Genomic DNA, 72,089 nt, shown 5'->3' with positions numbered 1-72,089 from the left:
ACATGCTTCAGGAAAGCAACTATAAGAAGAGCAGATTGTCAAAGTGCAACATTATGCTAAGGACCTGAAATACCCCAAGGGTCCTTGGTATACGGACAAAACGACAAAGATGACTTCCTTTTTTGTCTACCAGACATCAAGGAGATAAATGTCTGTCGGGAAATGATGGACAACATAGGATATCCGAAGCTTGAGCTTGGCCTATCTGCAATGATGAAGGATGAACTTGCAAACAACCTTGCTTATAACAGCTTGAAGGTTTGTGAAAGGGAAATAGGGTCAAACCATTTCCTTAATGATTTTGGTGGTTGAATTGCCCAACACAAACAATTAGAGTAACTATTTGCTCTAGATTATATGTTATACAGGTGCCAAAGGTTCAGCACAAACCAATAAAAAGATTAAAGTTAGGGTTCAAAAGAAAGGAGCAAAAGAAACCGAAGAGAACCCTGGTCTGGCGCACTGGACTGTCCAGTGTGCCACCGAACAGTGTCCGGTGCACCAGGGTGAATCGACTTCAAATTCTTCACCTTCGGGTTTCTGAGTCCGCGCTCCGCTATAATTCACCGGACTATCCGGTGTGCTAGTGGAGCAATGGCTCGCCAGCGCAACGGTCGACTCCAACGGTCGACTGACAGGTGAACAGTGTGCGGACAGTTCGTGCAGAGTCAGAGCAGCGCTAGAAGGCGCACCAGACAGTGAACAGTGAATGTCCGGTGCGACACCGGACTGTCCGGTGGTCTAGGCTGTCAGAGCTCCAACAGTCGAAACCATCAGAACCCTAATGGTTAGGTGACATGGCTGGCGCATCGGACAGTGTTCGGTGGTGCACCGGACTGTCCAGTGCGCCCATCGACAGCAGCCCTCCCCAACAACTATTTTGGTGGTTGGGGCTATAAATACCCCCAACCACCACCATTCAAGGCATCCAAGTTCTCAGCCATTGCATTCCATACAAGAGCTCTAAACTTCACTCCAAGACACAAACAAGAGATCAAATCCTCTCCCATGTCCAAAATCACTCCAAACACTTAGTGACTAGTGAGAGAGAGATTTTTGTGTGCATTTGAGTTCTTGTCGCTTGGATCGCTTTTATTCTTCCCCATTCTTGTTCTCAAGACATTTGTAATCAAAGCAAGAGACACCAATTGTGTGGTGATCCTTGTGGGGTCTAAGTGACCCATTTGATTGAGGAGAAAAGCTCACTCGGTCTAGGTGACCGTTTGAGAGAGGGAAAGGGTTGAAAGAGACCTGGTCTTTGTGACCACCTCAACGGGGAGTAGGTTTGCAAGAACCAAACCTCTGTAAAACAAATCACCGTGTCATCCGCTCTATTTCTTTGGTTGATTTGTTTTCGCCCTCTCTTTCGGACTTGACTTTATTTCTAACGCTAACCCCGGCTTGTAGTTGTGCTTAAAGTTTATAAATTTTAGATTTGCCTATTCACCCCCCTCTAAGCGACTTTCAATTGGTATCAGAGCCCAGTACTTCATTAGAGTCTAACCACTCGAAGTGATGTCGGGAGGATCCACCAAGAGGGAGATGGAAACGGACACAAGCCGCGGGAAAGCTCCATCGAAGGAGTCTGGCACCAAAGGAAGGGAGGAATCACCTCCCCGCGTCAAGTCGCATCGGAGTGGCGACAAGAAGAAGAAGATGAAGAAAGTGGTCTACTGTGAGACTGACTCTTCATCGCCATCCACCTCCGGCTCCGACGCGCCGTCCGTCACTTCTAAGCGCCATGAGCGTAAGAAGTTTAGTAAGACCCCCTTACGCTATCCCCGCATTTCCAAACGCACTCCTTTACTTTTCGTCCCATTAGGCAAACCACCGATTTTTGACGGTGAAGATTATTGTATGTGGAGTGATAAAATGAGGCATCACCTAACCTAAGTATTTGGGACATTATTGAGTTTGGAGCACAGGTACTATCCGTAGGGGATGAAGGATATGATTAGGACGAAGTTGCCCAAATCCGGCACTTCAACTCCCAAGCCACTACTATACTCCTCTCGACTCTCTAAGTCGAGAGGAGTATAATAAGGTGCAAGGGTTGAAGAGTGCCAAAGAGATTTGGGACGTGCTCAAGACCGCGCACGAAGGAGACGATCGAGGGGGAGCTTGGTCGGTTCGTCCTCAACCAAGGAGAGGAGCCACAAGCCATGTACAACCGGCTCAAGACCTTGGTGAATCAAGTGTGCAACCTCGGGAGCACAAAATGGGATGACCATGAAATGGTCAAGGTTATTCTAAGATCACTTGTTTTTCTTAATCCTACACAAGTTCAATTAATTCGTGGTGATCCTAGATACAAGCTAATGTCTCCCGAGGAGGTTATAGGAAAGTTTGTGAGCTTTGAATTGATGATCAAAGGCTCCAAACAAATCATCGAGCGAGGTGCCACCTCCACACCCGAGGTGCAACCCATCGCGTTCAAAGCGACGAAGGAGAAGAAAGAAGAGTCTATGTCAAGTAGGCTCCCCATCGACGCCTCCAAGCTCGACAACGAGGAGATGGCGCTCATCATCAAGAGCTTTCGCCAAATCCTCAAGCAAAGGAGGGGGAAGGATTACAAACCCCGCTCCAAGAAGGTTTGCTACAAGTGTGGTAAGCCCGGTCACTTTATAGCTAAATGTCCTATATCAAGTGATAGTGATAGGGGCGACGACAAGAAGGGAAAGAGGAAGGAAAAGAAGAAGTACTACAAGAAGAAGGGTGGCGATGCCCACGTGTGTCGGGAATGGGACTCCAACAAGAGCTCCACCGACTCCTCCTCCGACGAGGATGCCGCCAACATCGCCGTCACCAAAGGCCTCCTCTTCCCCAACGTCGGCCACAAGTGCCTCATGGCAAAGGACGACAAGAAAAAGAAGGTACAAGCTAGAACCACCCCCAAGTATACTACATCTAGTGATGAGGGTAGTTCTAGTGATGATGAAGATAACTTGCTTGCACTTTTTGCCAACCTTAACATGCAACAAAAAGAAAAGTTAAATGAATTGATAGGAGCTATTCATGAGAAGGATGAACTCTTGGATAGCCAAGAGGAATTCCTTATTAAGGAAAACAAAACACATGTTAAAGTAAAAAATGGCTATGCTCAGGAAGTAGAGAAATGTGAAAAATTACCTAGTGAGCTTAGCATTTGCCATGACACTATCTCTAAGACTCTAACCTTAGAAATGAGAATGTTAATTTACTTGCTAAGGTTGAGAAATTAAATGTTTTTTATGATTCTCTTGTCAACCTTAAAAATGATAATGCTAGTTTGATTGCTAAGATTGACAAATTAAATGAATCACTTGCTAGCCTTAAAAATGAAAATGACAAATTAATTTCTAAGGCTAAAGATTTAAATGTTTGCAATGTTTCTATTTCCGATCTTAGAAATGAGAATGCCATATTACATGCTAAGATTGATGAATTAAATGTTTGCAAACCTTCTACATCCACCGTTGATCATGTTTCTATTTGCATGAGATGTAGAGATATTAATGTTGATGCTATCCATGATCACCTAGCTTTAATTAAACAACAAAATGATCACATAGCACAGCTAACTAGCAAAATTAATGAGCATGAGATAGAAAATGAAAATTTTAAATTTGCTAGTAGCATGCTTTATAATGGGAGACACCCTGGCATTAAGGATGGCATTGGCTTCCAACAGGGAGACAATGTCAAGCTTAATACCACTAAGAGATTGTCTAACTTTGTTAAGGGCAAGGCTCCCATGGCTCAGGATAACGAGGGTTACATTTTATATCCTGCTGGTTATCCCGAGCATAAGATTAGGAGAATTCATGCTAGGAAACCTCATAATGTTTCACATCATGGTTTTATGTATAAAAATGAAGCCTCTAGCTCTAAGCATTCTACTCATGTTAAAATGCCTAAAAAGAAATCTCCTATTGCATCAAATGAACCCAACATTTCATTTAAGACTTTTGATGCTTCTTATGTTTTAACTAACAAATCAGGCAAAGTAGTTGCCAAATATGTTGGGGGCAAACACAAGGGCTCCAAGACTTGTGTTTGGGTACCCAAGGTGCTTGTTTCTAATGTGAAAGGACCCAAGATCGTTTGGGTACCTAAGAACAAGGCCTAAACTTGTTTTGTAGGTTTATGCATCCGGGGGCTCAAGTTGGATCATTGATAGCGAGTGCACAAACCACATGACAGGGGAGAAAAGGATGTTCTCCTCCTACGAGAAAAATGATGATCCCCAAAGAGCTATCACATTCGGGGGTGGAAATCAAGGATTGGTCAAAGGACTTGGTAAAATTGCTATATCACCTGACCATTCCATTTCCAATGTTTTTCTTGTAGATTCTTTAGATTACAACTTGCTTTCAGTTTCTCAATTATGCAAAATGGGTTACAACTGTCTTTTTATAGATATAGGTGTTACTGTCTTTAGAAGAAGTGATGATTCAGTAGCATTTAAGGGAGTACTCGAGGGTCAGCTATACTTAGTTGATTTGAATAGAGCTAAACTCGATACTTGCTTAATTGCTAAGACTAATATGGGTTGGCTCTAGCATCGCCGACTAGCCCATGTTGGAATGAAGAATCTTCACAAGCTTCTAAAGGGAGAACATATTTTAGGACTAACCAATGTTCATTTCGAGAAAGACAGGGTTTGTAGTGCATGTCAAGCAGGGAAGCAAGTTGGCACCCATCATCCACACAAGAACATCATGACGACCGATAGGCCGCTTGAGCTACTCCACATGGATCTATTCGGCCCGATCGCTTACATGAGCATCGGCGGGAGTAAGTATTGTCTTGTAATTATGGATGATTATTCTCGCTTCACTTGGGTATTCTTTTTGCAGGAAATATCACAAACCCAAGAGACCTTAAAAGGATTCTTGAGACAGGTTCAAAACGAGTTCGAACTAAGGATCAAGAAAATAAGAAGCGACAACGGGACAGAGTTCAAGAACTCTCAAATTGAAGGCTTTCTTGAGGATGAGGGCATCAAGCATGAGTTCTCGTCTCCCTATACACCACAACAAAATGGTGTAGTCGAGAGGAAGAATAGAACTCTACTTGACATGGCGAGGACCATGCTTGATGAATACAAGACTTCAGACCTGTTTTGGGCGGAAGCAATCAACACTGCTTGCTACTCCATCAACCAGCTCTACCTTCACTGAATCCTCAAGAAGACATCCTATGAACTCCTAACCGGTAAAAGCCTAATGTTTCATATTTTAGAGTCTTTGGTAGCAAATGTTTTATTCTTGTTAAAAGAGGTAGAAAATCTAAATTTGCTCCTAAGGCTGTAGAAGGCTTTTTACTTAGTTATGACTCAAACACAAGGGCATATAGATTCTTTAACAAGTCCACTGGACTAGTTGAAGTTTCTTGTGACATTGTGTTTGATGAGACTAACGGCTCCCAAGTGGAGCAAGTTGATCTTGATGAGCTAGATGATGAAGAGGCTCCGTGCATCGCGCTAAGGTACATGTCCATTGGGGATGTGTGTCCTAAGGAATGTGAAGAGCCCTCTAATGCACAAGATCAACCGTCATCTTCCATGCAAGCATCTCCACCAACCCAAGATATGGATCAAGCTCAAGATGATGAAAATGAAGATCAAGAAGATGAGCCACCTCAAGATGAGGACAATGAACAAGGGGGAGATGATAATAATCAAGACAAGGAAGATGATCAAGAAGGACAGGGTCAAAGACCGCCACACCCAAGAGTCCATCAAGCAATTCAACGAGATCACCCGGTGAACTCCATCCTCGGCAATATTCATAAGGGGGTAACAACTCGATCCCGTGTCGCTCATTTTTGTGAACATTACTCTTTTGTGTCTTCTATTGAACCATACAGGGTGGAAGACGCATTAAGAGATTTGGATTGGGTGTTGGCAATGCAAGAGGAGCTCAATAACTTCACAAGGAATGAGGTATGGCATCTTGTTCCACGTCCTAACCAAAATGTTGTAGGAACCAAGTGGGTTATCTGCAACAAGCAAGATGAGCATGGTGTGGTGACAAGAAACAAAGCCCGACTTGTGGCCAAGGGATATTCACAGGTCGAAGGTTTGGATTTCAGTGAAACCTATGCACCCGTAGCTAGGCTTGAGTCAATTCGTATATTACTTGCCTATGCTACTTACCATGACTTTAAGCTTTATCAAATGGACATGAAAAGTGCCTTCCTCAATGGACCAGTCAAGGAAGAGGTCTATGTTGAGCAACCTCCTGGCTTTGAAGACAATGAGTATCCTAATCATGTGTATAAACTCTCGAAGGCGCTTTATGGGCTCAAGCAAGCCCCAAGAGCATGGTATGAATGCCTAAGAGATTTCCTTATCAATAATGGCTTCAAAGTCGGTAAAGCCGATCCTACACTCTTTACTAAAACCATGCAAATGATTTGTTTGTATGCCAAATTTATGTTGATGATTTCATATTTGGGTCTACTAACAAATCTACATGTGAAGAGTTTAGTAGGATCGTGATTCAAAAATTCGAGATGTCTATGATGGGGGAGTTGAAGTATTTTCTAGGATTTGAAGTCAAGCAACTCCAAGAGGGCACCTTCATCAGCCAAACGAAGTACATTCAAGACATTCTTACCAAGTTTGGGATGAAGGATGCCATGCCCATCAAGACACCCATGGGAACTAATGGGCATCTCGACCTCAACACGGAAGGTAAATCCATAGATCAAAAGGTATACCGGTCGATGATAGGATCTTTACTCTATTTATGTGCATCTCGACCGGATATTATGCTTTCCGTATGCATGTGTGCAAGATTCCAAGCCGATCCTAAGGAAGTTCACCTTAGGACCATGAAAAGAATCTTAAGATATTTAGTTCATACACCTAAGTTTGGTCTTTGGTACCCCAAGGGATCCACGTTTGATTTAATAGGTTATCCATATGCCGATTGGGCAGGGTGTAAAATTGATAGAAAGAGCACATCAGGGACTTGTCAGTTCTTGGGAAGATCCCTGGTGTCTTGGGCTTCAAAGAAACAAAATTCAGTAGCTCTTTCTACCGCCGAAGCCGAGTATATTGCCGCAGGCCATTGTTGCGCGTAATTGCTTTGGATGAGGCAAACCCTTAGGGACTATGGCTACAAATTGAGCAAAGTTTTTGGCGATTAGTGCCAAAAGGGGAGAGAGTATTACTTGCCCTTCGTCGTCACTCCACTCCACTCCATCGGTATTACTTACCCTTCGTCGTCACTCCGCACCGCTCTCCACTTTGGTATAATCTTCACTCATATTTATTTGTACCATTGCGGAGAAAGTAAAAAGGGCTCTAAAGACTCCGTTTTTGGCGATTAATGACAAAAGGGGAGAGAGTATTAGCCCAAAGCAAAAGGACCGCACCACCACCAATTTCAAAGTTTAAAGTTTAAAAAGAAGTTTGTTAATTGGTATCTTATGATGAAATATTTAAAAGAGGATTTTTCAATTGGATAGCATTTTTCAAATTGGTATAGATAATCTTCTTTCAATTGGTAAAACCATCTTGAGCACTAAGAGGAGAACTTCATTCAGGGGGAGTTTTGTTTAAGTCAAAGGAAAAGCATTTGAAACAGAGGGAGAAAATTTCAAATCTTAAAAATGCTTCTTGTAATCTTATTCATATAACTTTGACTATTTGCAAAAGTACTTCAAAAAGATTTTCCAAAAGATTTTGCAAAAACAAAACAAGTGGTGCAAGCGTGGTCCAAAATGTTAAAAGAAAGAAAGCAATCCATGCATATCTAATGAAAATATAAATTGGTTTAATTCCAAGCAACCTCTTCACTTACCTTATGCAAACTAGTCAAATTCTGCACTTATATATTTGCTTTGGTTTGTGTTGGCATCAATCACCAAAAAAGGGGGAGATTGAAAGGGAAATAGGGTCAAAACTTTTCCTAAATGATTTTGGTGGTTGAATTCCCCAACACAAATAATTGGACTAACTAGTTTGCTCTAGATTATATGTTCTACAGGTGCCAAAGGTTCAGCACAAACCAATAAAAAGATTAAAGTTAGGGTTTAAAAGAAAGGAGCAAAAGAAACCGAAGAGAACCCTGGTCTGGCGCACCGGACTGTCCGGTGTGCCACCGGACAGTGTCCGGTGCACCAGGGTGAATCGACTTCAAACTCTTCACCTTCGGGTTTCTGAGTCTGCGCTCCGCTATAATTCACCGGACTGTCCGGTGTGCCAGCGGAGCAACGGCTCGCCAGCGCAATGGTCGACTCCAACGGTCGACTAACAGGTGAACAGTGCGTGGACAGTTCGCGCAGAGTCAGAGCAGTGCCAGAAGGCGCACCGGACAGTGAACAGTGAATGTCCGGTGCGACACCGGACTGTCCGGTGGCCTAGGCTGTCAGAGCTCCAACGGTCGAAACCGTCAGAACCCTAACGGTTAGGTGACTATTGAGAGAGAGATTTTCGTGTGCATTTGAGATCTTGTCGCCTGGATCCCTTTTCTTTTTCCCCATTCTTATTCTCAAGACATTTGTAATCAAATCAAGAGACACCAATTGTGTGGTGATCCTTGTGGGGTCTAAGTGACCCATTTGATTGAGGAGAAAAGCTCACTCGGTCTAGGTGACCGTTTGAGAGAGGGAAAGGGTTGAAAGAGACCCGGACTTTGTGACCACCTCAACGGGGAGTAGGTTTCTAAGAACCGAACCTCGGTAAAACAAATCAATGTGTCATCCGCTCTATTTATTTGGTTGATTTGTTTTCGCCCTCTCTTTCGGACTTGACTTTATTTCTAACGCTAACCCCGGCTTGTAGTTGTGCTTAAAGTTTATAAATTTCAGATTTGCCTATTCACCCCCTCTAGGCGACTTTCAGTTTGTATATTTTTATTTCCGCCTTTACTGATTTTTATTATGCGAGCTTTTCGGCAAACGATTTATGGTGATACTTATTAAAATTTGTTTATATATTTTTTATTGGTAATGGTCTTATCCTCAGCAAAGCTTTGAAAGCCCAAAAAGATGTAGAGGACGAAAGCACTCAAATAGCTTTTGGGAACCTTCGCTTAGAAGTTATAATGCTTAGGAATGAAGCTCTTGAGAAGGATAAAATCTTGCTATCCTTGGTTGAAAGGTTAAAATCCAGTGAAGCTAGGCTGTCTAGCCTTTCCAAAGCAGATAAAAAAATCAAGGAATTTGAAGAGAAGCAAGAGACAGATGGGAAGCGTATTGCTGATTTAGAATATGCATTGTCTATTCAGGTGGATTTGCACATATCTGAAGTGCAAGGATTGGAGAAGAAGCTCGATGAAGTAACTGAAAAATTCAATGCAGAACAAACAAAACATGAGATATCTGATATGGAACGATTGAGGGTGCAGAAAAATGTTGAGGAGCTTCGTCAGGCTAAAGAGAAATGCTACAAGGCTGCTATGGAATGTTGTAATAATTTGAAAAATAGTTTTGCTAAGTTTGGCGCATTCTCTTTGGAGCAGAACTTTATCCGTGGTGATGCTAACGGGGTTATCCAGTGGATTAGCGGTGAAGCTGAAGCTTTTGAGTAGATCCTCAGTGATAAAGGAGATTTCTACGCCGGCGCCCGTGGAGCTGTGTCGTTCCTTGAGAAGGTTGGCTGCGATCATGCCAAGGCTGTGGTTCAGCTAGGATTCTCGATCTCAGCCAATGTCATTAAGAACCCTTCGGCCAAAACCGCTGCACTAATTGGAAAGTTTTATTTCGAAGTCTCGCTAAGGGTTGGCCGAGAGATAGATGACGAAGCTATCAGAAAAAATGAGAAAGAGTCTCATGATGCCTTGGAAGAGGCCAGAAAAACTAAAGAAGTTGTAGAACATGCGAGACTTATAGGTATATCTATCGTGATTTAGCTTCGTAAATTATTTTAGCTTCAGAACTAACAGACACTTGTACTATGGTGCAGCTAAGCTCTCTCCCCCTTCGGAGCCATATGACCCTGAAGCCGATCCATCTGTGAAGGGGGCGCTTGACGTAATTATAATAGTTAACGAAGCCGTTGACGAAGCTGTTAACAGGCTACTAAACAAAGCTGCTGACAAAGTTTTGAAAGAAGATTACTAGAGTTTATCTATTGAGACTTTAGAATTTTTGTATGTAGCTTCTTTTTTGCAAGAAACAATTATCAACTATTTGTATATTTAATGATGTAATATATTTCTTTGTGAGCCATGAAATCTTCGTATGTACCGTTTTTTGAGCCGCATGCGAAAAAACACCTTCCCTTCTTTTCACGCTTCATAAAGAAAGAAATATCCCTTCTTTGCCGAAACAACTCTGAAGGCCTCGCCGTAAATGTTGCATAAGAATACCGTTGTCGAAGGTATAAACCCTGTATAAAAACACCTATGTCAAAGGCATGGGTCTTGTATTATTGATACGTTCTTTCATGACTCTTTGCCGAAGATATATTTAACATCATGGGTTAGCCAGTTTGTTTGAAGGAGCAAATTTCCTTCTTTTTCCACTGTTTCTGTCGATGCAAAATGATGTATGATGTGATGCTATGCAATATGATGTGATGATATGGTGCAAAAGATGTTGATGCATGAATCATAAAAAATAAGACTATGCATCCCCTTAGGAACGACTTTGAAGTCTCTTTACCTTTTACTTAGGTGGTATTTTAGCTCTGCATCCCCTTAGGAACGACTTTGAAACTAAGCTCTGCATCCCCTTAGAAACGACTTTGGAGCTTCTTCACCTTTTACTTAGGTGGTATTTTAGCTTTGCATCCCCTTAGGAGCGACTTTGGAGCTTCTTCACCTTTTACTTAGGTGACATTTTAGTTCTGCATCCCGTTAGGAACGACTTTGGAGCTTCTTCACCTTTTTTGTTACACTCATTGGTGTAAACCTAGATTCATTACAATAGGCCGAAGGTTGTACCTTCTTATATTGTCTTAGAAAAAATATAAAGATAAGTAAAGCAAAGATTACATTGAATATGGAAATTTTTTATTGAACCTCTGGATTGCTTCAGTAGATGTGTCTCGACTCTAGCACAATGTTGTTGACTGTCCGAGCTTCAGACTGTTCACGCGTATCACGTTGTTGTGCCTGGCGGTGCCCTTCTGGCTGCTGATTGTGAGACAAGATCGGAGCCATGGGTGGTGGTGGTAGCGGGGTCCATACGGCTTGTGAGTGGCTTGCCGAAGCAACTGATGTTGTGGAGTGCTGGTTGCCCACATACTCGGGGATGTACGGGGAATAGCACGAAGTGGTATGCACGACCTGCTTCGGCTTCAGCTATTTCCTTCTGCTTCTGGATCGTGACTTGACACATTCTTGTTGTATGTCCCTTATCTTCTCCATAGAATAAACAAAACAACCTTCTGGGTTGGGAGTTGAACCTTCCACCGAAGCTTCTTCCTCCTCTGCCTCTTAGAGCTAGTGGCCTGTAAGTACTTTGTTACGTCCCTAAAGATTAGGAGCTTCGCTGATGGCCTTGAGAGTGATTTCCCCTGTCGTCGCTTGAGTTGGGATTATGGATTGTCCTGACATGCCTAGGGTGGAGTGAAAGTCGCCTAGAGGGGGGGTGAATAGGCAAATCTGAAATTTATAAACTTTAAGCACAACTACAAGCTAGATAAGCGTTAGAAATATAACCGAGTCCGAAAGAGAGGGTGAAAACAAATCAACCAAAGAAATAGAGCAGATGACACGGTGATTTGTTTTACCGAGGTTCGGTTCTTGCAAACCTACTCCCCATTGAGGTGGTCACAAAGACCGGGTGTCTTTCAACCCTTTCCCTCTCTCAAACGGTCACCTAGTCCGAGTGAGCTTTTCTCCTTAATCAACGGGTCACTTAGACCCCTCACAAGGACCACCACAACTTGGTGTCTCTTGCTTTGATTACAAGTTGCTTGAGAACAAGAATGGAGGAAGAAGAAAAGCGATACAAGCGACAAGAACTCAAATAAACACGAAAATCTCTCTCTCACTAGTCACTAAGTGTTTGGAGTGATTTTGGACTTGGGAGAGGATTTGATCTCTTGTTTGTGTCTTGGAGTTAAGTATAGAGCTCTTGTATTGAATGCAATGGCTGAAAACTTGGATGCCTTGAATGGTGGTGGTTGGGGGTATTTATAGCCCCAACCACCAAACCAACCGTTGGGGTTAGGCTGCTGTTGATGGGCGCACCGGACAGTCCGGTGCGTCACCGGACACTGTCCGGCGCGCCAGCCACGTCACCCAACCGTTAGGGTTCTAATGGTTTCGGCCGTTGGAGCTCTAATATCTTGGTGCACCGGACAGTCCGGTGCCGCACCGGACAGGTATTGTTCACTGTCCGGTGCACCTCTGGCGCCTGCTCTGACTTCTGCCGTGACTATAGCTCTGTCAGGGCACTGTGCAGTCGACCGTTGCGCTGATAGCCGTTGCTCCGCTTGGTGCACGGTGAATTATAGCGGAGTGCGCTTGGAGAAACCGAAGGTGAAGAGTTTGAGGTCGAACCACCCTGGTGCACTGGACAGTCCGGTGCGCCAGACCAGGGTCCTCTTCGGTTTCTTTTGCTCCTTTCTTTTGAACCCTAACTCGGATCTTTTTATTGGTTTGTGTTGAACCTTTGGCACCTGTAGAACTTATATTCTAGAGCAAACTAGTTAGTACAATTATTTGTGTTGGGCAATTCAACCACCAAAATCATTTAGGAAAAAGTTTGACCCTATTTCACTTTCAATCTCCCACTTTTTGGTGATTGATGCCAACACAAACCAAAGCAAATTTATAAGTGCAGAATTGAACTAGTTTGCATAAGGTAAGTGCAAAGGTTGCTTGGAATTAAACCAATTTATAAGATATGCATGGATTGCTTTCTTTATTTTAATATTTTGGACCACTTTTGCACCACTTGTTTTGTTTTTGAAAATCCTTTTTGGAAATTTTTTCAAAGTCTTTTTGCAAATAGTCAAAGGTATATGAATAAGATTTCGAGAAGCATTTTGAAGATTTGAAATTTTCTCCCTTTGACACCCCAGTATCACCTACGGTTTCTTCCTTAAGCTAACCCAAACCATTATCACATGTGAACCTGAAAGTCGCCTATAGGGGGGTGAATAGGCAAATCTGAATTTTATAAACTTTAAGCACAACTACAAGCCGGGGTTAGCGTTAGAAATAAAGTCGAGTCCGAAAGAGAGGGTGAGAACAAATCAACCAAAGTAATAGAGCGGATGACATGGTGATTTGTTTTACCGAGGTTCGGTTCTTGCAAACCTACTCCCCGTTGAGGTGGTCACAAATACCGGGTCTCTTTCAACCCTTTCCCTCTCTCAAATGGTCACCTAGACCGAGTGAGCTTTCTCCTTAATCAAACTGATCACTTAGACCTCACAAGGACCACCACACAATTGGTGTCTCTTGCTTTGATTACAAGTCACTTGAGAATAAGAATGGGAGAAGAAGAAAGCACGATTGCAAACACCAAGCGACAAGAGCGACAAATAACACACAGATCACTCTCTCTCTCAAGTCACTAATCACTGATGATCACTTGTCTTAATTGTGGAACTTGGAGAGATTGGAAGCTTTGATTGTGTCTTTGAATGGATGGCTAGCTCTTGTATTGAATGTAGAGGATTGGAATGCTTTGTGAAGTGAATGGAGGTGGTTGGGGTTGTATTTATAGCCCCCAACCACTTCCTAGCCGTTGCTCCTTTCTGCCGACCGCGCACGGTCCGCGCCCCTGGTCCGGACGGTCCACCCTTGCAGATCAACGACTGAAATCCCAACGGTCAGCAGTAACGGCTATATCAACGGCTATAATGCATTAAATGTGACGTCAGATGTCAGATAAAGGCAGTCGCGGACGGTCCGGTCGTGCACCCCGGACGGTCCGCGAGGACGCTAAAATTCATTTTACCGAACCTGTCACCTTCGGGTTTTTTTGGTTTTCACCGTCCGGACGGTCCGCGCCTTGAGGCCGAACGGTCCGCGCTTGGTCTCGGACGGTGCTTGCTCCTCCATCGAACGGTCCGCAGTGTTGACTTGTGTTTTTGCAGTGGTTCTGTCCGAGGGTCACCATGGTGTCGCGGACGGTCCGCCGCAAGGGCCCGGACGGTCCGCGCTTAGGTGATTTTCCCAAAAAGCTTCTACTGTCCGGAATAATCTACGGTATTCCGTATAGTCGATTTAGAATAGTTGTAGATGAACTTATGCACCTGTGGAATGATCAACTAGACAAATTGGTTAGTCCACAAGGTTTGTGATGGTCGTCAAACACCAAAATCGATTATATGAAATGTTGAGACTATTTCCCTTTCAGAACCAAATGAAGGGATGAACATCAAACAAAAAAACAATTAACAACAAACGTTGGAGTAAGTCTTTTTATCTTAAGAAATTCTCCTTAATCATTTCATGAACCTCAAGGTAAGAAGAACTCTCAAATCCTAATTAATCTTAAGTGGACCATTTAAGCACATAAAAGGGCATTTGGGAAAAGACTTGGGAGGAAAATACAAATTTTGGTAAAAACCAAATAACAAAGTTTTAGTACACTAAATAACCAACAAAATATAGTAAGAAAGTTTTGCCATTTGAATTTTTCAAAATCCCTAAATCAGCCACTGAACTAAAGCACTTGAGAAAAAATCAGAAATTCAGAAATCTGAATTTCAGCCCCATTCCAAAGATCGACCGCGTTCTCTATTTTTCAAAACTTAAATCAAACAAGTCCAAATAACAAAGTGGCGCCAAATTTACTGGAACACACCATGACAAAGTTTGGAAACCTCTCTCCACCGTTTGACATGATCTTGACATGGATTTACCTCGGGACTCGACCTTGTGACACTGCCACCTTAGCGACGCGACAACTCTCAGTACACAGCCCCAAACCACTCGACTTCCACACATAAACGACAAAGCTCTGTCGGGAGAGCAAATCTTGTGCAGTGATCATGCCCAAATACGCAAAGATCTCCAACCTATGAGCGTTTAAACTCGTGCAGAAGCAAAGAGCCACGTGCTCGACGCCGTGTGAGGTCGGCCGAGCGCGGACTGGCCGCGGCAGCGCGTGCCCCGCGCGTGGTCGCCCTGCCCCACGCGTCTGCACCTCGCCCTCGCCTATAAATGCCCCCAGAGGCCTTAGCCGTTTGCACTCGCGCACCCAAAGCCCCGCCCGAGCTAGAGATCACCGGAGTTCGCCATGGAAAGCAAGCACCACCGCCCGCCATCACTGCCCGAGCACGGCCGTTGTGGCCAGCCCCTTCTATCGACCCCCAGCCTCGCCCCAGCCCCTGGACTGCTTCCCCGTGAAGTCGTGAAGCTTCTCCAAGCTTGAACCGAGGCATTGCCTCACCGGAGAGGTGAATTCACCCTCTCCGGACTTCGGTCACCCGCCGTCGCGCGTGGACCAAGCAATCTGGTGAGCCATTCTCTAATTCCTTGCACCGCTGTCCTTCTTGACCTCTGGCGAAGCTCTCTGACCAGTTCACTTGGATAATCGCGCCGTGAGCAGGCCGGATTCCTTGCCGCCGACGAGCATCTCCGCTTGCGCACGTGGACCGACCGACTCCGACCATTCCTGACGGCGACCCGCACATCACCGTGACCCCCAGGACCTCCCCTACATCCTCGACCACCTCACCAGAGCAGTCTCGCCGCCGGTAAGCCCCTCGGCCCCTTTTCTTCTTCCGCGGCCACTGTTCCATTAGGGAAGGACTGCGAGTTTGATTTTGCAAAACCCTAGGGGGTTTTCTGCATTGCCTTAGACTCATGTGAATAGTGCACCGAGGACCTGTCTGTAATTCATTCAAAACCTTTCGCAACGGACCCCAGTGCAAAACCGTTTTTCCTTTAACCATTTCTAATTAATTTGTTTTAAATGCAGGAGAGAACTTAAAAAATTTATATCTTGAGTTATATTCAACCAAATTTAGCCAAACCAATTTTGCTGGGTTCAAAATCATATGAACTATCACATAAAAATATTGAACCATATGCTTTCTGTTTTTAAATTTTAGAGTTTAAAATTACTTAAAGAAACTGACCAAACCTTTTTAAAAAGAGAGAAAATTAGTTATGCTTCTATGCTGAACTTAAGAAAATTGTAGAAGTTCAAACCCCATTTAGACACTGTTTAAAAATATTGAACACCCCAGTATTGAAGATTTGAGTAGGGTTATCTATTAAAAGCCATTTTGCCCAAAACTTAAGAAAATGAGTAAGTCACTGGAAAATAATGAACAGTGAATGTAATTATTTTTCCTAGTCTACTAAGGTAATAGAGAACCTAGAAAAAATAAAGGGACCCCTAGTCCAGAACAGATTCAAGGTGAAATGTTTTATTAAGCATTGATCAAACTAGAAAAACGATTATTAGAATTATGAAAACAATTCCAAAATTGTTAAGAAAAATCCAGTGGACTTGTAACCACTAAAATACCACTACAAAAATGATAAACATCCCAGTACATCATATTAAGTAGGGTAAACAAATAGAACTTGATATTAAGCCATATTTCAATTAAAACATAAGCAAGCCAAAAAGTGGGCAACAGTGAGCAAATAAATTTTTACCAGATTAGTAATGAAGTAGACCACCAGAGAAAAATACAAAACCCAATTGAAAGCTACAAATAATACCCATTGCCAATACTTAATGAAAAAGACCATTTAGTTCAAGAAATTCCTACCACCTTTCCCTTAAGCAAAAAGTTGCCAAATTTCAAAATGATTGCTCTTGCACAAAGAAGAAGATAGAAAAATTACAAATCTATAGTTTGATATTTTTCAAATATAGTAGTAGTAGAAAGCACCCCTTTGGCTAGAAACTTTGGAAAATCATAATAAAATAACTATTGAGTATTAGTGGCTAAAAATTTGTACAAAATCATGTTATAGCATCTGAATGCCAACAAAAAATAAGTCTTAGAGAATAACTCACTGTAAAAAGAAGGTTGTAGTTCAAAACACCCCCTCTGCCCTAATATTTTATAGTTTTATACAGAGAGAACCACTCACTATTTAAGCCCCAAATTTTGATACAGAGGCTTATACACCAGTAAGAAGCCACTGTAATTTTTGTAGAATTTTTTGAAATTTAGTAAGCTATCTTGTAGTTCAAACCCACCTTAAAAGCATAAAAGAAATAAGAAGGAAGAAAGGGAATAATAAATCTCAATCTAATGATTTAGCTAGAAACCTTAAATAAACTCTCACTAAGACATTAAAGGGAAATCAGTAGAACAACAAAATAAACTTACCAATTAGCTTAACCAAGCTTGACCCAAATTTGCTAAGTATACCACAAGAATCTTCAGTAGCAAGATTAAGCTCTACCTTATTAGTTTGATCATTCACCATCAAAGTTTAATTGCTAAATTGCATATCATATTATACATGTATCTTACTCATTGCATTCATTAGATTGCAATCTCGCTGACGGAGAGTACGTGCTCATCCCCGAGCAAGGAGCTGTCCACGAGGAAGACCAGGAGCAAGCTCCCGATACTGCCATCGAGGATCTCTCCCCAGCCCCAGCTATTGAAGGCAAGCCCCAGTTTTATGCATAACCGTTTATATATGCTACTTTACTACACTTAATGTTTGTAGGCTTGTGATGTGCACTTAAGTATAGGAGTTGCTTGAAACCTTTAGTTGCATGAACTCAGGATTCCTTTTTGAGATGGATACTAGTATGCTAGGTCGAGTAGCTGCTATGCTAATCAGGATCTCGGTAGAAGTCGAGTGATTTTTCTAGCACTCGCGCGAGGTCAGGAATTGATTGTATTCATCTTGATAACGGGATCTATGATGGTCTATGGACTTGGATCCAGGTAGGATGCCTTGTCCATGAGACGGGAAAAGGAATTAAGGATTAATGTGTGGATACCTGAGTCAAGCGTTTGAACGTACTAAACACATGTCGGGAAATATGGTAACCAGTAAACCTAGTACCTGAGTGAAGCCGGGCGCGGATTTTTCCCCTCACTTTTCCTAAGACTGGGTCTCCCATGCTAGCTATGGTGGGTACAAGTGCGGTCACTGCACGGCGGCAGCCGGTGTTAGTGGAGCATTGTATGCCAAGGCGGTGAGCCCTGGCCACGAACGGGGAATCGATGGGGACGGTTGACGTGTGTGGGGACGGAGTGCCCTTACATGTCGTGTGTTTAGGTTTACCTTGCAAGGTTTAAAACTCGATTCGAATCGTCTGCTTCTCGCAGCTAATGAGACTGCTTGACCTCTTGTACTACATTGAGTAAGAAGTGAAATGAGGTTTACATGAGATAACTTGTTGATTGTACTAAATGATTGTTACCATGTATGCTTAGAAGGAGCAAACTTAGCTAAGATAATGATGCCAGAAATTGAAAATCTAAAATTTGACTTTAGATTCAGCTAGTGCTTTTGGCAAACCAAACCCCTCAGCCAAACAGTTACATGGTCTAGAGGTAGAGGAGTAGTTTCCTCACACCGGGTAAGTCTAGCTGAGTATTAGTATACTCAGTCTTGCTTGTGGCATAAATTTTTGCAGGTACACTTCAGAATATGGTAGATGGTGTGACTTGGCCTACCACCCTGCCACCGAGTTGGACGGTCGAGTGGGATGTTGCTCCGGCAGGAGAGGAGCAGGACGAGTAGTGGGATAGGCCTTGCCCATTTCCTCACTTTCGACGATATCGATTATCCGCTGCAACTTATTTTGTGAACTTATATCAGCTACTTGAAAAACTCCGATTTATGTAATAACTCCAGTACTTTAATTTGAGGTTTTCCTGTTTTATTGTATTTCTTCTGTGACTCACCTTCGAGTGAGTTTGTGGTATTTGATCCTGGTTAAGTGGATCTATCAGACTAGATTTGAGGGACTGACGGGTTATTCCGATTTAAGTGTGTTGCGGCCCCTGAGGCGTGACTTAGGCACTTAAGCTGGAATAATTCGGGCGGTTCTGCCACACTCCACGTGTTTCAAATGCTTTTTTCTTTGACTAAACAAAACTCCCCCTAAATGAAATTCTCCTCTTAGTGTTCAAGAGGGTTTTACTAATTGAAGGAAGATCAAAATATTTTAGATACCAAATTTTGAAAAATTCCTCCTTAAAATATAGATACTAATTGAGATAGAATTTCTTTAGAGGAATAACTAATTTGAAGGATACCAATTGAAAACATAAAAAACTTTGTTTCAAAATTTTTTGAAATTGGCGTGGTGGTGCGGTCCTTTTGCTTTGGGCTAATACTCTCTCCCCCTTTGGCATTAATCGCCAAAAACGGAGTCTTTAGAGCCCTTTTACTTTCTCCCCAATGGTATGAGTAATGAATATGAGTGAAGATTATACCAAAGTGGAGAGCGATGCGGAGTGACGGTGAAGGATAAATAATACCGATAGAGTGGAGTGGAAGCCTTGTCTTCGCCGAGTACTCCATTTCCCTTTCAAACTATGACTTAGCATAAGAATTTACTTGAAAACACATTAGTCATAGACATAAAAGAGATATGATCAAATGTATAAATGAGTTATGTGTGCAAAGTATCAATCAAAATTCCGAGAATCAAGAATGTTTAGCTCATTCCTAAGTTTGGTAAAGGTTTTCTCATCTAATGGTTTGGTAAAGATATCGGCTAATTGTTCTTTGGTGCTAACATAAGCAATCTCGATATCCCCCCTTTGTTGGTGATCCCTCAAAAAGTGATACCGAATGGCTATGTGCTTAGTGCGACTGTGCTCAACGGGATTATCCGCCATGCGGATTGCACTCTCATTATCACATAGGAGAGGGACTTTGGTTAATTTGTAGCCATAGTCCCTAAGGGTTTGCCTCATCCAAAGCAATTGCGCGCAACAATGGCTTGCGGCAATGTACTCGGCTTCGGCGGTAGAAAGAGCTACTGAATTTTGTTTCTTTGAAGCCCAAGACATCAGGGATCTTCCCAAGAATGACAAGTCCCTGATGTGCTCTTTCTATCAATTTTACACCCTGCCCAATTAGCATCTGAATAACCTATTAAATCAAAGGTGGATCCCTTGGGGTACCAAAGACCAAACTTAGGTGTATGAACTAAATATCTCAAGATTCTTTTTACGGCCCTAAGGTGAACTTCCTTAGGATCGGCTTGGAATCTTGCACACATGCATATGGAAAGCATAATATCCGGTCGAGATGCACATAAATAGAGTAAAGATCCTATCATCGACCGGTATACCTTTTGATCTACGGATTTACCTCTCGTGTCGAGCTCGAGATGCCCATTAGTTCCCATGGGTGTCTTGATGGGCTTGGCATCCTTCATTCCAAACTTGTTGAGTATGTCTTGAATGTACTTCGTTTGGCTCATGAAGCTGCCCTCTTGGAGTTGATTTACTTGAAATCCTAAGAAATACTTCAACTCCCCCATCATAGACATATCGAATTTTTGAATCATAATCCTACTAAACTCTTCACAAGTAAATTTGTTAGTAGAGCCAAATATGATATCATCAACATAAATTTGGCATACAAACAAATCATTTGCAATGGTTTTAGTAAAGAGTGTAGGATCGGCTTTGCCGACTTTGAAGCCATTAGTGATAAGGAAATTGAAAGGGAATTAGGCTTACACATTTTTCCTAATAGAAGACATAAAAGAGTAATGTTCACAAAAATGAGTGACACGAGATCGAGTGGTTACCCCCTTATGAATATAGCCGAGGATTGAGTTCATGGGGTGATCTCGTTGAATCGCTTGGTGGACTCTTGGATGTGGTGGTCTTTGACCCTGTTCTTCTTGATCATCTTCCTTTCCTTGATCATTGGCATCTCCCCCTTGATCATTGTCCTTCTTTTGAGGTGGCTCATCCTATTGATCTTCATTTTCATCATCTTGAGCTTGATCCTCATCTTGGGTTGGTGGAGATGCTTGCAAGGAAGATGATGGTTGATCTTGTGCTTGTGTGGGCTCTTCGAATTCCTTAGGACACACATCCCCAACGGACATGTTCCTTAGTCCGACGCATGGAGACTCTTCATCATCTAGCTCATCAAGATCAACTTGCTCTACTTGAGAGCCGTTAGTCTCATCAAACACAATGTCACAAGAGATTTCAACTAGTCCAGTGGACTTGTTAAAGACTCTATATGCCCTTGTGTTTGAGTCATAACCAAGTAAAAAGCCTTCTACAGCCTTAGGAGCAAATTTAGTTTTTCTACCTCTTTTAACAAGAATAAAGCATTTGCTACCAAAGACTCTAAAATAAGAAACATTGGCCTTTTACCGGTTAGGAGTTCATATGATGTCTTCTTGAGGATTCGGTGAAGGTAGAGTCGGTTGATGGCGTAGCAAGCGGTGTTGATTGCTTCCGCCCAAAACTGATCCGAAGTCTTGTACTCATCAAGCATGGTCCTTGCCATGTCAAGTATAGTTCTAATCTTCCTCTCCACTACACCATTTTGTTGAGGTGTGTAAGGAGAAGAGAACTCATGCTTGATGCCCTCGTCCTCAAGAAAGCCTTCTATTTGAGAGTTCTTGAACTCCGACCCGTTGTCACTTTTTATCTTTTTGATTCTCAATCCGAACTCATTTTGAGCCCGTCTCAAGAATCCCTTTAAGGTCTCTTGGGTTTGAGATTTGCCCTGCAAAAAGAATACCCAAGTGAAGCGAGAATAATCATCCACAATTACAAGACAATACTTACTCCCGCCGATGCTTATGTAAGCTATCGGGCCGAATAGATCCATGTGAAGTAGCTCAAGTGGCCTGTCGGTCGTCACTTAAACCGGTTGAGTGTTTTTTCTCAATCTCACGAGACACTAAGACCCCTGCAAGGATCACCACACAATTAGGTGTCTCTTGCAAACTTTACAAAACACTTGGAGAGTTTAGAGAGAGATGAAGAAAGCACGATTAAGAAGACCAAGCAACAAGAGCAACAAATGAAACATGAATCACATTCTCTCAAGTCACTAATGATCACTTGTCTCAATTGTGAAACTTGGAGAGGTTGGAAGCTTTGAATGCGTCTTGAAATGGATTGCTAGCTCTTGTATTGAATGTGTATGAGTGGAGTGCTTGGGTCAAGTGAATGGAGGTGGTTGGGTTGTATTTATAACCTCCAACCACTTCCTAACCATTGCTCCATTTCTGTCGACCGCCAACAGTCCACACCCCCTGTCCGGACGGTCCGCCCCTGCACATCAACAGCTGGAATCGCAACGGTCAGCAGTAACGGCTATAGTACATTTAATACATCGTCAGATGTCGGATAAAGTAGTCGCGGACGGTCTGGCCCGGACGGTCCACGAGAACAAAAATGCATTTTACTGAACCCGTCACCTTCGGGTTTTCTTGGTTTTTCAACGACCGGACGGTCCGTGCCTGAGGCCGGACGGTCCGCGCTTGATCTCGGACGGTGCTTTCTTCTCCTTCGGACGGTCCATAGTGTTAACTTGTGTTTTTGCAGTGTTCCTGTCCGAGGCTCACCCTGGTGTCGCGGACGGTTGGCCGCAAGGGCCCAGACGGTCCGCGCATAGGTGTTTTTCCAAAAAGCTTCTCCTATCCGGAATAATCTACGGTATTCCAGACAGTTGACTTAGAGTAGTTGTAGATGAACTTATCCACCTGACAAATGATCAACTAGGCAAACTAGTTAGTCCATAAGGTTTATGATGGTCGTCAAACACCAAAATCGATTATAGGAAATGTTGATGCCATTTCCCTTTCAGTATTCCTCATGGTCCTACGTGCACTGGAATAGAGCTTGGAGAGTTACTGTCTTCGTTTGGAAACCCTGAAAACTGGTTACCAGCATGTCCTTCAGCTTCTGCCATGACGTGATAGTTTCTAGGCGAAGGGAGGAATACCACGTCTGAGCCACGCTCCTGACTGCCATGATGAAGGATTTCGCCATGACAGCCATATTGCCACCATATGATGATATGGTCGCCTCGTAGCTCATAAGGAACTGCTTCAGATCATAATGCCCATCATACATGATGAGTTGTGGTGGTTTGTAGGATGGTGGCCATGGGGTAGCCTACAATTCTGTTGCTAGAGAAAAAAGCATCATCAAAAGCAAAGTTAACATGGTGGAAATCATCATACCATAAATCATCATAACTTGGACTTTCTTGGCGAAGCTCTCTCTATTGTGGCCTTCGCCCTTGCTCATCTTGCGTGATATGGCGCATTTCTTCGGTAGCTTCATCAATCTTCTTCTGAAGTTCAGCTAGCCGAAGCATCTTCTCCCTTTTTCTCTGCACTTGTTGGTGGATGGTCTCTAGGTCTCTGATATCTTGGTCTAGCTCCTCCTCCCACGGTGTTGGGCTGGTGGCCTTCCTTTTCTGGTTTTGGGCTTCTCTCAGAGATAGCCCCTCTTGGTTGATGTCCAGCGGCGCAAGTGTAGCTCCTGGTGCTATTGCCTTCTTCGGCGGCATGACGAAGGTGAATGCTTGAGATGTTCCCGAAGGTGGTCGTTTGAGTTCACCGGAGGTGGGCGCCAATGTTGGTAACTTATTCTCAAATGCTGTGAATCAAGAACAAGGCAACACAATTGTTAAAGATTAGGGACCTTCATCCTGCGAACCATTATCTTTTTTTGGATATAGAGATGACAAATATTATCCATGCATTCAAATGTCGATCCATCTATTTATTTTATGATGAACATATGAATATTAACAAGATTTCTATTACATTGGTACCTTCAGCTTGTCTGAACGAGTTGACGCGAGAGCAATTACAATCCAGCGTGAACAGTACGGTGGTGCTGTTCACCTATTTATAGGCACGGGTAGGGATGGATCCACATACTTATTTGGATGTCAAATTTTTGGTCCTCTTTCTTCGATTGTGCACAAATAACATATAGAATTTGCTATGTAAATTTATATTCTTGTTTTTAGCATTGAGGCTATTGATCTTCACAAAAAATAAACATTAAATTCGTTCTATATCTTTTTAAATAATTGATATAAAATTCGGATGTCTATCCGAATACGGATTCAGATGTTTTTCACCTTTTTTATTGTAGGGAGAAAATAATGTACATAAAAAGTTATAAAAAAAATATTTAAATACTTTATAATATTCTTAATAACATTACCAAAAAAATGCTTTAAATTCTATGCATATCTATGGTTAAAATAATAGATTTGTGATATAAGTCGGATGTTTTAGGAACATCCCTTGGCACGGGACGCAGCCTGGGTAAAAATACATTTATGACCTTAATATTTGTTCATAACTGTAGCCTAAATCATTAGGGACTAGCCAGTCTTTTCCTCTTTGGCTAGGCATCATGCTTGATCTTCGGCACTACTTTAAGCCGAAGCCGTTACACTTTGATTATAGCTTCGGCGTTCATTGTTGTCATTTTAGGGCTATATCTTCGTCTTGAAGACCTTCGACAAAGGAGAAAACTCCAATCATGAACCTTTGTTTGTGACGAAGCCCCTGTAATAATCAACATAATGCTAAAAGCAAATGGTTAGTCGTGTTTTTGAGGACCTTCGAAAGAGTAAGTGCCCCAACATGTAGCCTATGTAAGAATGTAAATATCAACAAGTTAAATACAAATATCAACAAGTTAAGTATTCAAATGTACAAAATCATCGAGAGTTATAAAATGTGCCCTATATCTCCAGGTGCATGTATATGTGAAAGGGAAATGAACTTAGACTATTTCTTATATTTTGGTGTTTGATGACCATCACAACCATTCGGACTTAACTAGTTTGCCTAGTCTTCAATTCACAGGTTCATAAGTTCAGCAGTTTAGTCTCTAAGTCACAATCAGCTCAGATCCAACCAAATAGGGGTAAAACATGGAATAGATGAACTACTAATAGTTCTACTCTTTGGATAACTTCTAAATACATCGAGGAACCTATTCAGCACTTCTAGAAAGTTCACAAGATGTAAAGAGGATTGGACTAACGCAATGAGGATGCAACACCTCAAAAGAAGACATAAAAAGAAGCAGAGGAGTCCAAGACTCAAGAAAAAAGAAGCCCAAAAGAATCAACGAATAAATCCAAGAAAAAGGCAGTCAGCCAGCGCACTGGTGGTGCACCGGACAGTGAACAGTAACTGTCCGGTGTGCACCGGACTGTCCAGTGGGACAACCGGAAAGTCTGCGCAGAGGGGCCCACAGACAGACGCCCTCGGAATGTAGCACTGGACTGTTCGGTGTACACTGGACTCTCTGGGTAACTGTCGGATCCAACGATCAGATGATGCGGCAGGCACTGGACAGTGAACATCGTCCTGTCCGGTGCGCCCATCGACAGAAAGTTGTTGCTTTCTATCCAACGGCTAGAAATGGGGTTGGGGCCTATAAATACCACCTCAACCGGCTATTTTAAGGTGTGGGAGCCCAAGCAACATATCAAGGGATATAGTAGACATATCCAAGCCACCCCAACCACCTCCATTCATTGATCCATATCATACACAAGAGTTGGGTATTCACTCCTATCTACTAGAGAAACACTTATATACACATCAAAGCCTCACAAATGCCACAAAAGAGAGATCAAACAATAAAGAGCTACTCGTGTGTGTTTAGCGATAGTGCCTTGTGAGAATCGTTGAGAGAAAGTGTGTGCTACCTCTTGTGATCATTTGAGCGTGGAGTTTTGACTCCCATTCATCTCCTTCTAAACTTTTTGGTGACTTGTAAAGCTAGCAAGAGATACCTAAGTGTGTGGTGGTCGTTGCAGGGTCTTAGTGATCCTTGAGATTAAGAAGAAGCACTCGCGGGTCTTGGTGATCGGTGGAGAGAGGGAAAGGGTTGAAAAAGACCCATCCTTAGTGGACTCCTCAACAGAGATTAGGTTCTTGGTGAACCGAACCTCGGTAAAACAAATCACCCGTGTCACTTATGTTTATTGCTTGTGATTTGTTTGTTTTCTCCCTCTCTAAGTTCTCTTGCACTATTCTTTGTTGATATTACTTTGTGTTCATTCAAGTCAAATTCTCATATATAGAAGCAACACCTTGCAAGAAAGAACTTGTGTTATTCCTCTTCTTATCTAAGCCCTTTTGATTTATTTTTCATAGATATTTTAGTTGTATACTCTGATAATTTTTCATCTTGTTCTAACCGCTAATCGAGGGATCAAGTCCAGGTTTAAAGTTATAATTTTTAGGTTTCGCCTATTCACCCCCCCCCCCCCATTCTAGGCGACTTTCAATATGTGTGGGGTGTTGAACTGTTGAGTCACCGGTTCTAGTTTAATGGATATTTGACAAAGTTTGGATACGATTCATGTTTTGGTACTACATTAACTAGATGAAATGCTAGGTTAGAGAATGTTATAAGAGAATTTGCTAAGATTAACATACCTAAACTACTGTGGATGCAAACTAGCTCCGTTGTGGCGGCGGTGGAATGTTTGTTGGTGTCATGCCATGTTACTATTGAAGATGTTATATTGAAACATATGAATTTAGAGTTTGCATCATCTATACTTATTTGATACATCGCTTGATTTGCATGCAAGTTTGCATAAATTCCCGTTGTTGTCTCATCTCCTCACGCAACCTCATAATCTCCAACTCCTACTCGTTCGGTCAACGAGAGCACGAGCAACGAGAAGATGAACCCGTCCTCTGAGTTCTCACCGTCGACGAGTCAATGAATATGTCGAAGAGTGTGTATCTACAAGTGATATGAAAAGTGTGTTTAATGCATGATCAATTTAGTATCAATCGTTTAATTTTATAAGTTGGTGCTAACCGTTCATGCGCATTTCCCCCAACACTTGCGTAGACCATTGTGGGATCCACCAGTTCATGTCGCCAATCGAAGTCAAGGCCATGACGCTGAACCATCTCCTCCCCATATGCCACATATACATCATTCATAAACTTACAAATGCAGAAGTTTCTATACTTTGAACTTTTATAATTTTGAGTCAAAACTCATCAGCCGATTCGTGGTCGTCTTGTTGCACAGCTGCTCGAGGTTATTAGGGTCTGATCCTTTGTGGCCCTCCATGTACACCTCAATGTCACTAGGCTTTTGGCCACGCGTAGCTTCGTGTATAAAAAACATTTATAAGCAATCATAATATTTGGTGATCGACATAGCTAGTTCAGACTTACCATTCTTTTAGATTTTCAGAGCATGTTGTCGTCGCCAAATTTGTGATTAGGATTGGTGTATCGACATTCCCTATTATGGGCCAATGCTTTCTGGAAGCCTTTCGAAGCCCAATGTCGGCACCAATCATAGTACGCATCAGATATCGACGCCATCCATGGAATCATCATCTACACAAATAAGGTTACATACTATATAAATCACAACAATTAACAATAAGAGTAAAACAAATTGAATACTAACCTCACGATTTTGTTTCTCAGTCAAATATATCTTTGAGGACCCTTCCTTTTTGTTCAAGGGGCCTGCTTCTTCTCGATGATTTTGAAAATACATATTGTAGCTTAAATTCTCACATAGTATATTGCATCCTTCACTAGGTTCTTTGCATTGTTTTGGAACACACGTTCAGCGTGTCCCATGTAATCCTCACCGTCAGGCAACCGATAATGAAACTATCAATATTACAAATACAATGATATAAGTCATATAATAAAAATATTAAGAAACATAACACAAACAATAGAGAATGCATACCCAAAAGTCATGTTGCACCAGTCCTTGTCTGTCGGTGTGGCCTCGTTCCTTTTCCAACATGTACTTGTCCCAATTACTGACGAGCATCTTCTCTAGGCTATCTTTGTCTAACATCTTCACTAAACCAGGGTAGTGAAGGTGGAAAAGAGAACCCAACGTAAGGTTAACCAGGGTGTGGTGTCTCTAGCCATTAAATGATAGGTCCTCCCAGTTCCTGCATTACACAAAAAACATTAACAGTGCACATAGCACTTATATGAGACAAGTTAATATATTACACTCACGGATCTCTTTGAAGCCTGATTAAGGTCCTATCAGCCTCTCACTATCGCGAGACGAGGCTTTACTGAGTGGCTCTTCCTAAAGCGACGTGCGCGTGTTGCAGTAGAGCCTCCTAAAGCATCATCCATAGGGTTGTTAGGGGCTCGGCTTCTGGGCCCACTGGTCCCAAGGCTATTGTTGATCTCTCTGGTAGTCCCACTGGTCCTAGGACTGGTGCTGCTACACGGCCTAGTCCCATGTCACGTGTTGCACCTCCTCATGGTATTGCACCTCCTCATTTAGCTACACCTCATCATTGTGTTGCTCTTTATGGTACATCCAACTCAAAATTTAGATAAAAGTAAATATGTAAATAAATTTGTTAGTAAGAAATATGTTACCTCGTCTCCATGTGTAGTGCTCAACAGCTCTCGACGTCTGCTGTTGCTCGAAGAACTGCCCTGAAATAGGCCTAGGCCCTTGAACAACCCCTTCACTGACTTCTTCGACTTTTGCGGCATCTTGCATCAAATTAAGAAATTTTTCATTAGTGCAATGACATAATCCTTATAAAATGAAAACAAATGAAGGAACAAAATACTTTATTTATCAAATATCATCAAAATCATGATCTATTTTGTCCTCTTCTATGCAGAGGTCGCCAAGTAACTATTCTCATAAAAGATTGTCTTTTCCTTCTCTCGAGAAAAGTTAAGTCATTATTGTCTGCAACTAGTGAATCTTGTTGAAGTATACTCGGTGGCAAACAAGTAGAGAGAGACATAATGACAGTTGTGTTCTTTGTTGCAGGGAGAACTCTGTTTATATACAGGTGAAGGGGTGCATTCTCAAGGGGTGTCCCTTGGGAATTATCTGTCGCACCCCTTGGATTGATCACAAATACAATATTTTGTAACACTCCCCCTTGATCAATCCAAGTCCATTTGATCATCTGCAAGCTGTCTTCCAATATATTATCTTCTCAAAAACCCTATGGGAAAAATAAGGAGTATACAATATCTTTTGGATAATGAAATAATCTCACTTGAACTCCAAAAGAAAAATATGCTTGTAATCATCATGCATAAAAACCCCTGTGGGAAAAAGTCAATGATGAATCATATAGCTTAGTTGATATTACCTCGTTAAAAACTTTGGATGAGAAAACCTTAACAAGACAAAACTCATACAAAGAAAAGAGTGTAATATGATGGTACAAAACAGGTCGAATATCACGGAGAATTACTCCCCTGATCTTGCAAGCACTTAAGTCTTCTCATACCAATCATCTCAACGCATTTCTGAAAACATTGAGTATGGTAGAGATTTTGTGAATAGATCAGCAAGATTATCACAAGACTTTGTTTGCAAGATGTTAATATTTCCATTTTCCTGTTTCCATCTGAACAACACAAGCTCAATTATCCTTATGGATAATGGTTAGTGGTTCAATTGAACCACAGTACGACATTGTTCTCCAATGGACCTCTAGCCCAAAGAACAATAATATGTCTATAGTCATCATCTCAAAAACCCCCGTGGGGAAAATAAATGATGAGACATATAACTCAGACTAATATTTCTCCAAGATAATCTAGTCAGAAAATCTGAGAAATTAACATATCAGCCGAGTCTCCTTAAAAACCAAGTGGGAAAAATAAGGAGAGTAGTCATACTCTATTGTTGATCCATTTGAACTTTTAGGGAGATAAACTCATAACCTAGTTCAAATACAACAATAGTTATGTCATAATATATCATCCTCGAAAACCTCAACGGGAAAAAATAGAGGATACGACATAGGCCTTGTGTTGATGTTGTCTCGTTAAAAACTTTGAATGAGAAACCCAAGCAAGGAAAAACTCATGCGAAGAAAAGAGTACAACATGATGTATAAACAAGTTCTTCCGATCAAGAGGAAACTCCCCCTGATCTTTGCAAATCACCAAGTCATCTCATACCTGCTCTCAAACACATTAAAAATGTGGAGTAAGGTAGAGACTTAGTTCGTAACTTGTTTTTCATCTAAACAACACAAAGTAATATTATCTTCATAGATACTAAGGTCAGTGATATAAAATCATGACCACCACATACCATTAGTATGTAGTATATCATTATGTACAATCCCACGAAGTGTGCTACAGAATGATTGGTGTAAGTGACCACTAATATCTGTTGATAGACATTTATAAAACAGTAGGTCCAACTTACCAGAAGTATGTCACTGATCTTGTACCTGGGGATCTTCTATAGATATCCAAGATCCATATATCCAAACATAAGGAAAGCATGACTACACCTGGAGATCATAACTCGATCTCATGTGCTGCTAGCTAGCAAATCTTTGCAAAGCAATATCCGGCCGGATGCTCTTGCAAGATACAATAGCACATCTCATGATCTGAAAGAATCAAATAACTATGATTCCATTATATTGAATTTCTTCAATATACGTTGGATATAGACAACTTTTTATCCAAGATACTCAAGATAGTTTATTTTGAATTGAAATCTCTTACAATTCATATCCTCTATCTTGAACTCCGTCGATAAGTAATGTATGCTTAGAAATATGTTGTACATATTTACACTAAACATATCATTCTTCGTGTATCCTTTCGGAAGGAAGGATTCACTAGGTCAAATGTACCATATTTGACCTGGATGCTCTAAGTCACAAAGACTTTCCAAACATCACAAATTTGTGATTGGTTATTATGTATTTGGAATCCTTCAAGACTCCATAAATATTATAATACAGTGACCACATATGCATATGTTGTCACTACATCTATCAACTGCATAGATAGATGATTTACTGCCCTTTGTATTGTATCGGAATTTTACTACTCACAGTAGAAGAGAATTTATAGCATTAAAATAATGCTTGGGTTTGCATATAAACCCAGTTGCTACCAGCCATGCTTTCTCACCACCTCCTTATTTCCAAGTCCATGAAAACAAACTTGTATCCATAGTAAGATACCTTGAAGTGAAAATAAGTTAACACTTCTTTCTGGTGAGCAAGGCTATTTCTGTCATATTGTATCACTCAATAAGATCCAATTTGAGCATACTCATGCTCTGATATGGCCATAGTCTTTTGGATCACTTGGAGCGCATAAACAATTGCTGAGATGTATGTGTCAACACTTGTAGCTTTCAAATAACATAATTCTCTAGTTGACATGAAGTCATTTTTTATACACCCTTATTATTTCTTGTGAAATCCCAAAACGAGAATAAAGGGCTTCTGATAACCTAGCCTCATCAGTGCGCACTGAGCTAGGTTGTGAATGTCTTCCATTCACAGGATAATCCATATCCTCTAGGTGTCCACCAACACTAGGTTGGTTACCAACGAATAGATGGTTTGCATTTACTATCTCAGAAGGTGTAGCCTTCAGTAGCTTGCAAGCATCTTAATCCTAGTTTGTGTCCATACTTCTCCCCCTCTTATTTACAACGTCGTTGCAATAGGGAGTTAAGTGGTTTTCCATGTAACCACTCTTTCTGGCACTTCCACATAGGTTTAATTTGAGTGACACCTCATAGTAAATGCACATGGCAGTCAATTTGCAACTTCTTGCAAATCATTCGAACCTAAAGGTTCAGTTTTAGTATGTGATCCTGAGCCTGAATGTTTACTGCATTCATTATAATTTCCTGGCATACTTTTTGGTACTTGAAATCTCCCCCTAATGTCTGGAAAAGCTCATGATTCAAGCAAGCGTATGGGTCGCAAATAGATTCTCATGAAGAGATTCTAAAACTTAATGATCGACGGAGAATGAATTCTCGCATAGATCCCCAGCTTTCTGTGTGCCCATACATGTACGCTGCGGTGGTGAGATTGGGAACATACCCAATGTACGCATGGGAAATCTTTCATGGATTCCCACGTACTGAAAACCATAGGGGAACTAGTACATGTAGTACATGCAGTTAATCACAAGTCAGGAGCGTGCAAAACTTCCTGACTCCAACCATAACCAGTTGGAAATGACAATTCATTACTGATGGTCATTAATGATCTGAAATTTTCGAATCTATCACAGATTCATCATATCCTTTATGGATATCATTCTGAATACCAAGACAAACAATCATAATTGTAAGCACATTTGGTAAATTCAGTAGTGTGTAGGCTAATGTGCTCAGGCTTGAGATATTATTACTTAATGGTCATGTGTTGTCCGAATGACACACTTGAGGTCATCATATAGATGCACCAAAGAACCATATAAAGCCTTCAATGTCCATACAATCTCTATAATGGACCACACTTGTTCCTTTGAAACAGTTCAAAGAACTTAACTAATTCAGATCAGATTTTAAGATAAGAGGGACTTAAAATCTCATTCCCAATTATACTCATCAAGTATCCATCTTATGGGAAAAACATGACCAATTGAATTGTTCATAACTTTTCATTTCATCCCAACAATGGGATGACCAATTCAATTTTACCCACATGGTAAGTAACATTACATGAAAAGTTTAACAAATGCAACACATTGTACGGGAGGATGTTTGTAGAATACAATCTGTCGGTACCCTGGAACTAGGGTACCCCTTACTATTGTATGAAGACGTAGTACCCACGCAGCTATCTTTAGTCACGTGGTAAAGGAGCTGTACGTGGGACTAGACCATGACTCGCCCCAGCCTTGGGCGACTACTCTGGGCCAGCAACAGCGCCTGACTCCACCACGTGGGCGGCTCCGGGGCCACCATGTGGCCAGAGAAAGTGATATACTCCAAGGCGTCAACAGTGAGTCCGGACCCCCATGGGAAAGTGTTGGACCCCTGGATATACAGTCCGGACCTCCAAGTTGGTCCAGGACCCCCACATGTACGGACCGGATCCCTAGAATGGGATCCGGACCCCCCCCCGTATGGGGTCCGGACCGCCCACAGTGGGATCCCAAGACCTTACTTAAGGCCTAGGCGGGGGTGCAGAGCTGACACGTGTCTAGACCTGCTCTAGTGCGCTCTGGACCTATCCGTATACACTCCTGCTCCCCGCTCAGGCGGAGCACCGATGCTGCCACGTGGCATATTGCGCGCAGCATAAGCCAACGGGTGGAACCCGGCGTGACGCCTCCGGGCTACGCGCGCCTTCATGACGGATAAGACGTGCGCCTGTTCATTCCACTGACAGACGGCATGCTCAGTCCACGATGCGTGGGTCGCGCAGTTACTCATCATTACTCCCGCATTACTCATACGGTAACTGTCCATCAATGCAGCATGGATTGCGGACATCAAGACTCCCGGTGATTGCTCAGGCGTTACTAGCATTAGTTACTCGCATAACACATTCTTTCCATTATGTTCCTGGGCCCACATGTCGGGGCTCGGCATCCTTGTATGTGCCTCCCTTAAACTATAAAAGGGAAGGCACACAACGTTACAAGGACAGGTTCACACAAGCTCTCAAGGACACAGACTCTACAGACACAATTCACTATCAATAGAGCTTACACACAATGGAGGTAGGGTATTACGCTCCGGCGGCCTGAACCACTCTAAACTCATGTGTCCTCTCGTGTTCATCCACCTTCCAATAGACAGGCAAACCACTTAGGCCCCACCTCATCTTAGGATTTAGGGCGGGTGCGTTCTGCCACCCGGCCGGTGGAATTCTTCCCACTGACACAATCCATAAGAAATGTTTCTGAGAAACATATGCAATATCCATCACTATCACCTTGTGTTTCCACATGATAGAAATTATATGGATATCTCTATAATATGGTAAGATAACAGTTAGGATATATCAACACATCCTTGATACTTCCAATACCAAAAGGGGATATGATAATAACATATCATGAAATCGCACGAAGCGATTGTTAAAATATTCTTTCCTCTATCTAAAGGAATATGAGAGTATTTTGTTTCCCCATATATAGAGTTTGTGGTTCGATTCTCCACATTGCATGTTTCTTCCTCAATTGAAAGAATCCCCGTACAAGTTTGCACAACTCAAATCAACGAGTCTTCAACTCCCTTGATGAGTTTGTTCAACTCTAATCGATGAGTTTATTCAACTCAAATCACATGAGTGTGTTCAAATCACATCGCATGAGTTGAACCTATCACAACATCAATTATGAGATTATACCAAATCTCATGCATCATTTAAATAGTACTCAAAAGCAAATCATCTAACAAAGTGGTCTTCTCTTAGAAAGAGAAGTGTTGTTACAAGATTAGTCCAAATCATGATTTACACAACAAGCCACTGTTATCATGTCAGATGGAAGATTGAAGTACACTTCATATCTTAGATTTCATAAGTAGTATGCATCTATTGGGATTTCATATACAAGGTTAGATGCCTGGGCATACAACACTATATCACGTATAGTGTAATGACAAAAGAGTTTGTCATACTCATTGCCCTTCCCTTTTTAATGTGCTTATATATTTGCTTTCAAGCAAAATATATGAATACAAAGTGTTAGTCTACAACATAATGTAGACACATACTCATAAGTCCACATGTCTTATGATTTTCTTTGCTATTCATTTTGCGCTTGCATATCAAGTAGCAAAGCACATAAGTTCTTTTCATAAGAACCGTAAGAGAAAGCGAGCATCTCATTTCCTCAAAAACAAAGAGGTGAATTCCCATATGATGCAAGAATGAAATGAACATATCCAATGAACATTGAGGATAATTAAGCCCATTAGGCGAGTTCATCAAACTCTATTAAATTATTATCCTTCAAATGGCTTAACCATTTTCTGATGTTGTAATATGCTGCAAAATATATCATATCTTCATATGTTGGAGAATTATAGGTATCACATACAATGTACCAAAAGATTTTTGAAAATTGGTGGACACAACGTAGATAATCTCCATGTAATGAAACAATGGAGTAGATCTCCCAGTAGTGGGCAAAAATTTTGCTGCCTAAAAGCATGGTCTCTGTGCTGATATATTCAAAGAACATACTGCAGCCAATGCTTAGGACTCAACTACCCTGTGCTTGACCAAAATTTCAAAAATAAAATGGTAATCACCATAAAGGTGAATAACCAACATCACATCTCCAACATATCTACTTGGGAGAACACATAGGTAATCATCATGACCATATGATGTAGACCTCTTACTGATGGGCAAATAACATTTTGCTGTCTAAAAGCTTGGTCTCTAGGCAAATAAATTACAAGAACTTATTGTAGCCAAAGCCTAGATCTCCATCACGTGTTAAAAAATCCCAAGTTGAATATATGCATCATATTTGCAAAGCTACGCCTGCGTGGTCCATGGCGAAGTCGAGCGGCTTGCAAGGCTCGCGACGACAGTGATTTGAGACACACGATGTAGACTTCGAGGATCCAATCCCCAAAATGCTGAAATTAAATTTCTAAAGAAATTTAAAGATAACGATCTCCAAAATTTTGGAGTAGACCAAGTATCACAACTATTATTTTGAGATTAACACATGTAGGTAATCATCATATTGCTATATGGTGTAGACCTCTCAGTGACAGGCGAAATTAATCGTTGCATTAGGCACAGTCTCTAGGCAGGATTATTCAAAAGAATAAAACGCAGCCAATGCCTATAACTCTATCACCTTATGTTCACATTTGAAAAAAATAATGGGTGATATGTTATCCCAAGTAATATCAAGATACGCATTTACCTTTTTAATGCAAAATTCATTAAAATAGATAGAGAAACAAACGGACCAGGCAACCTTATGTAGTCACGTATGGCACATAGGCTTCACCAAAAACGGTTGCAGCCCAAACTGCGGCACCAGGCCCATGACCAAGCGCCATGTGCCTGCGATGCCATGTGCCATCTTCAGCGGTTAAGGAGCAGCACGCGCAGGCCCTTGCTGTTCAACCGCATTCGACTCCGCAGCCGATTGCCAGAGCCGCGCTCCTGCAGCCAAGGACAGCCGGCATCATTGACGCGCCTATCCGGGGTTCGCCCTCGTCTCGCTGGCCTGCACCGGGGCGGTCCTGCGGCGTGCTCACGCGCCCGCGTGGCCAGGGCTGGCCGGAGTCGCTAGCCGGGGCGGATCTCGGCGCTAGGATACCCCGCGCCCGCGCCGGGGTTCAAGGGCGGCCGAGCCGCCGCCCGCCGTCGAAAAGGGGCATTCTAGCCGTGGAGCAGCACCCGAGGAGGACCACCGTGGTCCGCCGGGGCTCTCCGAGGCCGGCCGGCCGGGCACGCGCCGCGCCCTTGCCTGGAGGCAGAGCAGTTCGCCCGTGCTGGGGCGGTTGCCCGCGGCGGAGCTCGGCCAGCCGGTGTCCGCGTCCGTGACGGCCTGTGCTTGCAGCGCCGTGGCCGCGATGGCCCTTGTGACGTCTCCAATGGTGATGTGAGTGACGGCGAATTTGAAGAAGAACCATAGGCATCATACCTTTCTATTCTTCTTTCACCAACTGAGAGACATAATGACAGTTGTGTTCTTTAATGCAGGGAGAACTCTATTTATATACAGGTGAAGGGGTGCATCCTCAAGGGGTGTTCCTTGGGAATTATCTGTCGCACCCCATGGATTGATCACAAATACAATATTTTGTAACAAATCTAATGCTGGAGCGGGATCAATATGAAAACTAGTTGATAAATCTTTTTCTTGAAACACATCATCAACCTGCTCTAGGTGCTCAAATTGATATTGCTCCTCATTAGGCGTGTATAGGCATTCGCAGGGATTTACATTGTACACAAGCCTCCATGCAAATAACTTTTTGCATCGAGAAATAAACCTCGTCTATTTGATGGGCAAGGATATATGTGTCGTGTCGTTGAAGCAATTTTTCAGGGTTGACACATGTCATCCCAAATTTGGTCCTATAATACTCCGGGTCAAACCTTTTACACTCGAAGAAAACTAGCACTGAAGGTTTAACAAATGTAATCTCGATTATATTTTTGATCATCCCTTAATAGCAGTATTCATCTCCTTCCGAAACGGTTGCCCTAGTAACGACTCCACTCTTTTGAGTGGTAGCCATAGGATGACTAGATTTAAATATGCTTGAACGAAAGCGATATTCATTGACGTCATAACGTCCATAGCTTTTGTCAGTTACACTTCCAATAGATAGCTGATGTAAGTCATCATTCATATTGATTTCCTCCCCAAATTGTTAATTATGCCATAAAGCATTAGCGAAGTGTTTAATGCACTTAACTAAAATAATGAAATTAGGTCTCAGAGCCACATATTTAAGACTTACACGGTTTCGGAGCCACATAATGAAATTAGGTCACCCACGCATTCCATCACGTCGCAATATATTTAGGTCTCTCATTGTTGGTCTACTGAGGCACCTCATGTTTTATTCATCAAACTCGTAGTCAAGTATTATTGCAGGACATGAGATATTTGAGAACATAAACTAATTCACATATAAATAATTTAAGGAAATAAACTCTTACACGAAGTATTTCTCCACCTCAGTCATATTCATGAACATGTAGAGTAAAGCAGACTTCCATTCTTCCAAAGTGAGCTAATATGCCATGGGTGGACCAATGGGTTCACTGTTTGTTTGCAAAATCGAAAGATCACTACACGAGGGTGTCTCCCGTTCATCATCATGGTACCTCTTTTTCGAGCAAATATATTATGTTTTTCTGTAAAGTAACTGAAAACACGAACGCCTAAGACGGCGGTGAATTAGGACTTCTAAAAACTTTGCTAGGTGTTTCTATCTCTAGAACAAAACCTATGCAAATATGTAAACTAGAATGTGCAAACTAGGTTTTGACTAGGTGTTGCTATCTCTATCGCAAAAAGAGTTTTGCAACCTAAGCTCCGATCCTAACAATTCCAAACTAGAAATAGAGAGAAAGGAACTTAAGTACTTGAATGTAAATGCGGAAGCTAAAAGCAAGGGTAGCGATGCAAACTCCCGTGAACAACGCCAATATTTTTAATGAGGTATCCGAAACCGCGTAAGGTCCTAAATAATCCTCATTGGTGCCCCAACGCAAAGGGTAGCCCACGCGAGGGCCAAGCACTTCAGACGAGTAACATTGTAGAGAGCAGCGGGCCTTCTCCATATGTAAGTGGTGCTCTGCTTCCGGCTCCTATCGGATGCTCCACACCGTCTTCACTATCGAGCTTCCAGCAGAAACATCGTGGGCCTCGTTCCCTCCAGTATACGATGGCGGCCGCACCACAATCGAGTTGATGCAGTCTCGCAAGACGATGCCCCACTTGGTACAATTACAATGGCTCACGTAAGAGCCTAGGGGTTTTGTGGGTTTTTTCTAAACTCACTCAACTAACTAGGAATCGCATAGAGCAATTGCAATAGTGGTCTAACTAACCTAAGCACTTTGCAAAGCACCTACACTAATCACCGAGAGATTCTATTAAGCACCTGGGTGTTTGAGCACTTGGAGATGTGTAAAAACTTCCTTGGTATGTTGCTTGGCCTCCCACACCTTCAAATGGTCGTTGGCGACTAGTCGTTGGTGCATCAGACAATCCATGATGTGGCATCGGACTATCCGGTGAGCCACCAATGCACATGTTCATAGCCCATCTTTGGATTTCTTCACTCTTTTGCTTGGGCTTATTTTGGTCTTGTGTCTTGGACTTTTGTTGAGTATTTGTTGATCTTCAATGAATCTTTAAGGTCTTCTTTCAAGGTGTTACATCCTTAGAGCCTTAGTCCAATCCACTTCGTATCTTATGAACTTCAAAACACAAACACTTGAAAACCATTAATTCACAAGGTTATGTTGATCATCAAACACCAAAATCCTTAATCAAATGGGCTATGATCCATTTTCCTTACAATCTCCCCTTTTTGGTGATTGATGACAACATAACCAAAGCAGGAAAATATCAAATATTGAATTGAAATATGCACTCTAGTGCATAGGCTAGATGAAAGAGATACCAATTCGAAAGATATGTGGTCAAATTGAGATTAAGCACACTCTTGCCTATGCAACTAGTCCCCATGTGTGATTATGGCCTTATACCTACCTCTAACTCAATAATCCACATACCACCTATCTAGGACCAAAACCAACAAGATCAAAAAATTTAAAATAGGTGGTTTTTGGTATTTGATAACTTTGGTTGGATTTGCTCCAAAAAATCCCCCCTTTGGAATCAAGCGCCGAAAAAGGAAAAAATGATAAAGTCTACTAAATAAACCTTGCCTTGATTCACATCTCCAAAGATAATCGTGTCGTGGGAATCCTTATTCTTGACGTAGGAGGTGAACATCTTCTTCTCCCCCGTCATGTGGTTTGTGCATACGCTATCAATGATCCAGCTTGAGCCCCAAGATGCATAAATCTGCAAGGAATTTAGGCTTGGGGTTTAGATCCCCAACTTGTGTTGGGTCCTTTCAGGTTAGTTACATAAGATTTTGGAACCCAAATGCAAGTCTTACCTTTCTTGCATTTTGGTCCCGCATTTGTAGCAATAATTCTATCATTCTTGTAATGAATTACATAGGATGCATCAAAAGTATGGAATAGAATAGAAGGTCCATGAGATGCACTCCTCTCCTTATGTGCATGAAAAACAACATGAGAAGCATGGCACATAGTTCTACTCCTATTAGAGTCACTAGATGAAGCAAACATAGTGCGAGGAGTAAAGACACCATGACGCTTTAGAGAAGTAAAACTATCATTACAAGTATCATGATGAGCATTATAAGAAACATTCTTAACATGAGAATACAAATAACAATGGTTCTTCTTTTCATGAAAAGAATGAGAGCTACAAGCCATAGGTGCCTTCCACTTCTCCTTTGTGAAGTTGAGGGCCTTTTGGCTTTTAGTGTCCTTGGTTCCCTTTTGAAAACCAAGTCCATTTTTAACGGAGGGATGTCTACCAATGGTAAAAACATCCCTAGCAAATTTAACTCTATACTTCATTTTTGTAAGTTTTAAGTTGAACATTTAATTTAACAATTTCATCATTCAACTTTGTAATTGTAGAGACATGATTATTACAAGCATCAAAATCATGATCTTTACATTTAGCACAAACATGCTCCATGGATGAACTAGCAACACTTAATTGTTCTATTCTAGCATTTAAATCAGTATTGAAACTCTTAAGGCTAGTAATAGAGGAATGACAAGAAGACAATTCAAATGCAAGCATTTAATTCTTCTTTATCTCTAAAGCAAGGATTTTTTTTCTACTTATACTACTTTATCATGTTCTTCATAAAGCAGATCCTCTTGCTTTTCTAGCAATCTATCCTTTTCATTAAGAGCATCAATTAATTCATTAACTTTGTCTACCGTTGATCTATTTAGACCCTTAAAAAGATTGCTATAATCTACATCATCATCATATTCCAACTAGAAGAAGTATACTTAGGAGTATCACGTGTATGTACCTTCTTCTCTTTTGCCATGAGGCAAGTGTGATGTTCGTTGGGGAAGACAGAAGATTTTTTGAAAGCAGAGGCAACAAGTCCTTCATCGTCAGAGTCGAATGAATAGTAGTCCCATTCCTTGCTAATGTGCGCCTGGCCCTTCTTCTTTCTATAGAACTTCCTTTTCTCCTTCTTCCCTTTCTTGTCTTGTTCCGAGTGATTCTCATTATCAAGATATTGAGCAATAAAATGACCAGACTTACCGCACTTGAAGTATGAACGCTTTCCCCATGATGTGTTTTTGTTGGGGTAGTCCTTGTGTTCCTTCAATGCGGTCTTGAAGCGCTTTATTAGAAGCGCCATTTTATCCTCATTAAGGTCAGTCGCCTCAACTTGCGCCACCTTGTTTGGGAGCGCCTCCTTGTTGTTGGTGCTTCGAGTGCAACAGGTTGCGGATCATAGTGAGGAAGAGGTCCATTGGCAATGTCGTCGACGTACCTTGCTTCTTTTACCATCATGCATCCGCTTACAAACTTACCAAAAATTCCTTCGGGCGACATTTTGGTATACCTAGGATTTTCACGGATGAGATTAACAAGATGAGGATCAATAACAGTAAATCATCTTCACATGAGGCGCGCGACGTCATGATCCGTCCATCTTGTGCTTTCATAGCTTCAAATTTTGTTCACTAGGGTCTTGAGCCTGTTGTACGTTTCAGTTGGTTTCTCACCCCTGTTCATGGCAAACCACCCCAGCTCACCTTCCACCAACTCCATCTTGGTGGTCATTGTGGCATCATTACCCTCATGAGAGATTTTGTGGGTGTCGCATATTTCCTTGGCATTGTCCAAACCACTAACCTTGTTGTATTCATCCCTGCATAGATATGCTAAAAGAACAGTAGTAGCATGGGCATTTTTATGAATTTTCTCATTGATAAATATGGCATTATCATTACTATCAAAATGCATTCTATTTTCTACTACTTCCCAAATGCTAGGATGAAAAGAAAATAAATAACTACGCATTTTATGTCTCCAAAAAGAATATTCTTCCCCATAAAAGTGAGTAATTTTGGTTAACCATCTTTTTCTTTCAAGAAGAGTCATCGTCGTCGCCCTTTGGTGAAAATGAGGAGGCGTCGCTTTCATAGTAGACTATCTTCTTGATGTGCCTCTTCTTCTTGTATTTCTTCTTGCTGTTCGAGCCTGAGTCGATGGGTTTATCTCTTTTTGGCTCATTGTTGTTGATGGTCTCCTTCTCCTTGTTGCCGATCACAATCCCCTTGCCCTTAGGATCCATCTCTTCGGGTAGTTAGTCCCTTAATGAAGAGAACAACTCTGATACGAATTGAGAGCACTTAGAGGGGGTGAACAGGTGATCCTGCAAAATTATCTCTAAACAACACAAACTTGATTTATAACATGTGTTAGTGAGAACTAAAACCAAGTTAGGATGATAAGAGAGAAAAAGGGAGAACTCTTCTCTTGATTGCTCATTTAAGATGAGTATTAAACTTAGGAGCAGTATTACAAGAGAGTAGAGAACTCAAGAACACAGTAATCACAATAAGTAAATGGACAAGTGACACAATGATTTTTATCGTAGTTCTGCCAATGCCTGCTACATGTTATGGTGACCTCCTTTGGTCAAGGGCTGCACTCAACCCCCCTCAAGTGATTCAAAGATCAAACTTGAGTGTCACATATGTCTTCCTTATATCAATATCCCTTTGTGAGGAATCTCCACAAATTGGAGTCTCTCACGCCTTACACAAATGATTACAATCAAATCCGGAGTAAGGATGGGAGTAGAATCACACACAAGAGCACAACGCAGCAACAACACGCACACAAGCGAAAAGAGAGAGCGCACGAAACAAAACGACAGAGTTACAGCTCAAGAACACGCACAAATCTCTCTCTAACAAATCAATAGTGTGGTCGCAAAGGTTCGAGGTTGTAGTGTTCTCAAAGGGTGCTTGGGTGCTGCTCTATGGCGCCTAGGGGGTCCTTTTATAGCCCCAAGGGACCTAGGAGTCGTTGGAGCTTCATTTAGAAGGCCCTAGTTGCCTTTTGTCCGCGGGTGCATCGGACTGTCCGGTGCACACCAGACACTGCACAGTGCAACAGTCAGAAGATTCTAATTGGCTGCTTTCTTTTTGAGGTGGGCACCAGACTATCCAGGGGGCACCGGACTGTCCGGTGCACCTCATGACCGTTGGTTGCGGCTGCTGTGTCAGGTAGCCGTTGGTCGTTGGCTGTCTTCACACACCGGATTGTTCGGGGCTCCGCGCGGACCGTCTGATGAATTATAGCTGAGGGATCCTGGCTTTTCTCGAGAGCGGCCTATTTGGCCGGACAGTCACCGGACCGTCCGATGGGTGGCACCGGACCGTCCGATGCTACCCAGACCAGCCCGATTTCATCCTTTTTGTGTCGAGATTCTTTTGCTTCTTTTTGCTCGACTTCATATAGTCCCTAGCACTAGCAATAAACAAACATGATTAATACCTAAAATAATTGACTAAGTTCTAGAAGCATACCTTTTTCACTTGGAACCATATAGATTTGTAGTATGCTCATTTTCAAGCCTAAAAGTGATTTTTCTCAATTAGCTTTACAACTGCATGTGCTAATGCTCACACGAAGAGATGTTAGTCCATAGTAATGTCTTGAGCATTTAATCACCAAAACAAATAGAAATGGTCCAATGACACATTTCCCTTTTCACTTATAGCCCTAACGTGGCTACGATTATTGTTGTACTTGTACGTCACGCATTAGACGTGGCTACAATTATTGTTGTATCTATACACACAACAGTGTCTGGATACACTTGTGATCTCATAACAATGACTACTCCATCTGCATGTGCATCATAGTGTTCATAACTACATGTTTTTACTATAATATTATCCATCATAATAAATATGATGGATGAGAGCTTTATCTTGTTAGCCGAGTGACGTGTGTCACCTTGGTTAACGAAGTGTGTGGCGTTGGCACTATACTGCTATGAGGCTATCTCCAGCTATAGTGTGTAAAGCACTGTTTTAAACTATAGATGCATTGTTTAGAGAGTGAGATAGAGACTTAGTTTTTTAGATATATTTAATCAAAGTTAAAAAAAATATTTTACTTATTGGGATAGAAGAATGACATTTAAGGTCTTGTTTTATTCATATCCCACGTGGATTTGAGAGGGTTAGGAGGGATTAAAAGAGATTTTGAGATTAAAACAAATAGACGCAAAGATGGAAGAGTCAATTTTAGAACCGAGGGAAGACATCAATACCCTTGAAATGGGCGCAGGTTAATTGTACACCAAACCAGTACAAGCACAATACACGGGCTAATTCACAAGAGGATTAAACACAAACCAACAGCCAAGCTCCTTCAAGCAAGTAAGCACATGTACAGTGAGGTTTTAGTGAGGTTTCGAGCACACAGAAACCCAGAAAAGCTCTAGCAGAAGAGACTGACAACTTAAATATTCCCCCACACACTCTCGCCACAACCCGCTCGACTGCAAGCTGAGTATTATTCCAGCAACCCAAAGGAATCACCTGACCTGAGAGAACGCACAAGCAAGCATCCCTCACTAGCTCTACAGAAATTCATGACCACCATCCCACCCAATTGGCGCCAAAAATCAACAAACCTAACACCGCGATCCGGAATAGTTTCACTCTTTGCTCTTCGCGAAGAACCGACTGAATCCTCGGTTCTGTTTGTCTGGCAACTGGTGGTTGGTGAATGAGGAAGACGAAGAGGATCTCGATCGATGCTTCGGGCGCTTGGAGGTGTTTGGAGAAGGGAAAGGGCTAACGTCCGCATCAGAAGGGATCATGTGTGTCTTGTACCCACTGATCGGAGACACATTTCCTGTCCCAAGCATATCCTGGTCTGTATCAGGTTGGCCTGAAGGTTTCTGGAAATATTCTCCTGCGGTTGTTCCTGCCGCATCCTTCAGAAACTCCTCCATGCGTTGCCGATTAGGTGAAGAGCCTAGCGACTCGGCTGGAGGACGCATAGCTTGCAGCTGACGGCCAAGAATCAATATGGTCTCCTGGCACTCTGCCAGCTTTTCTGCTGCAGCCGCTATCTCTCTCTCCTGTCATCATTCAAATACAAATTTAGCTGCTCGAAGTACTTGGTATCATGAAAAGTATAGTAGTTTGGCATAACAACCTACAGTTCGAGGTAAGCCTGAAAAACTTTCAAATAGATTTAGTGCTTGAGTACATTATGTGACCTAGTGTTGCCATATATTTATTGATCTAGAAGCACTTACTCACGCATCATATGGTTGTGCTGCCAGTACTTTTCATCAAGATTAAAACGCAACAAATGAATGAAGATCGTAGACAATAGCAATGGGAAAATCCTAAGTACTGTACCTGCTTTGACTTGTTGTCTGGGTCCTCATCCACAAGAATTGAACTCCTCTCCATCTCATACCTTCACATCATAAAAGAAAGTCATAAGAGAAATCAAGTAGAACGTGATCTAAATTTCAAAGCATTTGAATTTAACCTTTCCATCTTCTCCTCGAGATCTCTGTATTTAACTAAGTCCTCCTGATGACTCTGTCTTTCATCAAAGAGTTCAGCTGTTAGAGCATCTATTCTGGACCGTAACGCTTCTATCTCATTTTCTAATTCAATTTTCCTTGATTCAAGTGACTTGTAGGATTCAGCCATACACTTCAACTGTGTCTCATTCAAGCTATTTGATTTCTCACTGTCAGCCAACTTAGATGTCAGGTCTTCCAGTTTTTTCTCCATATCACTTAACCTAGCCATTGTTTCTTCTATTATTTTGTTGCACTTTGCTAGTTCTCCCTCCAAATTTGCCTTCTCAGATTTAAGTTGTTCATATTCCTCCGGCGAGTACACCTTCACTGCAGTCTTAACATCGAATCTAGCATCAGCAGGCCCCTCAAACTCAGGATCAGAAGATGAATGAGGCAACAGTGGGCAGATACCAGGAACATTGTCTTTTACTGGCTCAAGCTGCACCTTATTTTCAAGTAGAGTCACTTTATCAACACAATCTAAGTTATTACTTTCTGCTTCATTGCTATTGTCTCTCAACAATGTGAACTTAATCTGGCTAGTTTCTGACAAGATAACAGACAGTGCTATGACAATATCATTTAGAACATCAACGTTTGACAGAACTTTATCGACTAATGCAGAGAACTGTTGTGTTTTCTCACATAGTCCATCATAATCAGGTGACTGGCCTTGAAACTTGGAGATTTCTTGATCAAGTAACTTCACAAAGTCTAGAATTTTCAATATGGCATTCTTAAGATCTTGATCCATGGCAAATTTGCTCTCTGAACTTAAGGTCCCATCTGAAGGATGAGTCCCATTTACATTCACCGAATCTGCCTCATCTTCAATATCCTTTAGAATGTTTCTGATGCTATCAAGTACCTTTCCAGCATTATTCTCTGGTGATTCAGAATCCAGTAAGGAAGATATTCTTGACTGGAAATTCAAAAGCGGAGATTTCTCAGACAGACACTGTTTATTAGATGGAGTTTCTGACATTGGTGAAGCTGACTGCAAATCTTTAACACCATCTCTTTCAGTAAAGCCAGCAAAAGTAGCCCCAACATTGTCTACCTTCATCTTGTCAACAGTACTGCCATTGCCATTAACTTCAGAAGACAGACATGCTAATCTCTCCATCTCTAAGAAGTCATCCATGAGCTCCAACCTATTGGAGCTTTCTGTCGTGCTGCTCTTGGCTGCCTTCTCTTTTTTGAATTGACAGGGCTCAGATACCAGAGCATTGGTCCAAGATTCTGTACAACTTCCTTCATCATCTACCCCATCTTCAGACATGGAAGTCATGCTAGGTGGGTTGCTTCCATTTTGGCTAAATGCACCATCAAAGTGAATATCCATGTTTGGAGTTGATGGACTCTTATGTTTGTTTCCAGTCAACATTTGAACTTCCAAGCTTCGGAGCTTTCCTGTTGTCTTAGCATACATGCTTCTTGAAGATTGCAGCTCACTGTTTCTCTTTGCCAATGCCTCTTTAAGCATCTTGGTTTCTTCTTCCATTGTTAATAAACGAGCAGTCAGAAACTCATTGTCTCTCTGCATGTGATGTATGTTCTCCATTGCATAATCAGGAACAGGAGACATAGGCCGATGAAAACTAGAATTCTTTGCAGGGGATCTTCGTACTCTGTGGTCTCCATATTCTCTACCCAAGCTCTCCACCTCCATTTTCATTTGAGCTAGTGCAGCAGGGCCAGGTAACTTCTTTCGAACAAGGCCGCGTAATCTTTGGCATTCAGCTTCGAGTTTTGATATTTTCTTGACATCTTCCTGGTGCTGTTTAGTTGCTACATCAGCTGAGCGCACACTCATATTCTTTTCTTCATTGCGGATTTCAAGCTCTTTGGAGACAACATGCAATTCATATTTTAGCGAATTTATCTCCCTTTCACCTGATTGAATTGTGCTTTTTAAAATTTCGATCTCAGCTTCAGCTTGACCTTTTTCCTCATCAATTTTCATCAATAGTTCTGCCCGTTCTTGAAGTGATCTTGTGAGTGCATCATTCTCAGCACCAGCCCTTATGAGTTCCTGTTCAAATTCAAGTAATTTTGCTTCGAACTCGGCCTTTATCTTCTCCCACTGTTTGGTTTTTGCAAATACTACATCATGTAGCTTCTGCTCACCTTCTTCTTTAACAGTCCTTACTTGCTTCATGCATTCTTTCAATGCACCATCCAGATGAGCACCTCTTTCTTCAGCTGCTAGCTTAGACAATGTAACAGTTTCTAGCTGAACCTTCAGTGCGGAGGCCTCTGCTTCAGCTTTCTCCCAACCTAGCATGCCAAAACATAAATTGCATCACAAATACATTTAGTACAGTTATCTCATAAACTAAATGTATCCTTTAGGGGAAAAGAAGATATTATCTAGAGAAAGTTTGTTCCATATAAAAAAGAAGACTGCTACAACATAACTTCCATCCAGAAGCCAGCCTATTTTTATAAATCATAACCCAGTATCAGGCCAGCTGATACACATACTCCGTCCCAAAAAGAATGCAATTCTAGATATGAGTCTGGATAGGCACTTGTCCAGATTCATACCTAGAACTGCATTTTTTCTGGGACGGAGTACTAAATTTATTCTATCCAAAAAAGGAAAACAGCTAATATAAATATATTTCAAAAATAAAATTAGTCATCTTATGTGTACCTGATACTGCTTCTTCAGCAACCTTTGCATGCTGCTTCACAAGAGCATCTTTAGTTGTGATCTCAGATTGTGCAGCAGACAGTTTTTCATTCAAGACCTTCACATTTTCTTCTAAAACTTTTACTTTTTCCTCTGACTCAGTAAGATGTGAATATGTTTGAGGTGAAATTTGCACAAACTTTGGAGCTTTATCTTCCTGCAAAGAATAGAACTTGTTTTAGCAGAAGTATACTTTAAAGATATGTCAAAACTTATGAATCAGATTCCCATAATGCACAGGATACCTGCCAACCAGCGTTTGATGTATAAAGGCGAAACAAAAAAAATTGGCCAACTGGTTCTAGCCATTGCTATTCCAAATGGTGTGTGACCCTTTGCCACACCACCAAGGTTTATGAAAGAAAGTGGAGAGAGAGAGAGAGAGAGAGAGATGAACAAATCATATCAAGGGACATCTTGGCACAAGATTAGAAGGCACATGTTCAATGAGTCAAGACAATGTACCCTATTACTGAAGGAAAAAAACAAACTAAAGAAACACGGTTGCATGATCAACAACCAAGTGCCATCAGTTAACTCAGAACAGTCCCCTACTCCCCTATGCAATTGCACCTATCAAATCTTTCTTCTGACATCCTTAGGTACTCTCTATTTCAAATTGTAAGTCGTTCTGGACAAAAGCTTTCACTATACACCTAGACATAATATATATAATTACCTTGCAAAAGCAATGTATCTAGAAAAGTCAAAATGCCTTACAATTTGGAATGGTGGGAGTAGAAAATATAGGAGGCTAATACTATCTCATAGCACGGAGACTTAGATCAATCTAACTCAATATTATACAAGAAAGATTGGCAAACCTGTTCAGCATGATTAGAATTCTGCAACGCATCTGCATTTGATGATCTATCAGATGATTTCTTCTTCCAAGGCCAGCTGCGCCGATCCATTGCTTGCAGAGTATCTAATAACATGTGGTTAAAATTCGTGGTCAGCTACGAAACTGATAAAGTGCCTGTAGGTAGGAGAAATTTCAATTTTCAAAAGTAAATGAAGTTGAACTATCTAGTCATTAAGTTTGACAACCATATAAAGCATATAAAAGACAGACATCTCATGAAATCAACGTGTAATTCCAGAAAAATGAAGTAACATAGCCATTGTGACATTGCATACAGATTTCCACACACAGTGCTAGTAGCATATGATGACAGGCAAATAAAAAGGTCAACCAAAAAACTATCTTCAAAGCAACACCACAAGGTAATCAGTACAGTATTGACCAGATATCAGTTAACCAAATTTAAGAAAACAACCTTGCATAACCCACACATCAAAGCCAGTATACTATATGTACTTGTGCAGACCAGAAACATCAAAAGCAAGTGAAGCTAAGCTGTAGGACTACAGGAACTGTGAAGACATTAGATAGGAAACTAACGTATGGCCTCCCGGCCTTCAGACAAATGGGCTAATGTGCTTTCTGCATGTCCATACAAGACACCGCCAGTCTACCAGCAAGAACCACAAATTGAATTAACTAGTAAAACACCGGTTGTTGAGCAAATGCTACCCACACTTATAAGTTCATAATTACTTCACTATATCTGGTTATAAAATAATACCAATAATACTATCAACTACTCTAGTCAGTCCACATTGTGGCCGCGTAGGGTTCATAAATCCAAATGTACCTCACGAGCTCAACATTCCACTCGCAGGAGACGTACAGCTCCAATTATCGAAAGGCAGAAGCTTCTGCCACAGTGACGTCACAGCTATATAGGGACAGGGCAGGGTCAGGGTCAGGGAGGCCAAGAGAATCGAATCCCCGCAGAAAAGGGGAAACCAATCTTTCAAGCAAGAAGGCATGGTACAATCAGCACGCATCGTTGCGACTTGCGAGCGGCCCCCACGCGAGGCCAAGTTGCAAGCACAGCACAGCACAATGCGCCCGATCCGATCACCTTCGTGCCAGGCCAGGGCATTGACGCCGGCAAGTAAGCGTAGTCTGTCTACTCATGTGAGCGCACCTACCAGAGCTTACTTGACGCGGTATCTTCTACTCATGGACCATAATCAAGCCTTGGGCGCAGCTGAGAGCTGACAGGCGCAGAGGCTGTAGAGCGAACGGCAACCGCAGGCAGGCCGCCCCAGCCCCGGCAAGAACTGCAGTTAAGACGGGCACCAAAGACGCCCGCGGAAGTAATCGCCGGCGTGGGGGTCGCACATGTTTATCCGGCCGAGATGACCTGACTGGACGCATACTGCTGCCGCTGCCAGTTCTAGCAAATTTTGCGTCCCGGTGAAAGAACGGGTGGTTCCGGCCGTTAAGGAAGGCGCGCGTGACGGGGCTTAAAAGCTCGGAGCTACTACTACCTCAAACTCGATACGGACATTGATGGCAGTCTCCGCTCGGTGGATTTGGCTTTAACCAGATGTCCCGCTGCATCATTGTCCTTGGTGTTTTTGTGCGCGTCCTCTCTTCATCTCCGTCTTTTACCAAGGGCGTGTTTAGATTCTCCGAACTAAAGTTAGTCTTGTTTTTATGCCAATTAAGGGAACTAAACATGAACTAATAGTATAAATCATGGCTAATTCATGAGGCAAATCTATTAAGGTTAATTAATCTATGGTTAACATATTTTTACTGTAGTAAAACCTAGACTAATTATAAATTAATTAGGTTCAATAGATTCCTCTCAATTAGTTTATAATTAGTCCTCCAAATTAGCATCTAGAACCTGTCCTAAACGTTATTCCGATATCCAAACACCTTCTAATGATAATTGGCATAGCAGTCATCCATCCCCATGGGGGGCGTATTCTTGCACGGGCAAAAAAACACCGTAATAAAAATAAAAATCTAGTAGCGCGCGAAACGGGCTGCTTCTGATGGATTGGAATGTTCCATGTGTGAGGAGTGAGTTCATGAGAAGCAGACCAGCGTGGCAAGGGAAAGCTGAAGCATAGAGGGAGCACAGCACGATGACTTGCCGGAGCGCTACTATCTGTGTGGAACAGCCGCCGCGTGAGCGATCCTCGCTGCAACTGAGTTACGAGTTCCGTCCAGGAAGGACAACGAAACACGAAGCAGAGCCCAGAGGGCGGAACCAACAAACAAAGCGAGCGGCGCAGTGGGGGGAAATATTCAGAAGCTGTGGAGAAATCTTGGGTCTAAACATTAAGATGCACAGTAAAATTTCAGACAGCGTGACATCCGGCATGAACAGAGGAACTCCTGATGCAGGCTCTGTTATCCAAACACACGATCAAAAAAAATCCCGAACAAGACGTAGTAGAAATTGCATTGCGTAAACGAACGGGAAGAGCAATCGCGCCATATTAATGAACGGAGAATAGAAAAAACTCAAACAGGCTCGTGACTCATGAGGAAGGGAAGCGGGTGTTTACTTGGAGAGACGAGGGCGCGAGGCAGTCAGGAGAAGCCCCTGCGCGGAATGCAGATCCGGAGCGGGGCCGCCGGCGCCGGAATCCGCCGCGATTCCGGTGAGGGTGTTGGATCTAGCGCGCGGCTCCGATCGCCACGGGAGAGGTGTCGGTGGCGTGCGTCGCTTGCCGAGCACACTTGCCTTCCAGCCAGTCACACCTGCGCTTCCGCGTCGGCCGTGATCCGGCTGGATTGGACTGGACTCCTCCCCGCTGCCCACTGCCGCTTTTCCCCCTCCGCACCTCGCCTACGCTTTTGCTCCCGGCGCCTTTTCCCCTTTGGAATCTCGCCTCCTCCCGCAGCTAGCCTGCTACTACTACCGAGCGCTAGCGCCAGGCGAAAGCGCGTAGGGTGGACGGGTGGTGGCGCCTCCCCGGCGCGGCGCGTGCGCGGTGTGGGGGCGCTGCACTGCGGCTGGCCCGGTTTGGCAATGCGGCTCTGCTGCTGTATGAGTGGTGTGGAGGTGATTGTGTTTTAGTTTTGATTTTAGTTTTGAATAGAGGTGTGCTAGGCTAGGGGAGAGGTGGGAATGGAGGTGCTCCGTGCGGTGCTCTTTAGGCCATCTCCAGCCGAGGATATATGAGGGTGTGCAAGACACTATTGGTACCGTATACTAAACTGTTTACACACTGTTTAAAATCTATATCAATATCTATACGTCTGGATATATACTAATATATTAACAAACTAACGTTGGGCACCCAGTGGCTGGTAGTACCAAGTCTTCACCCTCAATACTACCGCACCGCATAAAATTGTGCAAAACGAGGACTCAAACCCATAACCCATTGATCTAAACATTTAGGGGTAATCACCAGACCACACACTTTAATATTTATAAAAAACAATAATTATATTTAAATAAATATCTCAATACATATTTATCTATACTACTCTATTAAGAATTTGATGTATGTACATGTTGCTACCACAACTTCACCCTCCACGCTGACACTCTGGACCCACCCCACGCGTTCCGATTGGTTCTCACGTCCCTTTATCAGCTACTGATATGTGGACATGCTGACACACTAGACCCACCCCACGGTCTCTGACTGGTTCTCCCGCCCCCCTGTGAATCCCAGCGCCCACACAGCCAGATACTGTGCCTGCTCAGCAACCGACCCCACCCACGCAGCTACCACACCGCGCAAAAAAATACAGAGCGAGCACTCAAATCCACACCCCCAGGTCCGGAAATTTGGAGCTAACCACCAGACTACACATATCTTAGTGTTTAGAAATAAGCAATAATTATATTTGAATAAATATTTTAATACCTATTTATATGATATATAAAAACCGTAGCAAAGCACGATTAATTGGCTAGTAAGAAATGAAATAAAGAGTGAGATCACAAGGCTAGTGGAGATAGCCTTTTAATAAAAAAATTCTTCAATGTTAACTTGAGACTGTCTGAGTGAGATCTAATAGTTAATTGACTAAAAAAATTGCTAGTGAAATTAGTTGATACTTGGCTAACTATTAACTAATTTTAGTTAGCTTGAACTAGCTAATAAACTAATGGGTAGTTAAAGGTATAGTTAATAATTAGTTGAACTATTAGCTGGAGATGTTTAGATGTCTCCAACTAAAAGCAACTAATAACTAAACTATTAGATGAGTTGTTTAAATGTTTTTAGATCATTTTAGCAGCCAACTATTATCTCTAGTGCAATTAAACATGACAGAAGGTTATGTTTGAATGCATAACCTAATAAGTTAGCTGGCTAAAAATTTATAGTAGAATTAGTTAGCTAATATACTTGGCTAACTATTATCTAATTTTAGCTAGATGGAACTAGCTAATAAATTAATGGGTAGTTGAAGGTGTAGCTAATTAGCCGGAGGTTTGAATGTCTCTCGTTAAAAGTAGCTAATAGCTATATTAATAATTGGACTGTCTATAACTAATTTTAGCAGCTAATTTATAGCTCTAACGTATTTATACATGGCCTAAATTTGGTCTTATGGATAACGAATCACACAAGTCGTTTTAGCTAGTACTATAAAGATATGCATTAACGTATCATATCAATTAAAAGACTTATTTTTTGCATAGATGTGCAAGGGTCTGATGCAATGACTAGATTATCCTTAGAAGCGTTAGATCCCTTCACTACACCAAAACAAGTCTTTGCTGAGTTCCAAATAATTTACTGAATGTTTTTTCGATAGGCAAAGAAAAAGCTCTTTGTTAGATGCTAAATATAGAATGTTCTATAAAATAAAATACTCGGCAAATAGCTTTTGAGTCAAGTGTGTTTCTTTGTGGCACTCGGCAAAGAAATGTTTTACCGAGTATTTTTTTTACAATAGGCAAAAATTAATTTTCAAATCACACTTTGAATCAGTAAATTAATTTATCTTAAAAAGGTTTTAACTATAAAATTGTATAAGTCAATAGGATGTACAATTTTTATTTTGATCATTTCTTCATATGACAAAATAAAAATAAATTTATTCACAAACCTTATAATTTTGTAGTTATACAAATTTCTACATAGATGTACAAGTTTGTGAAACTAAAAGAGAGATGTATAAGAGTTGTGAATAATGGTAAAACTACCATGTTGGATAAGCAAATGATCAAACAATCAAAATAAACTTTGTAGACTTAAGAAGTTATAGAGCTTTGTAGTTTGAAATTTTTTTATTTGAAACATCTTGTCAACGAAAACTACATTTGAATCTTAAAATTTTAAAATTTGAATTCCCCAAACGACCTCGGATGGAAAAACCACCAAAATGAAAGTTATAGATCTTGAAAAGTTATGAAACATTTTATTATATAAAAATACGTTTGAAATTTTCAAATTTAAAATTCAAATGTTGTAAACGATCTCAGAAGAAAAACTATTAAAAATTGTAGGTCTCAAAAAGTTATGCAACCTTGTAGTTAATAATTGTTTCATTTGAATTTATTTATTGCCTCAAATAACCAATTTACTTTCAGTTTGTTATAATATTTGGGAAGAAAAATGTAATACACACATAAGTGATATATGGGGTGGAGTGGTAGAGGGGTTGCACGTGAGCGAGATGTTGCGAGTTTGAATCTCATCGGCCACATTACATGTAAAATTCCATTTAAAAATGGTGAAAATGATAGAACGATGGATACCGCAAAGGTGATGGTTGGGGTTGTTGTTCCCCTAATTAAATAAAGTCCTTTTTTGGATTTTTTTTATTGTTCTTAATTTGTCGAGTGTTTTACTAGGGGCTTTTTGAAACACTCGGTAAAAAGACATTTATCGATAAAATGTTTGTCGAGTGTAAGAAGGACTTTGTCGAGTGTTTGTGACACTCAACAAAAACCTCGAGTTCGGTGTGTTTTATTTTGAAGGAATTGGAATTTACTTAGGTCATGTCTAGAAGTAAGTCGGTTTCTAAGTAACCAGCTTTTATCTTCTATCTACGAGAGGCCAACTTCTTGGTTTTTAAAAAACCGAGAATCTAATTTCTATAAACTGAGCCAAAACTGGTATGTTTGGAACCATCTCAATTTCCATAAACCAATTTCTTAAAAACTGGGTACTTTCCCAACAGTCCCTTAGTAGAGTAGGTTATTTTGTTTGGAATTTGATATCCCACAACTTTCTAAAGTTTAGATATAAGCCTATGAAAAATTTATAGAATAAAGGGTGCAAATTGATTTTATGCATTACTAGTCATTATTTCTACTCCACAACTTATAACACGATATTTGGCTCGTTCTTCTATAGTAGAAGTGTAGCTTATAAATATCTCTCTTATATAGTCAATAGTAGTATACAAATATATTTTGTATAAAAATATATTAGTTTAATTATCCGCGTCTGAATTACGATTATTAGAATAAAATTCAATTTCAAGGATCCAAACATGCTACATCCATTAATCATTTATATGTCTTGGTATATGGGTTCAGTATACCATTAATATACGTCTTCAAATTTATATTATATTTTATATCTCAACTAACTCAAAAGTTAGAAGTTGTAGATGTTGAAAAGCTACAACTTTGATGTAACAAATATTTCATTTATCAAAGTAAAAAATATGATTTTTATGACGCGACGAACTCACATACTGTATATGGGAGCGCTGTACTGCATGTAGATTTCTATGTGGTAGGTTTAGGTGATTTTCTCACGGCTTATCCTTGTCCTGTAAGAACCCGTTGGTAGACCATAAGCAGGAGAGAGAACACATAGACCTACGTGCTTTTTATCTAAGGCACGACTTGGGGAATTCCCCACCGGGTTATAGCATCCCATACTCATCCCCATACCCATCCCCATACCCATCATGGGTACAAAACTCATCCCATACTCATCCCCATTCGGGTTTCGGGTCCCCAATGGGTCCCCATCCCCAATTAAGGGATAACTAGGTACTAACATGTAGCACAAACAATTTAGATTTCAGACATCACTACATCGACAAGCACTCATCCATGAACCATGATCCATTCATCCATCCATCAGAAAAGACATAAGTACTTTGGGACCGATAGAAGAAATAGAGAAATGGAGTTTTCTCACCTTTCTTGGTCACCATCTGAGTTTGTTGGCGCCTGAGAATCCATGGTCGTCACCGTCGTCTGGGCAGGGCATAGCATATGGCTGGTTATTTTAGGGGTTTGTTTTTTACTAGTCTGGTAGTTGCCTTGTTGGGCTAGGACCTGGGGCCTGGTGCGCTGTCGTGCTGGGCTTGGTGGCCGGCTCGGCCTCAACTCATTCATACAAACACGACAGATGTACACGTATGAAATACCCATGGGTAATCGGGTTCGGATTATTGCTTCTCAAACCCATACCCGTTTACCCAATGGGTGGAGATTTTGTCCCATATCCATACACATGGGGACAATTTTCGTCTCATACCCGTACCCTAATAGGGGAATTCCCCACGGGTTGGCGGGTATCGGGTCCCCATTGACATCTCTAGGCACGACGTACTACGCACGAATTTAGTGAAGAAAAAAAAACTGATCAATAACAAGTATACCGTCGATAACTGAAACCAGCTTTAGACTGTCTCCAGCAGCGTCCCCTAAATTTCGTCCCCTAAAGGAATATTCTTTGTCCTTTACAGAACACTCTAAAAGATTCTGTCCTCTATATATTCTCCGTCTCCAGCAGCGTCCTCTAAATTCCATCCCCTAAAGCTACAGTGTTAACAGATTCACATTTTCCATTTCTTTTTCATTTTTCTTTGTTTTCTTCTCATTTGACACTATATAAATGATCAGAAAAAATTGTATTTATTAATTTTTAAAGCAATAAATTCGAAATATCAATAATAATTACATTGATTGTTTTGTTCTTGTGTAATTGTTGTGGGTAACGCGGCACATAGTATAATATCGTTGCCAAAATTAGTTTTAAAATGGACAAGCTTGCACCGTAAGCCAGTACTCTTCTTCGAGAAGCCATAGCCTTGCTTCCCTTGCACGACAAGTGCACGTCTTCTATCCGAAGCGTACTTCCTCTATAAATACCAAGTGACCCTTCCATACTTCACTCAACCTTGCCTTTACAAACTCGAGTACCATGAATCCCTACTTAGAAAACAATTTTCTTGTGCGCTTGATGGAAGAAATGGAAGAGGAAGAAGAAGAGTTGCAGTTGGCGAGGCACATGGTCAATAGGAGGCGACGTGCACGCAATGAGCGTCGTCATGGTGGTTCGATTCCAGGGCGTGTTAGGATTCATCGTGATCACATGAGCGGCGATGCAAGAATCCGAGCGGACTACTTTGGAGCCAACCCCGTGTACACGGATGCTCAATTTCGTAGGAGGTATTTACAATTAACACATTCTTTTTACCATGTACAAAACTCTACGACCCCTATTATGACACATGATTTATATGGTAGGTTCCGCATGCGTCGCCATGTCTTTGAGCGCCTTGTTGATGCTGTGCAACAAGTGGATCCTTATTTTATTCAACGTCCTAATTGTGCGGGTGAGATGGGTCTTTCTGCTCTACAGAAAGTTGTTGCTGCTGTTCGAATCCTTGCTTACGGTATTCCAGCTGATGCCGTTGACGAATACGTGCGTATTGGCGAATCTACTGCTCATGAGGCATTGAAACACTTTTGCACGGCCGTCCAAACCGCGTTTGCTCCGTATTATCTCCGTGCACCAAATGCAGAAGATATCGCACGCCTTCTCCAAGTTGGCGAGTCACGTGGGTTTCCTGGTATGCTTGGTAGTGTTGATTGCATGCATTGGGAGTGGCGTAACTGCCCAAGTTCATGGAAGGGGATGTTTACAGGGCGTGGTAAACATCCTACCATGATCTTGGAAGCTGTTGCGTCGTATGACCTATGGATATGGCATGCATATTTTGGTCTGCCAGGTAGTTGCAACGACATAAATGTTCTTCACCGTTCAAACCTTTTCGAACGGCATCTGAGCGGTGACACACCTCCGGTTTCATTCACTGTGAATGGTCACACGTACAATATGGGATATTACCTAGCAGACGGGATTTACCCTGACTGGCCCGCATTTGTCAAGACAATCCGTAACCCCTACGACGTTAGAACGCAACACTTTGCAACGATTCAAGAGTCTGCTCGAAAAGATATAGAACGAGCTTTCGGTGTACTCCAGAAGAGATGGGGTGTGGTCCGTGGACCTGCATACGGATGGAGTCCTGAACACATTGGGGACATCATGAAAACATGCATAATATTGCACAACATGATAGTAGAAGACGAAGGTCCATTGTCTTTGAACACAACCTTTGAAAACATCGGAGTGGTGGCAGACACAACTCAAGGTTCACTGGAAGAGCGCAACGACTTCGTCAATCAAAGGTACAACCAACTGAAAGACCGCAACAAATATACTCAGCTTCAGATAGATCTGATACACCATCACTGGGCGCGACATGGATCCGGAGTTGCATAGGATGCAATGAAACAAGTTCTGTCATGGCTGTTCTTATCTACTGTCAAATTGTCTTTGTTTACTTTACATTGTTCTACTGTCTGTGTTAGTGTCATGTTTGTTCTTATCAAGTGTGTGTACTGTGTGTCTTGGTGTTGAAGTGTCGTAGTGTCTCATGCTGCTGTTTGAATTCAATAACAAGGAGTACTACTGTCATGCAAGCACATGTGTGTACAAATGGTAAACATAAACTGCACCAAGCTCACAGATCATGAACCCAAATACGTCAACACATATAGTAAAACATTCAGGTACAAACCATGACAAATAGTTCAAAACAATAACTTCAAAACAAATAGTTCAAACACGACGTAAAAAAAATCTGGTACAAACCAGATTTGGGTCTCACGACAGCAAGCTCACAGTAACAAGTCCGAGTACGCCTCATTCATAAATGACAAACAAACATAGTAAGTAATGAACCTTCACTGCCCAGATGAAGTAGACCCAGTAACCCTTGCCAGTATCTCTTGTTGCTTGGCTTCATAGTACTGGCGGAGTAGAGGGTTACATTTGCTCAAATCCATGCTTAAGATCATTATCTCCTCTTCCTTGTCCTCCTTTAGTTTCTGCCTTTCTAGCCTTATTTTCTCCAGGTTCAGCTTCTTCTTTTCTAGGAGCAATTTCTGCCTCTCATTTCTGTTCATTGAATCCAACTTCTTTTCCTCAGTTGAAACAGCTGTTTTGTACACTGACAGGCGCTCCAAAGAAAGATCACCCATGCGTGTCATAAACTCAGAATCTGATGAAGATGTGTCCACAGATTTAGTCCTCTTTGCCTTTTCCTTCGAAGCATCTCGACCAAGGGGCCTCTTCGATGTGAAGCTTGATGGTACAGATTCTTCAGCATCCAAATCGACAGTGTTGGAATGTGTGGGATTAGCGTTGGCTTGCTGTTGTTGTTGACCCATGTGGTTGTCCATCCATTTTGGTTGGTCCTTAAGAATAGCCCAACAGTGTAAAAAGTGGAAAGGCTTCTTCTCAATTGCTGCAAACCTAGAAGCTGCCAGTGATGTCTGCCACACATAAGGAAGTGTTACAACATGAACCTACTAAAAAACCTCTAAATACTGATGTCAAAATGTTACATGAAAGATGTACCTTGTCTGCGTCACTGAGTCCACTAGGATTCTGTCGGAGGACTGCCATCATGTATCCAGCAAAAGTGGAACACTGTGTTTTGATAGTATCCCATCTAATCATCAAAGATTTTGTGGACCTTTCTGGCAATGTTCCTCGTCTTGAGTTGTATGCTGCAGTAATTCTACTCCAAAATCCTTGACGTTTCTGGCCTGTGTTAATAATGGGATCGCAACTAACAGCAAGCCATGCATGGCATACCCTTGTGTCCTCTTTAGCAGTGAAGTTTGCTAGCTTAGTTCTTTGAGTTGGCTTTTTAGTAACAGCTGGTGTTCTTGAGCCCTCGGGTTGCCCATCAACTGGAAATTCAGAATATTGTGTTCCAATAGGCTGCTCGTCAATCTGGCTAAGGAAGCTTCCATATTGAGACATCACCTGGTTCCAATCACTACCCATTCTATTGAATACAGGCAGATCAAACATGACATAAATGAGCATGTAGTCATCATGTAACATGGTATAAAGTAAGGCAAACATAGTCCAACATAACACAATAATTATTGTAGTAACTGAACCGGATTCAGTTTACATAGACCAGAACATTAAACTCCCCCAAAAGCATGAACATACCAACCGACAACTACAGCTGAACATAGACCTAAACATGCTACAATACTTCTACTGAAGTTTAACCTAGAACACTAGTACGGATATGTGTCGTCGGTTGAGTAGTCACGACCATCGTCATAGCCCACAAGGTCTTCATAGTTAATTGGTGACTCTTCGTCTATCAGTAGCTCGTCTTCTGAACCATCATGTATGAGAAGGTCCTCTACTGCTTCCTCTTGTTGTGGATGTTCTTTCACTTCACTCTTAGCCATATTTTCTACCTCCCACTGAGTTTGCACTGCTACGTCTTCAAGATCCTTGGCGAGGTCGTCAATCTCAACTAGTGCTCGGTTCAATTCGTCGACCAAAGGTGAGTTGAAAGGCTGGAAGGCTGATGTGACGACATCAACGATGTCACAACTACGCTTTTGAACAACTCTGAGCAGAGTAGCCAGTGCTTTACAGAGCTTTTCGTTCTCCGAATCCATGGTGAAAGGGAATTAGGCTTACACCTAGTTCCTAAATAATTTTGGTGGTTGAATTGCCCAACACAAATATTGGACTGACTAGTTTGCTCTAGTGTATAAGTTATACAGGTGCAAAAGGTTCACATCTAGCCAATAAAAAGACCAAGTGTTGGATTCAACAAAGGAGCAATAATGCAACCGAGGGCACCTCTGGCTGGAGGCACCGGACTGTCCGGTGTGCACCGGACAGTGTCCGGTGCGCCCGTAGACTTCGTTTTCTACCCTTCGCCAGAGGACTTCGACTTCAACCCTTCGCCCTCGGGAATTCGCGGAGGCCGGCGCGCTATAATTCACCAGACTGTCCGGTGTGCACCGGACATGTCCGGTGCGCCAACGAACCGCGGCCTCCGGAACTCGCCAGCCTCGGGTTCGCGCGGCAGCCGCTCCGCTAAAATTCACCGGACTGTCCGGTGTGCACCGGACTGTCCGGTGAACCACGGAGCAACGGCTACTTCCGCGCCAACGGTCACCTGCAAGCGCATTTAATGCGCGCTCTGCGCGCGCAGTCGGCAGGCGCGCCCATACCGATGCACCGGACAATGAACAGTTCATGTCCGGTGTACACCGGACATCCAGGCGGGGCCACATGTCAGAGCTCCAAACGTCAGAATCCAACGGCAACGATGACGTGGCAGGGGGCACCGGACTGTCCGGTGTGCACCGGACTGTCCGGTGCGCCATCGAACAGAGAGCTCCCAGCAACGGCCACATTTGGTGGTTGGGGCTATAAATACCCCAACCACCCCACCATTCATTGCATCCAAGTTTTCCAACTTCTAACCACTTACAAGAGCTAGGCATTCAATTCTAGACACATACAAAGAGATCAAATCCTCTCCAATTCCACTCAAGCCTTTAGTGACTAGCGAGAGAGATTTGCCGTGTTCTTTTGAGCTCTTGCGCTTGGATCGCATTCTTTCTTTCTCTTTTGCTCTTGTGATCAACACTCAATTGTAACCGAGGCAAGAGGCACCGATTGTGTGGTGGCCCTTGCGGGGAAGTTTTGTTCCCGGTTGATTGCGAAGAAGGAAAGCTCACTCGGTCCGAGGGACCGTTTGAGAGAGGGAAGGGTTGAAAGAGACCCGGCCTTTGTGGCCTCCTCAACGGGGAGTAGGTTTGCGAGAACCGAACCTCGGTAAAACAAATCCGCGTGTCATTCTCCTTATTTGCTTGCGATTTGTTTTGCGCCCTCTCTCGCGGACTCGTTTATCTTTCTAACGCTAACCCGGCTTGTAGTTGTGTTTATATTTATAAATTTCAGTTTCGCCCTATTCACCCCCCCTCTAGGCGACTATCAATTGGTATCAAAGCCCGGTGCTTCATTAGAGCCTAACCGCTCGAAGTGATGTCGGGAGATCACGCCAAGAAGGAGATGGAGACCGGCGACGACAAGCCCACTACAAGCCAAGGGAGCACTTCATCTTCATCGGAAGAGTCCCGCACCAAGAGAAGAGAGAAGAAGAAGAAATCCTCCAAGCGGAAGGAGAAAAGATCTTCCTCTTCACACCATAAGGAGAAGAAGGAAAAATCTTCTCACAAGCCGCATCGGAGTGGGGACAAGCACAAAAGGATGAGGAAGGTGGTCTTCTACGAGACCGACACTTCATCGACCTCCACCTCCGGCTCCGACGCGGCGTCCGTCACTTCTAAACGCCAAGAGCGTAAGAAGTATAGTAAGATCCCCCTACGCTACCCTCGCATTCCTAAACATACACCTTTACTTTCCGTCCCATTAGGCAAACCACCAACTTTTAATGGTGAAGATTATGCTATGTGGAGTAATTTGATGCGATTTCATCTAGCCTCTCTCCACAAAAGATTATGGGATGTTGTTGAGTATGGTGTACAGGTACCATCCGTAGGGGATGAGGACTACGACACGGACGAAGTGGCCCAAATCGAGCACTTCAACTCTCAAGCCACAACCATTCTCCTTGCCTCTTTAAGCAAGGAGGAATACAACAAAGTACAAGGGTTGAAGAACGCCAAGGAGATTTGGGACCTACTCAAGACGGCGCATGAGGGTGATGAACTCACCAAGATCACCAAGCGGGAAACGATCGAGGGGGAGCTCGGTCGCTTCCGTCTTCGCCAAGGGGAGGAGCCACAAGACATGTACAACCGGCTCAAGACCTTGGTGAACCAAGTGCGCAACCTCGGGAGCACAAAATGGGATGACCACGAAGTGGTTAAGGTTATTCTGAGAGCCCTTATTTTCCTTAACCCTACTCAAGTACAATTAATTCGTGGCAATCCTAGATATACACAAATGACCCCCGAGGAAGTCATCGGGAATTTTGTTAGTTTTGAATGCATGATTAAGGGCTCCAAGAAGATCAACGAGCTTGATGAGCCTTCCACATCTGAGGCGCAACCCGTGGCCTTCAAGGCAACGGAGGAGAAGAAGGAGGAGTCTACACCAAGTAGACAACCAATTGACGCCTCCAAGCTCGACAACGAGGAGATGGCCCTAATCATCAAAAGCTTTCGGCAAATCCTCAAGCAACGGAAAGGGAAGGACTACAAATCCCGTTCCAAGAAGGTTTGCTACAAGTGTGGTAAGCCCGGTCACTTTATTGCTAAATGTCCATTATCAAGTGATAGTGACAGGGACAACGACAAGAAGGGCAAGAGGAAGGAGAAGAAGAAGTACTACAAGAAGAAGGGCGGCGATGCCCATGTTTGTCGGGAGTGGGACTCCGACGAAAGCTCAAGCGACTCCTCCGACGACGAGGACGCCGCCAACATCGCCGTCACCAAAGGCCTCCTCTTCCCCAACGTCGGCCACAAGTGCCTCATGGCCAAGGACGGCAAAAAGAAGGTAAAATCAAAGTCCTCCACTAAATATGAAACATCTAGTGATGAGGATGATAAAAATGAGGAGGATAACTTGCGTATTCTTTTTGCCAACCTTAACATGGAACAAAAAGAAAAATTAAATGAGCTAATTAGTGCTATCCATGAAAAGGATGATCTCTTGGACTCCCAAGAGGACTTCCTAATCAAGGAAAACAAGAAACATGTTAAGGTTAAAAATGCTTATGCTCTAGAAGTAGAAAAATGTAACAAATTATCTAGTGAGCTAAGCATGCGCCATGAAACTATTGCCAACCTTAGAAGTGAAAATGCTAAATTAATTGCTAAGGTAGATTCTCATGTTTGCATTGATCCTAGAAATGATAATGTTGATTTACTTGCTAGGATTGATGAGTTAAATGTTTCCATTGCTAGCCTTAGAAATGAGAATGAGAAACTGATTGCTAAGGCTAAGGATTTTGATGTTTGCAATGCTACTATTTCCGACCTTAGAACTAAAAATGATATGTTGCACGCTAAGGTTGTTGAACTAAAATCTTGCAAACCCTCTACATCTAATGTTGAGCATATTTCCATTTGTACTAGATGTAGAGATATTAATGTTGATGCTATCCATGATCACCTAGCCTTAATTAAAAAACAAAATGATCACATAGCTCAACTAAATGCTAAGATTAGAGAGCATGACTTAGAAGATGAAAAATTTAAATTGGCTAGAAGCATGCTCTATAATGGGAGACGCCCTGGCATCAAGGATGGCATTGGCTTCCAAAGGGGAGACAATGTCAAACTTAATGCCCCTCCAAAGAACTTATCTAACTTTGTTAAGGGCAAGGCTCCCATGCCTCAGGATAACGAAGGTTACATTTTGTACCCTGCCGGTTATCCCGAGAGCAAAATTAGGAGAATTCATTCTAGGAAGTCTCACTCTGGCCCTAATCATGCTTTTATGTATAAGGGTGAGACATCTAGTTCTAGGCAACCAACCCATGCTAAGTTGCCTAAGAAGAAAATTCCTAATGCATCAAATGATCATGCCATTTCATTTAAAACTTTTGATGCATCTTATGTGCTTACTAGCAAATCCGGCAAGGTAGTTGCCAAATATGTTGGGGGCAAGCACAAGGGTTCAAAGACTTGTGTTTGGGTACCCAAAGTTCTTGTGTCTAATGCCAAAGGACCCAAAACCATTTGGGTACCTAAAGTCAAGAACTAAAATTGTTTTGTAGGTTTATGCATCCGGGGGCTCAAGTTGGATACTCGACAGCGGGTGCACAAACCACATGACAGGGGAGAAGAAGATGTTCTCCTCATATGAGAAAAACAAAGATCCCCAACGAGCTATCACATTCGGGGATGGAAATCAAGGGTTGGTCAAAGGTTTGGGTAAAATTGCTATTTCACCTGACCATTCCATTTCCAATGTTTTTCTTGTTGATTCATTAGATTACAACTTGCTTTCTGTTTCCCAATTATGTCAAATGGGCTACAACTGTCTTTTTACTGATATAGGTGTCACTGTCTTTAGAAGAAGTGATGATTCAATAGCATTTAAGGGTCTGTTAGAGGGTCAGCTATACTTAGTGGATTTTAATAGAGCTGAACTCAACACATGCTTAATTGCTAAGACTAACATGGGTTGGCTCTGGCATCGCCGACTAGCCCATGTTGGAATGAAGAATCTTCACAAGCTTCTAAAGGGAGAGCACATTTTAGGATTAACAGATGTTCATTTTGAGAAAGACAGGATTTGTAGCGCATGCCAGGCGGGGAAGCAAGTTGGAGTCCATCATCCACACAAGAACATCATGACGACCGACAGGCCGCTTGAGCTACTCCACATGGATCTATTCGGCCCAATTGCTTACATAAGCATCGGCGGGAGTAAGTATTGTCTTGTTATTGTGGATGATTATTCTCGCTTCACTTGGGTATTCTTTTTACAGGAAAAATCTCAAACCCAAGAGACCTTAAAGGGATTCTTGAGACGAGCTCAAAATGAGTTCGGCTTAAGGATCAAGAAAATAAGAAGCGACAACGGGACGGAGTTCAAGAACTCTCAAATTGAAGGCTTCCTTGAGGAGGAAGGCATCAAGCATGAGTTCTCCTCTCCCTACACGCCACAACAAAATGGTGTAGTGGAGAGGAAGAATCGAACTCTATTGGACATGGCAAGAACCATGCTTGATGAGTACAAGACACCGGACCGGTTTTGGGCCGAAGCGGTCAACACCGCCTGCTACGCCATCAACCGGTTATATCTTCACCGAATCCTCAAGAAGACATCATATGAACTCCTAACCGGTAAAAAGCCCAACATTTCATATTTTAGAGTTTTTGGTAGCAAATGCTTCATTCTTATTAAAAGAGGTAGAAAATCTAAATTTGCTCCTAAAACTGTAGAAGGCTTTTTACTTGGTTATGACTCAAACACAAGGGCATATAGGGTCTTTAACAAGTCCACTGGACTAGTTGAAGTCTCTTGTGACGTTGTGTTTGATGAAACTAACGGCTCTCAAGTAGAGCAAGTTGATCTTGATGAGATAGGTGAAGAACAGGCTCCATGCATCGCGCTAAGGAACATGTCCATCGGGGATGTGTGTCCTAAGGAATCCGAAGAGCCTCCAAGTACACAAGATCAACCATCCTCCTCCATGCAAGCATCTCCACCAACTCAAAATGAGGATGAGGCTCAAAATGATGAAGAGCAAAATCAAGAAGACGAGCCACCTCAAGATGATAGCAATGATCAAGGGGGAGATACAAATGATCAAGAAAAGGAGGATGAGGAAGAACCAAGACCGCCACACCCAAGAGTCCACCAAGCAATCCAACGAGATCACCCCGTCGACACCATCCTCGGCGACATTCATAAGGGGGTAACTACTCGATCTCGGGTTGCTCATTTTTGTGAACATTACTCTTTTGTTTCCTCTATTGAGCCACACAGGGTAGAGGAAGCTCTCCAAGATTCGGATTGGGTGGTGGCGATGCAAGAGGAGCTCAACAATTTCACGAGGAATGAGGTCTGGCATTTAGTTCCACGTCCTAACCAAAATGTTGTAGGAACCAAATGGGTCTTCCGCAACAAGCAAGATGAGCATGGTGTGGTGACAAGGAACAAAGCTCGACTCGTAGCCAAAGGGTATTCACAAGTCGAAGGTTTGGATTTCGGTGAAACCTATGCACCCGTAGCTAGGCTTGAGTCAATTCGCATATTATTGGCCTATGCTACTTACCATGGCTTTAAGCTCTATCAAATGGATGTGAAAAGTGCCTTCCTCAATGGACCGATCAAGGAAGAGGTCTATGTTGAGCAACCTCCCGGCTTTGAAGACAGTGAGTATCCTAATCATGTCTATAGGCTCTCTAAGGCGCTTTATGGGCTCAAGCAAGCCCCAAGAGCATGGTATGAATGCCTTAGAGATTTCCTTATTGCTAATGGCTTCAAAGTCGGCAAGGCCGATCCTACACTCTTTACTAAAACTCTTGAAAATGACTTGTTTGTATGCCAAATTTATGTTGATGATATTATATTTGGGTCTACTAACGAGTCTACATGTGAAGAGTTTAGTAGGATCATGACACAGAAATTCGAGATGTCCATGATGGGGGAGTTGAAGTATTTTCTAGGATTCCAAGTCAAGCAACTCCAAGAGGGCACCTTCATTTGCCAAACGAAGTACACTCAAGACATTCTTACTAAGTTTGGGATGAAGGATGCCAAACCCATCAAGACACCCATGGGAACTAATGGGCATCTCGATCTCGACACGGGAGGTAAGTCCGTGGATCAAAAGGTATACCGGTCGATGATTGGTTCATTGCTTTATTTATGTGCATCTCGACCGGACATTATGCTTTCCGTTTGCATGTGTGCAAGATTCCAATCCGACCCTAAGGAATCCCACCTTACGACCGTAAAACGAATCTTGAGATATTTGGCTTATACTCCTAAGTTTGGGCTTTGGTACCCTCGGGGATCCACATTTGATTTGATTGGTTATTCGGATGCCGATTGGGCGGGGTGCAAAATTAATAGGAAGAGCACATCAGGGACTTGCCAGTTCTTGGGAAGATCCTTGGTGTCTTGGGCTTCAAAGAAGCAAAATTCGGTCGCTCTTTCCACCGCCGAAGCCGAGTACATTGCCGCAGGACATTGTTGCGCGCAATTGCTTTGGATGAGGCAAACCCTGCGGGACTACGGTTACAAATTAACCAAAGTCCCTTTGCTATGTGATAATGAGAGTGCAATTAAAATGGCCGACAATCCCGTCGAGCATAGCCGCACTAAGCACATAGCCATTCGGTATCATTTTCTTAGGGATCACCAACAAAAGGGGGATATCGAGATTTCTTACATTAATACTAAAGATCAATTAGCCGATATCTTTACCAAGCCACTTGATGAACAATCTTTTACCAGACTTAGGCATGAGCTCAATATTCTTGATTCTAGAAATTTCTTTTGCTAAGCTTGCACACATAGCTCATTTGAATACCTTTGATCATATCTCTTCTATATGCTATGACTAATGTGTTTTCAAGTCTATTTCAAACCAAGTCATAGGTATATTGAAAGGGAATTGGAGTCTTCGGCGAAGACAAAGGCTTCCACTCCGTAACTCATGCTTCGCCATCACTCCGAGCAACTCTCTATTCCTTGAGGAGAAATGAGCATCAAAGAAAAGGACTTCATCCTTGGGGGAGAGAGTAAAAGCTCAAAAGCAAAAGGATCGGACTTCGTCTTTGGTATAATCTTAACTCATTCATTTATGACCAAAGAGGAAGAACTTACTTCGAGGGCTCTAATGATTCCGTTTTTGGCGATTCATGCCAAAAAGGGGGAGAAATGAGCCCAAAGCAAAAGGACCGCACCACCACCACCAAATTCAAAAACTTAGTGCTTTCCAAGTCTTTATCATTTGGTATCCTATTGTGTTCAAAAGGGGGTGATAGTCGCCTAGAGGGGGGGGTGAATAGGGCGAAACTGAAATTTACAAAAATAATCACAACTACAAGCCGGGGTTAGCGTTAGTAATAATAAATGAGTCCGCAAGAGAGGGCGCAAAACAAATCGCAAGCAAATAAGGAGAGTGACACGTGGATTTGTTTTACCGAGGTTCGGTTCTTGCAAACCTACTCCCCGTTGAGGAGGCCACAAAGGCCGGGTCTCTTTCAACCCTTCCCTCTCTCAAACGGTCCCTCTGACCGAGTGAGCTTTCCTTCTTCTCAATCAACCGGGAACAAAACTTCCCCCGCAAGGGCCACCACACAATCGGTGCCTCTTGCCTCGGTTACAATTGAGTGTTGATCACAAGAGCAAAAGAGAAAGAAAGAATGCGATCCAAGCGCAAGAGCTCAAAAGAACACGGCAAATCACTCTCTCTAGTCACTAGGGTTTTGTGTGGAATTGGAGAGGACTTGATCTCTTTGAATGTGTCTAGAATTGAAAGCCTAGCTCTTGTAAGTGGTTAGAAGTTGGAAAACTTGGATGGCTATGAATGTGGGGTGGTTGGGGTATTTATAGCCCCAACCACCAAACTTGACCGTTGGCTGGGTCCTCTGTTCGATGGCGCACCGGACAGTCCGGTGCACACCGGACAGTCCGGTGCCCCTGCCACGTCAGCGTTGCCGTTGGATTCTAGCCGTTGGAGCTTCTGACTTGTGGGCCCGCCTGGGTGTCCGGTGCACACCGGACATGCACTGTTTGATGTCCGGTGCACCGGTATGGGCAGCCCTGACGTCTGCGCGCGCTGCGCGCGCATTTAATGCAGCGCAGGGAGCCGTTGGCGCCGCAGGGAGCCGTTGCTCCGCTGGCACACCGGACAGTCCGGTGCACACCGGACAGTCCGGTGAATTTTAGCGGAGCGGCTGCCGCGCGAACCCGAGGCTGGCGAGTTCCGGAGGCCGAGCTTCCTTGGAGCACCGGACATGTCCGGTGCACACCGGACAGTCCGGTGAATTATAGCGCGCTGGCTTCCGAGAAATCCCGAGGGTGAAGAGTTTGAGTCTGGGTTCCCTGGTGCACCGGACAGGTACTGTTCACTGTCCGGTGGCACACCGGACAGTCCGGTGCGCCAGACCAGGGGTGCCCTCGGTTGCCCCTTTGCTCCTTTATTGAATCCAACACTTGATCTTTTTATTGGCTAGATGTGAACCTTTTGCACCTGTATAACTTATACACTAGAGCAAACTAGTCAGTCCAATATTTGTGTTGGGCAATTCAACCACCAAAATTATTTAGGAACTAGGTGTAAGCCTGATTCCCTTTCAATCTCCCCCTTTTTGGTGATTGATGCCAACACAAACCAAAGCAAATGTAGAAGTGCATAATTGAACTAGTTTGCATAATGTAAGTGAAAAGGTTACTTGGAATTGAGCCAATAAAACTACTTACAAGATATGCATGGAATGTTTCTTTCTTATATAACATTTTGGACCACGTTTGCACCACTTGTTTTGTTTTTGCAAAACCTTTTGTAAATCCTTTTCATAGATCTTTTGCAGATAGTCAAAGGTAAATAAATAAGAGTTTGCAAAAGCATTTTCAAGATTTGAAATTTCCTCCCCCTGTTTCAAATGCTTTTCCTTTGACTAAACAAAACTCCCCCTAAAAGAGATCCACCTCTTAGTGTTCAAGAGGGTTTTGATATACCATTTTTGAAATACTACTTTCTCCCTCTTTTGAACACAATAGGATACCAAATGATAAAGACTTTTGGAAAGTACTAAGTTTTTGAATTTGGTGGTGGTGGTGCGGTCCTTTTGCTTTGGGCTCATTTCTCCCCCTTTTTGGCATGAATCGCCAAAAACGGAATCATTAGAGCCCTTTTGGTGCAATCTTCCCCTTTGGTCATAAATAAGTGAGTTAAGATTATACCAAAGACGAAGTCCTTTTGCGTTTGAGCTTTTACTCTCTCCCCCAAGGATGAGATGCTCATTTCTCCCCCAAAGAAGAGAGAGTTGCTCGGAGTGGTGGCGAAGTATGAGTTACGGAGTGGAAGCCTTTGTCTTCGCCGAAGACTCCAATTCCCTTTCAATATACCTATGACTTGGTTTGAAATAAACTTGAAAACACATTAGTCATAGCATATAAAAGAGATATGATCAAAGGTATTTAAAAGAGCTATGTGTGCAAGCTTAGCAAAAGAAATTTCTAGAATCAAGAATATTGAGCTCATGCCTAAGTCTGGTAAAAGATTGTTCATCAAGTGGCTTGGTAAAGATATCGGCTAATTGATCTTTAGTATTAATGTAAGAAATCTCGATATCCCCCTTTTGTTGGTGATCCCTAAGAAAATGATACCGAATGGCTATGTGCTTAGTGCGGCTATGCTCGACGGGATTGTCGGCCATTTTGATTGCACTCTCATTATCACATAGCAAAGGGACTTTGGTTAATTTGTAACCGTAGTCCCGCAGGGTTTGCCTCATCCAAAGCAATTGCGCGCAACAATGTCCTGCGGCAATGTACTCGGCTTCGGCGGTGGAAAGAGCGACCGAATTTTGCTTCTTTGAAGCCCAAGACACCAAGGATCTTCCCAAGAACTGGCAAGTCCCCGATGTGCTCTTCCTATTGATTTTGCACCCTGCCCAATCGGCATCCGAATAACCAATTAAATCAAATGTGGATCCCCTAGGGTACCAAAGCCCAAACTTAGGAGTATAAGCCAAATATCTCAAGATTCGTTTTACGGCCGTAAGGTGTGATTCCTTAGGGTCGGATTGGAATCTTGCACACATGCAAACGGAAAGCATAATGTCCGGTCGAGATGCACATAAATAAAGCAAAGAACCAATCATTGACCGGTATACCTTTTGATCCACGGACTTACCTCCCGTGTCGAGGTCGAGATGCCCATTAGTTCCCATGGGTGTCTTGATGGGTTTGGCATCCTTCATCCCAAACTTAGCAAGAATGTCTTGAGTGTACTTCGTTTGGCTAATGAAGGTGCCCTCTCGGAGTTGCTTGACTTGGAATCCTAGAAAATACTTCAACTCCCCCATCATCGACATCTCGAATTTCTGTGTCATGATCCTACTAAACTCTTCACATGTAGACTCGTTAGTAGACCCAAATATAATATCATCAACATAAATTTGGCATACAAACAAGTCATTTTCAAGAGTTTTAGTAAAGAGTGTAGGATCGGCCTTGCCAACTTTGAAGCCATTAGCAATAAGGAAATCTCTTAGGCATTCATACCATGCTCTTGGGGCTTGCTTGAGCCCATAAAGCGCCTTAGAGAGCCTATAGACATGGTTAGGGTACTCACTGTCTTCAAAGCCGGGAGGTTGCTCAACATAGACCTCTTCCTTGATTGGTCCATTGAGGAAGGCACTCTTCACGTCCATTTGATAAAGCTTGAAGCCATGGTAAGTAGCATAGGCTAATAAAATGCGAATTGACTCAAGCCTAGCTACGGGTGCATAGGTTTCACCAAAATCCAAACCTTCGACTTGTGAATACCCTTTGGCCACGAGTCGAGCTTTGTTCCTTGTCACCACACCATGCTCATCTTGCTTGTTGCGGAAGACCCATTTGGTTCCTACAACATTTTGGTTAGGACGTGGAACTAAATGCCATACCTCGTTCCTCGTGAAATTGTTGAGCTCCTCTTGCATCGCCACCACCCAATCCGAATCTTGGAGAGCTTCCTCTACCCTGTGTGGCTCAATAGAGGAAACAAAAGAGTAATGTTCACAAAAATGAGCAACCCGAGATCGAGTAGTTACCCCCTTATGAATGTCGCCGAGGATGGTGTCGACGGGGTGATCTCGTTGGATTGCTTGGTGGACTCTTGGGTGTGGCGGTCTTGGTTCTTCCGCATCCTCCTTTTCTTGATCATTTGTATCTCCCCCTTGATCATTGCTATCATCTTGAGGTGGCTCGTCTTCTTGACTTTGCTCTTCATCATTTTGAGCCTCATCCTCATTTTGAGTTGGTGGAGATGCTTGCATGGAGGAGGATGGTTGATCTTGTGCATGTGGAGGCTCTTCGGATTCCTTAGGACACACATCCCCAATGGACATGTTCCTTAGCGCTATGCATGGAGCCTGTTCTTCACCTATCTCATCAAGATCAACTTGCTCTACTTGAGAGCCGTTAGTTTCATTAAACACAACGTCACAAGAGACTTCAACTAGTCCAGTGGACTTGTTAAAGACCCTATATGCCCTTGTGTTTGAGTCATAACCAAGTAAAAAGCCTTCTACAGTTTTAGGAGCAAATTTAGATTTTCTA

At 42.4% G+C, this 72,089-nt stretch overlaps 3 protein-coding genes across 3 annotated transcripts; 1 reads left to right on the top strand and 2 right to left on the bottom strand.

The window, feature by feature from the left end:
* Positions 1-43,460: 43,460 nt before the first annotated feature.
* On the bottom strand, positions 43,461-51,495 carry LOC103633550 (filament-like plant protein 4). The gene is made up of 6 exons (XM_008655241.3): positions 50,829-51,495; positions 48,275-48,378; positions 47,412-47,607; positions 44,713-47,032; positions 44,577-44,637; positions 43,461-44,290 (listed from the first exon to the last, which is right to left on the bottom strand). The coding sequence occupies exons 2-6, from the start codon at positions 48,362-48,364 to the stop codon at positions 43,862-43,864; spliced, it is 3,096 nt and encodes a 1,031-aa protein (XP_008653463.1). The 5' UTR covers positions 48,365-48,378; positions 50,829-51,495; the 3' UTR covers positions 43,461-43,861.
* A 4,874-nt stretch (positions 51,496-56,369) lies between these two features.
* Positions 56,370-57,973, top strand: LOC103644542 (protein ALP1-like). The gene is made up of 2 exons (XM_008667730.4): positions 56,370-56,650; positions 56,729-57,973. The coding sequence occupies exons 1-2, from the start codon at positions 56,403-56,405 to the stop codon at positions 57,768-57,770; spliced, it is 1,290 nt and encodes a 429-aa protein (XP_008665952.2). The 5' UTR covers positions 56,370-56,402; the 3' UTR covers positions 57,771-57,973.
* Positions 57,974-58,021: 48 nt separating this feature from the next.
* Positions 58,022-59,340, bottom strand: LOC118473505 (glutathione S-transferase T3-like). The gene is made up of 2 exons (XM_035963213.1): positions 58,911-59,340; positions 58,022-58,825 (listed from the first exon to the last, which is right to left on the bottom strand). The coding sequence occupies exons 1-2, from the start codon at positions 59,319-59,321 to the stop codon at positions 58,235-58,237; spliced, it is 1,002 nt and encodes a 333-aa protein (XP_035819106.1). The 5' UTR covers positions 59,322-59,340; the 3' UTR covers positions 58,022-58,234.
* Between the last annotated feature and the right edge of the window lie 12,749 nt (positions 59,341-72,089).

The sequence above is a fragment of the Zea mays genome, chromosome 1 (genome assembly GCF_902167145.1).
Source record: "Zea mays cultivar B73 chromosome 1, Zm-B73-REFERENCE-NAM-5.0, whole genome shotgun sequence".
Lineage (NCBI taxonomy): Eukaryota > Viridiplantae > Streptophyta > Magnoliopsida > Poales > Poaceae > Zea > Zea mays.
This window is presented reverse-complemented; position numbering and strand designations above follow the sequence as displayed.

Excerpts from the sequence above, each read along its gene's own strand:
- LOC118473505 (XM_035963213.1), bottom strand. The coding sequence starts at position 59,321 with ATGTCTCAATATGGAAGCTTCCTTAGCCAGATTGACGAGCAGCCTATT. Across the intron at positions 58,826-58,910 it reads GACTCAGTGACGCAGACAAG|ACATCACTGGCAGCTTCTAG; the intron begins GTACATCTTTCA and ends TATGTGTGGCAG.
- LOC103644542 (XM_008667730.4), top strand. The coding sequence starts at position 56,403 with ATGAATCCCTACTTAGAAAACAATTTTCTTGTGCGCTTGATGGAAGAA. Across the intron at positions 56,651-56,728 it reads GATGCTCAATTTCGTAGGAG|GTTCCGCATGCGTCGCCATG; the intron begins GTATTTACAATT and ends TTTATATGGTAG.
- LOC103633550 (XM_008655241.3), bottom strand. The coding sequence starts at position 48,364 with ATGGATCGGCGCAGCTGGCCTTGGAAGAAGAAATCATCTGATAGATCA. Across the intron at positions 47,608-48,274 it reads ATTCTAATCATGCTGAACAG|GAAGATAAAGCTCCAAAGTT; the intron begins GTTTGCCAATCT and ends TATTCTTTGCAG. Across the intron at positions 44,638-44,712 it reads CTCGAGGAGAAGATGGAAAG|GTATGAGATGGAGAGGAGTT; the intron begins GTTAAATTCAAA and ends TATGATGTGAAG.